Below are 72,089 nucleotides of genomic sequence, written 5' to 3'. Positions count from 1 at the left end.
AATGAAGCAAGGAATGAATGGAAGAATGACAAAGAAGTGTGGGCACTCATTCAAAATTTACAACAAGATCCCAGTTCATTTAATGGATTTAGCTGGAAAAAGTATTCGTTATGGTACAAAGATCACTTATACCTATGTAGGAATTCCCAACTTAAACAAAATATTCTTATGGAACTGCACACTTCTCCCTTAGGAGGGAATTCATGATTTTTAAAAACTTAACACAGGATTAAGAAGGAATTTTTTTGGGATGGCCTTAAATCGGATATTCAAAAGTTTGTGGCGGAATGTTTGGTTTTCCAACAAAATAAAGTTGAAACAATTAAGACCCCAGGTCTATTACAACCTTTATCCATTCCAAGCCAACATTAGGAGGAGGTTTCAATGGATTTTATGATCCGGATTTAAGCAGGAATGCAATAGATTACCATAAATACAGAGATGCGATAACCATAAAAACAGAGATGCAGCGGAAATAATACTTCATTTCATTAATGGAGAATACTGAAATATGCTTACAAATAGAAATAACCCAGCTAGGGCGATGGTAGCTTATCTCTGAGAAGAGATGTGTCGGCTACATGCTTCTGAACTATTTCGAACTATATTACAACGAGGCTCGAGCGCCTATTTATTGTTGAGAAACAATGGAAAACCCTTCACATTCCAAAACCTAACCCTAGAAGATGAAACACCAAATTGTGGGCCCCGTTTTTTGATAAGTTGGTACATCAACTTCCCGGGGTCGTAACTTTGGCATACAATCTCCGTTTTACGCGCATGATAGCCCGTTGGAAAGATCTCTATGAGGACTACAACAGAAAAGACGATTTTTTATTAAAAATATCATGGAGCAAGATTTCCCAAAAAACGTCGTTTAGGGCCTCAAAACGGCTCCGGAAGTTTAGGACCCGAAAAACTGCTAAAAATAGTAAATTGCGCTATAATTAAGGAAGCTGAAAATGTTGAGAGGAACAATGGTGGGGGTCCAGGTGGACTTGGCAGGTGGCCATCAATATCCACCTGGATCATTTTATCACAGCTTTACCCAAGTCTGAAGGAAAGAGTGTCATCACGGTGGTAGTTGATAGACTTACCAAGTATGCACACTTTTGTGCATTATCGTATCCATTCGAAGCTAGTACAGTTTCTACTACATTTATGGAAACAATTCAAAAGCTACATGGAACCCAAAGATTATTGTAAGTGACAGACATCCCATTTTCACTAGAATTTTTTGGACAAAATTATTTTCTTGTCTCGGTACTAGAATGATAGAGTCATTGGCTGCTAAAATATCTAAGTTGAAGACAGAGCAGAACTCTGGGAAGGCAAGGCTCCCAAATACATTTCCTCCAAGAAATCCCAATCCATTCAGAAGAGCAAATGAGCAAACGCAATTCATCCAGAGGGGTAAAGAAGCTAGTGAAGATAAAAAGGTTAAAGCTCCTTTTCAAAATATGGTCATGGAGGAGGAACAGTTTGAAGATGAGGATGAACTTCATTGTATGGAAGATAAAGGTAGTTCTCCATTTTTGACCTTCGCTGCGTATGAGGAATCTTTGCTGCAGGAATAAGACAGCCTAAGATGGGACAGAGAGGTTTTTCTACAAACTGACGGGCAGCGAAGATATAATCTGAGGTCAAATGCAAATAATATCAAGGAAAATCTTGCCCAAAGAGCTGATGTCCAAGCAGAGTCACAGAATATCAGACAGAAAAGGCCAGCAGCTAACCTAGTCATTCTCAAAGCACCAGCTCAAGAAGTAAGAGGTCCTCACAAGTCCCCTTCCCCTTTCAGTCTTGAATCAGAAGTCCAGAAGTTGAAAATATATGTACCTCTGTTAGAACTTGTAAAGAGTGAAGTGTTTAGAAAGCCTATCCTTGAAGCTCTTGAGCTGAAAGCCATACAAACCTCCACTGACTCTGTCAATTGGCAAGATGATAGGCCTGCAGTTGTGCTTAGCCCAATGACCGAACCTGTTGATGATAATTCTGCATCTTTTTATGTCTCCTTGACCACTCATGATAAAATCCTCCACAATTGCCTACTAGACACAGGAGCTAGCCCCAATCTAATGCCCAAAGCTATCATGGAAGAGTTAGGCCTTGAAATCATCAGACCGTAGCATGACTTATTCTCATTTGATTCCAGAAAGGTAAAATGTCTGGGGTTGATTAAATATTTAGCCATTACCCTAACTCAGCTGCCCATGAAGAGTATGGTCATGGATATTGTGGTAGTAGATGTCCCTCCCAAATTTTGCATGTTGTTGTCAAGAGGATGGATTGAGAGACTAGGTGGAACATTACAGAATGATCTATCTTATGCCACTGTCCCAGTTTTTGGAGGAGAAAGCAAGAGATTGTATAGAGAAGCACAGCTGGCATATACCATTAGTGATGAGAGGAATCCTTCTAACCATCCTATTTATGTTGTGGAAACTGATTTTGGAGCATGTATCCCCCAAATTGAAGAATCTCAGAAGGCCTCGTTGCAGCTCAAGTCCTTGCCTGATAATGTCCGCCATTGGAAAGTTTTTTAGGATGATGATGAAGTGAACAAATTCTTGCAAGTCATTGATGAATTTTCTGAAATGCAAACTGACCAAGAGAATGAATCCTTGCAAGAAAGCCCCCAATTCCAGCTTAGAAATAAAATTGGCAAGGATAGCATTGCCCAACTTCCCAACAATCATATTCCTAACGGTCTAATTCCTCTGGAAAGAATATTTGACCACAATGATGTGCCTTATAAAGTTGTCCAAAATGAAGATCAATCTGTAGTCTGTAAGCATGATATAGGGAGTCTCGGTCAGCCTAGATATGTAAATCGGTCCACTCATCTGTCTGCTGACCAATGTTCTGAATACAACAATTTAGTGAGGTAGGTTACTGTTGTCTTTACCTGGGAATTTAGTGACTTGAAAACATATGATAAGAAAATCATCCCGCATAAGATTACTTTAGAGAAAGACACCATACCTTTCAAGCAGAAGCTTAGACCAATAAACACTTTGCTCCTTCCTCTGATTGAAAAAGAACTTAATGAGGAAGAAGACATGGCAAAAAAGATTATTGATTTAGCAGAGGTTCATCAGATCATAGAACAGCTGATTGAAAGGTCTATAGCACATCAAAAGAAGATCAAGGATGCTTTGGACAAAGGGACAAAATCAGATAATTTTTAGGATGGAGACTTGGTTTTAAAGTGGGATGCACTAAAAGAAAAGAGAGGAAACCATGGGAAGTTTGATGCTTTCTGGATAGGGCCTTTTATCATTTCTCAAATCCAAGGGAACAATACCTTCATGCTGAAAAGCATGAGAGGAGAAGAAATTTTTGATGACCCAGTTAATGGGCGTTTTCTGAAAATTTATGCGGTTTAAGGTCTTTTGGCCTTAAAGTTGTAAATATTTTGTTGATTAGTTTAGTGTGAGCAAAGTAGACTCCATGCCCAATGGAACACTAGGAAATTTTGCTAATTTGTTTTTCACAGGAAAGGCATTGATCTGCAAGTTCTTGAGACCTCACAGGGAGGATCTCATCCCCAGAAGGAGCTAGTGTTAGCTCTACTATACAACAAGAATTTTGTATGGTCAGAGAAAGGCTTGGTCTGCTTGGTTGTGCTCAAAAGGGTCCAAGGCATACACAGGGGCCGCTTCATTTAGCAGACAACCCTATCCAATCGCAATCGATGATCGCAGCTTTCGAGAGGCCTTTTATAAGTCACGTCTATAACATTGCCGATGGCCGATTACCGATTGGCCCTATCAGATGTGATATTTCTATTAAACCATGTTACAATGCCTGTCGGGTCCACAACAATATCGCTATCAGAAAAAAACCAAAGGAGGACTTATGGAGGGGCACAAGACATCGCCGATCAGCGATCACCGATGATCGGATCAGCGGGTCGCATCGACAGAAACCAAAGGGGTAGGGCCTTTACATATACATGCATGTGACCTGACGGGGCGGACTGATGGCACTACAAATGATCTCTTATAAAATTTCAAGTCCGCGCACAAGCCGTTTTCAATGTATGTGGTATATTTTCGTTAGATAAATGAAAATAAAAAGGGAAGTGAGGGAACCGGTCGGCTTTGATATGCGACAACAACCTGAAGGGCGGACCCGATAAAGGAATTAATCATGTTTGTGGACTTTTTGAAGTCCGAAAGAAGCAGAATGGGCGGAATTTCTCAACGTTACAACATTTTCTATACACATCAGAAAACAATCATTATTAAACATTTTCAAGAGATCACAAAGGCCCGAATAACCATCCCATCACCTAAAAGAGGCCGAGAGACAGGGACAAAAGGTTGGAAGTGGAAAGGAGACAGCACATCATGATGCAGCCCGCAACATGAGTGATTAAGGAGCATAGACAACGCAACATAGACATTTCATATTCCTGAAAGGACGAAGGTGGCCAGTGTTCACCACTCCACGCAGTTACTCTTCAACCACCGCATTCAACAAACAGGATGGTCGAGAAGGGAAAGGACAAGACTCGGGCAGATCAGCACATCCAACAGTTAAGGGATTTCATCCTTTACGACACTCCACCTGCTCGAGGAGTACAACAGAGCACCAGAGAATGTCAAATTAATTCATTAAAACAGGCAGATTGTAGCAGAGACACCATCAGAGAGTTAAAGCGATTGGTGGTCCATATGACCCCTCCACGCATAGAACAACAGCATATCTTTGTAATTAAACTCTATATATACCTAGAACACAGATGTAATCAGGGTTGATGGTTGTAGTTTTGATGTAAGGTTCAACTTCTGGAGACTGTAACTACTTTGATACTTGCAGCGTCTGGTCTTCATTTTCAGCTAATACAAGCTTCTTTTGTTGTTAATTGCTCACTTTCCATTTCTACTATGTTCTAGGTTTTGCCTGTTATGCATTTGTTCATGTGCTCTTGATATTTAGCATTAGAGGGGCTGTCATCCCACCTCTGTGTTGAAGTCTCGTATGTATCATTGAATGTGTTATGCAGGTTTCTGTTTACTTAGTGCCAGAGAGCTGTCATCCTGTTTGTGCATTAGGAAATAGATTTGCAGACCTCTTTACTGGTTGGAACCGGCCATCACAGGGTCCTGTGCATCTGCTGGTGTGGTCAGTGTTCTCCATGTTCGCCTAATCCTCAAACTGTGAGTAATTGGTGGTCTAAAGCCTTGTAGTCTGGGGGTGTTCACCCATGTCTGGAGTTAAGCATAGTAGAAGTGGCTATCTGGCTTGAATATGCATCATTCCTTCCATTCATCCATTTCCAACATTTAGTTGAGTTTGTAATGTTCCCGAGCATCTCTGAGATACAACCTAGGAGAGTTTCTTGGGGTGATAACAGTTGTCATGAAGTACTGAAGGTGATGTGGTGAGGCTTGTTTGTAGGGTTTGAACAACAGGTGTTTATTCCCTAGTACAATGATCAAGGTGTAGGATTGTCATTGTTAAGAGGGAAATCCTTGGTGCCCTAAGTTCAATAGATGTAAGGTCGACATATTATTGATCTGTGGGAAGATGTAATGATGCCCTGGTTTAGTCATCTAAGGGGAAGCTAGAGGATTGATAAGAGGGTTGAGTATTAAGACCTCATGTACAATGATCCTTGGAGCAACTAAGGGATAGTTAGGAGGCAGTTTTGTTGAAGCCTTAGGTCAGGGATTTGGTGTGGAAAATCACTTATAAGAGGGCAGAAATTGAAGTCCCAGAGAGCAACCCATCTTGGTGGAAAAAGAGGGTTGCTAGAGGGAAGATCATTAAGCCTATGTTCAATCATTCTAGAGGTTGTTAGAAGATTGATAGTGGTAGTATTTATATTTGGAGATGTAAACATTTTGAAGTTGTAGAAGTTGCAGTGATCAGTAGAAGAGGAGGCAAAGTAGTTGCCATATGTGTTCAAGGTACATGGGTTGAAAAGGTTATAGAAGTGCTACATCAGCAAATAGGTCAAGTGTGCATTGTTCAGGGAAATATTGGTGACTATAGTTATTAACACCAAGCCCTAGTCATTCATGTATCAGGGTTGTATGTAAGGGTCATGATCCCTAGTATGGGGGTGCTAAGTTTGTTGTATTAATATTTGTAATATAGTAAGTTATGCATTAAAAATTTGTCTTGTGTACTAGTTGATTCACTGTTATATATTTTTTGTTGTGCAAAGTGCTCACCTTGTGCCATTTGTGTGTGTTTGTGATCGTTATCTTAGACTCAAACCTAATTCTCAGTGTCATAGAAAAATCAATGATATGGTCCCTAGATGGTTTTGTAAAAGATTAGAATTATGGCTTACAAATTGGATTTGCCTCCATCTTCATGTATACAAATAGTCTTCATTGCTTCTCTTCCCTCTAAATACCTAGTTCTTCCCCTAATTGATTCCTCCAAGAAGCATTCCTCCTGGTGAGACCTCCTTAATAAGCTTCCTCAATGTCTAGATAGTCGAACCTTCCACCCCCTCAATATTGTCGACAAACTTTTCCTTGTTTTAAATGTTTGTGGAATAACCTATTTATAGTTTTGATTAAACCTAATGTTTCAGACTTCTATGTGAGTCCATCTTTAGGGGAATGCCCACATTCTTGAGAAGATTGGTGTGGAGTATGGCAAGGAAAAACAGTGATATGTATAATGATATATGTGGGGGAATTTAGGAGTCGGCTGGTAGAATATTTAATTAAGATTATTAATATAATTTATTAGGAATATTTAAGAGATAAATTAATTCAATTGGGAGATAATATATAATAATTTTTATGTTAACTTTCAATGTGCATAATATTTCATTTTAATTTATTATTTATTAATAATTAATTATGATGAGGGTCCTAAATTATAATAGAAACATGGTATTCACTTTATAATAACTTGAATAGTAAACGCTTAATATTAAGTTAAATTAATTATCTAAGTGGATATATTTAGGGTTATTTAAGAGATGGATTTAATTTAATTAAATTAGGGGATAATTATTGTATTATAAGTTAATTTGGTTTGAGAATAATATTTCTTTTAATTTATTATTTATTAAATTTATGATTTCTTGTTAATATATAATTATATATGATAAGGGATGTAGTCCACAATAAATTCTTATATCAAAATTATTATGTTTTATCTTAATTATTTTTTGTATTTAAATTATTTTATAATAACTTATATCTTTAATAAAAAGTGTTAAATCCTTATAAGTTTGAAATAAATAATCTAAAAGAATATAATAATTTTTGAAGTTACTCATAAAACATCTTAAATTAGTTGTTATGATTGGTGTGATTTATTAAGGGTTTCTAGGTATTACTAATGCTAAGGCCTTTATCACGGTTCATATTTTTTTTTCAATTTCTATGGCTTCTCTAATTTTTCGCTTTAGGTAATGCTCTTCCTTGATGACAAGTTTAGCTTCTTCTATATAGATGTAGTGTGAGGAGGAGAGGGCATGTTATGTAAGAGTGGATTTAGATGTTCTGTTCCTAGATATGTTAGCGGTGTGCTCCTTAAGCCTAATGTTTAATGATCTACCAATTTTGCCAATGTATTTTTTTCTATAGGATCAAGGGACTATGTACACTCCTTTTTGAAGTCTAGGGTTTATAGAGTCCTTAACGGAGTCTACGATTTTTTTCTAATAGTGTTAGGGGGAGTGAAAGCAATGCTGATGTTGTGTTTGTTTAGGATTCTTGAAATTTTATCAGTTGTTCCTTTTATGTAAGGTAAAGAGATTTTAGGAATGTAAAAGGTTTTCTTTACCTTATTATTCTTTAGGGTTTGATGGATGGTTTTGTTAATGATGTTTTTATTATATCCATTATGTTCAAAGACTTGTCGGAGGTGTTTTAGTTCATGTTTTAGGTTCTCAGGGTCAGAAATTCTAGAGGCTCTTGTGGTTAGGGTTTTAATGATTCCATATTTTTGCTTGGGATGGTGATGAGAGTTAGCATGAAGGTATCTTTCGGTGTGGGTTTTCTTCCTATAAACTTTGGAGCTAAGCTTCCCATCTTTTTTGGATAAGAGGATGTCAAGAAAGGGTAATTGGTTATCTTTTTCTACTTCAATAGTGAATTTAATGTGATTTGAGAGACTATTAATGTGAGTTAAAAATTCCTCAAGCTTGTCCTTACCATGACTCCATTTTGCGAAAACATCATCAAAAAATATTTTTCATTCTTCTGGGGAATAAGAAAAGGATTTGAGGGCTTTTTGTTCAAAAAGTTCCTTCTTAAATGTGTTCTCCAATCCCTGCCTATATACCTATTCTCTGTGTTGGCTACCCCTAAGTGGGTACTCAAAAGTATCGAATCCATCCAAATAACTTTCCTCTAGAGCGACAATGGACCCAAGAAAAAATGGTCCTTAGTCAAATGGGACACACTCTGCCTCCCAAAGACGGAATGGGGGCTAGGACTTCGTGATCCTGACCTAGTCAACAAAGTCATGGGAGCCAATATTTGGTGGAAATGGGTCACACACACCACAAAACCATGGGCCCATATTTGGCACACAAAATAATAATCATTGTTATCGGTCTAAGGGTATATGTATCACCTCATCTGAGCATATCTCCATTTTTCTTATATAATATAACTAGAAACTTCGGAGTGGTCAACATACCTTTAATAACAAGCAATGCGAACAGAGGCGTCTTCCGACATAATATATCAATGTTATATATACATATGTGAACCCTTTACATCATGGAGGACATTGTCAATGGTCAATAAATCTATGTTAAGCTATAGTAGTATTATGGTGTCCATGGGTAGGTTAAATAATGTAATTGCAATCCATCGAAACTTATGAATTCTTGTAACCATAAGACATGGTAATCGTGTCTTGGGTATATATAGTGAATTCATTATACTAGCATACATTCTCTAGAAGGTCAATAGGACCCTTATTTAAATATATAGAAAAAGAGGAATGGATTTATGTTATTGGTATCATAAGAGACATAACCGTAAGGTTATAAAAGAAAAATATGATAAAGACAATGAGAAAATGTTCAAATGACCTTGACAATGACTCTAGTGGAAATTGATGGTAGGGAGAAAAGAGATTGATGTTTCATTTGAAATGTAAGTAAATGTAAAAGCATTATCAATCCCTTTTTTTTAAATCACATGTTGTAACTGTTAAAGATTTAATTTTCACTAGAAATTTTGGGACTGAATTATTTTCTTGTTTCAGTACTCAATTAACTGAAATATCCTCTTATTGTCCTCAATAAAATGGAAAATTTGAGATTGTGAAAGAATATCTTGAAGGATATCTTCATTTATTTGCAAATGATAAATAGATATTATAGGTAAAGTGATTTCCCTTTGAAGAATGATGATACAACACATCCTTCCATACTTCATCAAAAATATCTCCATTTATGGCACTATATGTTATCATCCTCCATCCATCACATCATACTTGATATGAAAAGTAAAGGTTTAATTAGTGGAGGACCACAAAGAACTCCAAGAAAAGGTTCTCCAAATATTTAAGGAAAATTTGGCTATAGCATAAAATAGGATGAAACAAGAAGCATATCAACATTGCAATGAAAGGGAATTTGAAGTGGGGGATTGGATTTTTTTGAGACTATAATGTTACAAACAAATGTCCCTCAAGCAACAAAAGAGAGACAATAAATTAGCACTCAAGTGCTATGTGTTGGCGTGTGTAGCTTGGGAGGTACTCCCACACCCTAGGGTACTGGGTTTGGGAGAAGTTGACCCACAAGGGATTTGTGGGCAAGTGTACCCAAGTAGTGGGGTTTGCACCAAATGTTGTGGGTGCAAAACCAAGTAGAGAATTAATTGTTTAATCATCAAAATCAAGTCGGGCACCCTTCAAGGGGTAAGGGGCACCTAAGGGTTTGATGATGTGGCGAGATCAAGTGAAAGAAATTAATTTCCTAATGTTAGTTGGCGTTTTTTTGTAGAAAGTCCAAGTCGACTTGGGCTTAAGTGATACCCCTTGAGGGCTAATCTTTAACCTCATAGAAAACTATAAGAAGGAAGACATGGAGTTCATTTTAATACACCACAAGAGAATTTCATCATAAGGATACCTCTCAAGGAGTCGCATACCTTAAGGAGTTCGAGCTAGGACGAAGAAGGAAGGACAAATGATGAATCTATTCTTATTTTCTAATAGATCGTATTTGTGGAGGCTTTTTCATGAGTTTCTTGGCATGTAACTATTTGTGGTACCTATGTGTGTAGGCCGCAACAAATTTTGGTCAGTAGAGAGGTTTGAGACCCTGTTTTATGTTTGTTAGAAGGCCATAAGGTCTATGATAAGGAAATCACAAAGGGACATGGTCCTACGCAGGAATTTAGGGATAGAAAAGAGGTAACCATTGACTTAAAATTAACTCAGGTAAACCTTGTTTTGGGGCCGTAGATATCTAAAGATAAACCCAATAACTTTGTTCAAAAGTGTGGTCTAGACCGTGTCTCTAAGTAGGTATGATGAGTTGTTTCAAGTTGATGAATTTGATATGGTTGTATGGGTTGTCCTAAGGGTTAAGAACATAGCTATAGATGCCCTATTTTAGGGTTGTTTCAGTGCGTGGATATTTATCCAAGTCAAGCCTAAAGTTTGTCCCAGTGTCTTAAGGAAGTTTTCTCTAGTTTTTCTATAAGAGGAAAGGGTTGAGACCCTAAAGGACTAAGAGTATCTTTGTTTCGAGGGTCGTTGTGCCTCTGTTTGTGTGCACAAGTATGTGGGAAATTGGATCTAAGTAAGGAGGATGAAATACTCTCAAGGTGTGCACAAAAGAGTGTGCTTGTGTGGATAATGGTACGGTGATACGCTTATGGTTGCCATGAAGTACTGAAGGTGATGTAGTGAGGTTTTTTCATATGGTTTGAAAAAAAAATGTTTGTGCCCTAGTACAGTGATCAAGGTACAAGATTGTCATTGTTAAGAGGGAAGTCCTTGGAACCCTAAGTTTAGCATATGCAAGGAGGCATATTGTTGATGTGTGGGCAGATTTAATGATGCCCTAGTTCAATGATATAAGGCGAAGCTAGAGCATTGATAAGAGGGATAAGTATGAAGACATCATGTACAATGATCCTTGGAGCAGCTAAGGGATAGTTAGGAGGTAGATCTGATGAAGCCCTCCGTTAGGGATTTGGCGTGGCAAATCACTAATAAGAGGGAAAACTTTGAAGTCCCAAAGATAATTCCATATTGGTGGAGCAAGAGGGCTATTAGAGGGAAAATTAGTGAGCCTATGTTCACTCATTGTAGAGGCAACTTGAATATTGATTATGGAAATATTTATGGTTGGAGATGCAAGCATTTTGAAGTGGCATAAGTTGCAGTGATTAGCAGAAGAGGAGGAAAGTACCTGCCAGATGTGTTCAAGGTACATGGACTGAAAGGGTTGTGGAAGTGCTACATCAACAAGTAGGTCGAGTGTACCTTGTTCAGGGAAATATTGGTGGTCATAGTTGTTGACACCAAACCCTAGTTATTCTTGTATATGAGGGCCATGATATATGGTATGGGAGCCCTAAATTTGTTGTATTAATATTTTTAATAATGCAAGTTGTGGGTTAAAATATGGCTTGTGTACTATTGGATTCACTGCTATATGTTTTCCACTATGCAAAGATCTTGTGTTGTGGCATTTGAGTGTGTTTATGATCATGATATTAGACTCAAACTTGATTATTAAGTGTCATAGAAAAATCAACATGGTATCAGAGCTACTTTGAAGGGACAATGGATCAAAGTGTGTACAACAAAGGCACTCAAAGGGAGTTGAGACATTGTCTAGAGCATGGAGTTGAAGGTTCAACTAAGTACATGGAAGTGTGGTCTCTATTGGTTAGGTGGCGAGATGGTGTTACACCTGACAATCCCTCTTGCGGATAAGAGCGATCTCCCTAGATCCTAAATGGAAACTAGAAACAATCATGACAAATGAATTGATTGTTTCCCTAAGTTGAACTTAATCAAATTACAAGCAATCTAACTTATAGATAGACCTCATACTAGTTTCCTGAAATGCTTAATGAAGATCTCTAGTTGTGACTTGATGCAGCTCTTCAATGCTTAGTAGAACCTGCAAACATAAAACATAAAAAGGTTCAAAAGCACATGTGATATAGTAATTCAAACAACTTATCCTAATGATCAAGGAAATTAGGGATTGAACTTGCCTTAATGAACATAATAACCAATTGAAAACTATTCATCATTCATAAAAGACAAAATTCAATGGGAGAAAGTTCTCATTTGTATTAATCAGAAGATAAGAGGATCCTTACAGCCTTCGCCTTGATGTTGTGAGGTCCCTCCCAAATGCCTTCAATCTCCTCCTTAGATAACAAGGTCTCCAATCTCAAACTAGCAACATAAGTTTTTATTCTCTAAATTCTGACCTCCTTCATCCCTCAACCCTCTAGTCCTTTTATAGATCAAAGAGGGGGAAGTTTCAGATCCCTAAGAAAAGGATGAACCTCCTTTAGTGAAGGAGTACGTTAGCATGAGAAAAGGGATGGAGATGCATCTTATGAGGGCTATAGTTCGAATAGTCATCACGTGGAACCTGAAACCTCTGGCATGACTCGTGAAGAAGAGGAAGAAACGCAACATGATATATCAAAATTACAAGACCAAGTACAACAAATTTTACTCTCACAACAAGTAATTGAAGCCAAGATGAATGGCGTGGAAGCTAATATGAATGGTGTGCAAGTTAAGATGGATGGCGTGGAAGCTAATATGGATGGCATGGATGCTAAGATGGAAGAATTGAAGATAAATCTGAATAAGTTACTACAAGAAATGGTTGCTAATGGTGAAAGGGTAGTAAAGGAAACTCATGATGAGAACAAAAGAAATGTTAATCATGATTTCATAGACTCTAATGTTGGATTGAAGACCCACCATGTTCCAAAAATCAATATGAGGAAGTTTCATGGCAAGGATCCCGGAACATGGTTACTACAGATGGAGCAATTTTCGATCTCCATAATCTGCAAAACACACAAAAGGTACATATTGCAACTTTATATTTAGAATCAAATCAGTTTGTATGGTATCGATGACTTTGCTCTCATAAACAAATTGTCACTTGGGCAATTTTTACGGAAGAAATTATAGCACATTATGAGGATACAAAAAGCAACACTTTTTTAGCCAATTAATAAATCTCAAACAAAAGGGTTCAATGATGGAGCACATTTAGGACTTCCAAAAATTGAACATAAGGGTAAAATATATTCTAGAGGAGCATAGGATTAATGTGTTCATAGGGACTTGAAAGGATAATATCCAACATGAGGTTCGCCTTTGGGAACCTGATTCCTTGGAGAAGGCATTTAGGTTAGCAAGAAAAATGGAAAGCAAAATTATGGTAAATAGGAAGCCTACCACTCACAACTATAAAGATGGAAGTGTTGTTGCCCCTAGCCTTCCACAACCTGGAAGGTTGACACCATAACAATTGGAAGAAAAATAGTAAAAGGGCTTTGTTACAGTTGTGATAACAAATACACTAAAGGTCATAAGTGTGTTAAGAAGAAATTATTCTACATAGATTGTGAAAAGGAGGGAGAAAAGGAACAAGAAATGTCAAAAGAAGAGGATATACTCCAAGAACAAACCCTAGATAAAGAAGAAATGAATCCGACCATGTCATGTAATGCATTGGCTGGAATTACCACTCCTCCAACTATCAAGATAGAATGACATATCAAGAAGAAAAAGGTAATAGTGTTGATTGATTCGGGAAGTACCCATAATTTTATTCATTGTAAGACAGCCAAGGAATTGAATTGCATCCTATATCCAACACCAGAGTGTCAAGTGATGGTTGCAAGTGGAGGAACCATAAATTGCTCTGGAAAGTGCCATAATATCAAGCTATCCATGGGAGAATATGTATTGAATAGCCCAATGCTTTCCATTCCAATGGGTGGTGCTAATGTTGTACTAGGAGTCCAATGGCTACAATCCTTGCGTACAACAGCTTTTAATTTTCAAGAAATTTTCATGAAATTTTGTGCGGAAGGAAAGGAAGTTGAATTAAGGGGTATTGCAGGGAAACCAGGAAAGATAATCAGCTCTAATGGTATGACAAAGCTTCTAAAGAAGGAACAATGAGGTGTAATTGCACAATTATGTTCGCTAGAGGTTCCCACATTGAAATCATCTATTTCTCGAGATCTCCAAAAAGCCTTGGACAATCATTCCAAGGTATTTGAGACTCACAAAGGCTTCCCACCTATTCGTGATCATGATCATGCTATTCATTTGATTCCAGGAAGTGTTCCTCCAAACATCAGGCCGTATAGATATCCCTATGCACAAAAGAGTGAAATTGAATGTATGGTTGTGAAAATGCTAGAGGCTGGCGTAATTCAACCTAGTCAAAGTTCTTTCTCTGCTCCAACAATATTGGTGCACAAGAAGGATGGATCATGGTGCATGTGTCCAGATTATAGGGAGCTCAACAAGCTCACTACTAAATATAAATTTCCCATTCCTATCATTGATGAATTATTGGATGAATTGCATGGATCAACTTACTTCACCAAGATGGATCTTCGTTCAAGATATCATCAAATGAGAACGAAGACTGAAGACATTCTGAAAACAACATTTAGAACTCATGAGGGTCATTATGAATTTTTGGTCGTGCCTTTTGGCCTTACCAATGCACCTTCTACATTTCAAGGTTTGATGAATTCCATTTTCAAACCCTTCCTTAGAAAATTTGTGTTAGTAATTTTTGATGATGTACTAATCTACAACAAGTCTTGGAAGGATCATGTTCAACATGTTGAAAGGGTGCTCAAACTATTGGAGGAGAAACAATTATATGCAAAAAGCTCCAAATGTTTCTTTGGGGTACAAGAGGTGGAATATCTTAGTCATATTATATCTCATGAAGGTGTTAAGGTAGACCCTAGCAAAATTAAATCCATTAAGGAATGGAAAATCCCCACATCCATAAAGCATCTGCGAGGATTTCTCGGGTTGATAAGGTATTATCGCAAGTCTGTTAAGAATTATGGGAGAATAGCAGCACCTCTAACAACATTATTGAAGAAAGATGCATTTTCATGGACTCCAGAAGCAACAAAGGCCTTCGAACATCTTAAAGAGGAAATGTGCCAAGCACCGGTCTTAGCTACGCCGGACTTTACAAAAACCTTTATTATGGAATGTGATGCTTCACGAAATGGAATTGGTGTTGTTTTAATGCAAGATGAAAGACCCATTACTTTTGAAAGTCATCCAATGAAAGGAAAGTATTTACACAAAGCTATTTATGAGAAGGAAATGTTGGCAATACTACATGCACTTAAGAAATGGTGACCCTACCTAATGGGAAGACACTTCAAGGTAAAAACGGATCATGGTAGTCTTAAATACTTTTTAGAAAAAATATTATCCTCTGAAGAGAAACAAAAATGGGTCACAAAGATGTTGGGCTATGACTTTGAAATCATCTACAAAAAATGGAAGCAAAATGTTGTGGCAGATGCACTATCAAGAAAGGATGAGGATGTGGGAGCATTTTTGTGCGTCATTTCTATTATCCAGCCAGATTGGATAATTGAAGCAAGGAATGAATGGAAGAATGACGAAGAAGTGTGGGCACTCATTCAAAATTTACAACAAGATCCCAGTTCATTTAATACATTTAGCTGGAAAAATGATTCGTTATGGTACAAAGATCACTTATACCTATGTAGGAATTCCCAACTTAAACAAAAGATTCTTATGGAACTGCACACTTCTCCCTTAGGAGGGAATTCGTGATTTTTAAAAACTTAACACAGGGTTAAGAAGGAATTTTTTTGGGATGGCCTTAAATCGGATATTCAAAAGTTTGTGGCGGAATGTTTGGCTTGCCAACAAAATAAAGTTGAAACAATTAAGACCCTAGGTCTATTACAACCTTTATCCATTCCAAGCCAACGTTAGGAGGAGGTTTCAATGGATTTTATGATCTGGATTTAAGCAGGAACGCAATAGATTACCATAAATACAGAGACGCGATAACCATAAAAGCAGAGATGCAGTGGAAATAATACTTCATTTCATTAATGGAGAATACTGAAATATGCTTACAAATAGAAATAACCCAGCTAGGGCGATGGTAGCTTATCTTTGAGAAGAGATGTGTCGGCTACATGCCTTTGAACTATTTCGAACATAAATTACAATGAGGCTCGAGGGCCTATTTATTGTTGAGAAACAATGGAAAACCCTTCACATTCCAAAACCTAACCCTAGAAGATGAAACTCCAAATTGTGGGCCCCGTTTTTGGGTAAGTTGGTACATCAACTTCCCGGGGTATACGATCTCCATTTTACGTGCATGATAGCCCATTGGAAAGATCTCTATGAGGACTACAACAGAAAAGACGATTTTTGATTAAAAAAATAGCGGAGAAAGATTTCCCAAAAAACGTCGTTTAGGGCCTAAAAACGGCTCCGGAAGTTTAGGACCCGAAAAAATGATAAAAATAGTAAACTGCGCTATAATTAAGGAAGCTGAAAATGTTGAGAGGAACAATGGTGGGGGTCCAGGTGGACTTGGCAGGTGGCCACCAATATCCACCTGGATCATTCCTCCCCCCTTAGGAAGCAATGGTCCCCATTGCGTTGAGTTCCTCCCTGGGTCTCTGGTGAGCTGTTCTGCAATCTCTGATCTATCCAGAAATGGTGGGGAGGATGGTCGGAGACAGTCCACATTGAACACTCGGTGCAAGTGAAGGAATGGCGGCATGCTGTGCTTCAAAGCATTGTTTCCCGTAGCCTTGTTACTGGTGTAAGGACCATGTCGAAGTGGTCTGAGTTTTTGATGGGTTCTGGTAAGGCGCTCCCTCTGCAAATGTAACCAAACTTTGTCGCCCACCTGAAACTTGTGTGGTACCCCTCCGGGTAAGGAGAAGTTGTTCCTGTGTTCTGTCACGACTGTATCCCTCTGTTGCTGCTGCTGTGTGGAGGAACCCTTCGCGGGGGTTATGGATGTAGCAACGATATTCCCCTTACTTTGGGAGCGAACCAGACAGAAAATAAATTTCCTAGTCTGTGAGATGAGCTTGCTGCCTTTCTTAGCATTGATCAAAGAGGTGGCGGTAGGTGGGGCTACCTCTGGTATCCTGTATAATGAATTATCCAAAGAAATGATGACGACACAAGGCCTTGACTCATACACAGCATGTCGCCTCCACAAGTATGGCTGGCCTAATAGTACATCACAAACATCCAAAGGTGTAACATCACACAATACCTCGTCTGTGAAGGGCTTGATGCTGTAGGAAAGGTGGCATTGCTGACAAACTTTGAGATCTTGTCCTTCGTGAAGCCAATCGATACTGTACGGTTGTGGGTGTGGTGTAGTTGGTAGGCCCAACCCCTTCACGACCTCTACTGAAATGAGGTTCTTTTGGCTGCCACTGTCGACAATGAATTGCGGCGGCGAACCCTTCACCCACATCTGTGAGTGGAAAAGACGTTCCCCCTCCTCTGGATCTTCGGGCTCATTTTTCTGGATCTTGGTAGTAGCAACAGTGACGTTGGGATCCGCATCAATGATCTGCTTCCCTTTGTCATTCCCCTTGTCAGGTTCTGACTCAGAGTCGGAACATGCATCTGATTCAGAAGCCTTCAACTCGGCCACCAGCAACTGGTTGGTCCGACACTCACTTGTGTTATGAGTGGGACTCTTGTGGAACTCACACCACTTTCCTGTGTCCTTCTTCGGCTTCATGGTGTTGTTCTTTTCTTGCAGCTTAGAGGGGTTGTCTTGGGTCAATCCCGCCTTGGCTTTGTCCTTTGGGCTTCGGATTTGCAGATCCAAAGTCTCGCTTCTTCTGTTTGAACTTTTGCTCTATTTTGACAGCGTATTGGTATGCTGTGCCGAGTGAGGAGATGTTCAAGAACTCCATCTCTTCCTGGATGTATCTGTGTAGGCATCCGCGGTATTTGAGTACCATATGCAGCTCAGAATCTTTGATACCCAACTGTGTGCGAAGGGTATGAAAAATATTTGTGAACTCTGGTACATCTTGGTCTCGTCCCTACCGCAGTGTGGTCCATTTGATGTATTTGTCCTCATAGCTTCTGACAGGGTAGTACTGCTCCTTGATGGCAACCCGGAAGTCATTCCAAGTGGGTGCAGCTGGAAACAGTGAGCCTGTACTTTCATCCTTCTGCTCGCAGTATGTTTCCCACCAGTCCTTGACGTGGGGGGCTGCTTTGAGAAGAGCGAAAACAATCCTTTCCCGACATGAAAATTCATGAACAGAAAAATAACCATCTAGCAGATTTAACCATTTATCTACGGCATCTGCGTCTATTTGACACTCGAAGATGGGGTTTTCGAAATTAACTTGTACCTTAAATGGTGTGGCGTTTCCAGAGTAGCTGTTGGAAGCCGATGCGTCGCCTCTGGGTAACCGCTGAAGGATCTGCGCAAAGCTATCCATCATTGCGTTCCTTTGCCGCTCGAGGGCTTCTTCGAGCAAGATTCTGATAGGATCTCTTGCCCCCTCATCTTTCTTCTCATCCGCCATGGGAGGTCGTCGAGATTTGCGAGGCTGGTCTTGCAAAGGTTCGACCAATTCAAGCCCTAACTCCTTATATCCCGACCTCGTTGGGGACATGCAAAGAAAAAACAGAGAAAAAGCAGACCGCTCTGATACCACTGATCCGGATTTAAGCAGGAACGCAATAGATTACCATAAATACAGAGATGCGATAACCATAAAAACAGAGATGCAACGGAAATAATACTTCATTTCATTAATGGAGAATACTGAAATATGCTTACAGATAGAAATAACCCAGCTAGGGCGATGGTAGCTTATCTCTAAGAAGAGATGTGTCGGCTACATGCCTCTGAACTATTTCGAACTATATTACAATGAGGCTCGAGGGCCTATTTATTGTTGAGAAACAATGGAAAACCCTTCACATTCCAAAACCTAACCCTAGAAGATGAAACGCCAAATTGTGGGCCCCGTTTTTGGGTAAGTTGGTACATCAACTTCCTGGGGTCGTAACTTTGGCATACAATCTCCGTTTTACGCGCATGATAGCCCGTTGGAAAGATATCTATGAGGACTACAACAAAAAAGGTGATTTTTTATCAAAAAATTCGTGGAGCAAGATTTCCCAAAAAACGTCGTTTAGGGTCTCAAAACGGCTCCGGAAGTTTAGGACCCGAAAAACTGCTAAAAATAGTAAATTGCGCTATAATTAAGGAAGCTGAAAATGTTGAGAGGAACAATGGTGGGGGTCCAGCTGGACTTGGAAGGTGGCCACCAATATCCACCTAGATCATTTTATCACAGGTTTACCCAAGTCTGAAGGAAAGAGTGTCATCATGGTGGTAGTTGATAGACTTACCAAGTATGCACACTTTTGTGCATTATCGTATCCATTCGAAGACAGTACAGTTTCTACTGCATTTATGGAAACAATTCAAAAGCTACATGGAACCCAAAGATTATTGTAAGTGACAGACATCCCATTTTCACTAGAATTTTTTGGACAAAATTATTTTCTTGTCTCGGTACTCAGTTAGCTCATAGCTCATCTTTCATCCTCAATTTGATGGGAAAACTGAGATAGTAAACAAATGTTTGGAAGGATATCTTTGTTGCTTTCTATCTGATAAACAGACACAATGGGTCAAATGGTTGCCTCTCGTCGAATGGTGGTATAACAATTCCTTCCATGCTGCAACAAAAATGACCCCATTTATGGCACTTTATGGATATCATCCACCATCCATCACATCATATTTAAGAGAAAATTCTAAGGTTCAAGCAGTGGAACATCACATCGAGCATCAACAACAAGTTCTCCAACTCTTAAAGGATAACCTCATGTTGGCGCAGAATAGAATGAAACAACAGGCAAATCAACATCACAACGAAATGTGTTTTGATGTAGGTGACTGGGTGTTCCTACGGCTACAACCATATAAACAAATGTCCCTCAAGCAAGCTAAGAAGGATAATAAATTATCACCAAAGTATTATGGTCGTACAAGGTGTTGCAAAAGATTGGTACTATGGCATACAAATTGGAGCTTCCTGCAGCTTCCCGAGTGCACCAAGTTTTCCATGTTTCATGTTTAAAGAAGGTTATAGGTGACGAGCTCCCAGTTCAAACAATATTGCCAAACTTGACAAGGAAGGAAAAATCATATTGGAATCAGAAGCAGTCATAGAAAGAAGAACTCGACAGCTACCAAATCGATCAATTTCAGAGTATCTCATCAAGTGCAAGAACTTATCCGTTTAAGATTCCACATGGGAGGATGATAATTTATATAGAAGCATCCAAAACTACTCAAGCATTGAGCACAACGCTTTTCAGAAGGAGAGGGGCATGTTAGGTCCCTATAATACTAGTGATTCTCCCATTACTATTGTCATTGTAGACCTTATTGTTATTATTATGCCCCTATTGTCCCCCTATTGTTATTAGTGTACCTCATAGAAACCCACTATTGTTATTGTTGCACCCTTGTGTTATTACTGTCATATCGACTTGATTATATTGTGACCCCTTAGACTCCTATATATAGAAGGGAGGTTTAGTCATTTGTATCATCCAAGAATTATTCATTTGTGTAATGTGAGGGAGGCTGCCCCCTCGAAGAGGCTGAATTCTAAGGCGTTGATCTATCTTTTCTATATTTTTGTGAGCTCGTTTCATAACACGTTACTTCTCTAGGAAGGCCTAGATGTACTTCATAAAGAATAAGGGTGAGGTCATCAATCATTTTAGAGCTTTCAAATCTCAAGTGGAGAACATGAAAGACAAGAATATCAAGGTTTTGAGGACAAACAATGAGGGTGAATATACTTCTAATGAGTTCATTAATTTCTACAAGGAGGTAGGGATCAAGAGGGATCAAAGTTCAAAGATGGTTTTATTGGCCGAGGCATGCAATACAACTGTGTATTTGTAGAATAGGAGTCCACACTAGATTCTGGAGGATAAGACACTAGAGGAAACATCCACAATAAAGAAATTTGAGATAAGACATTTCAGGATATTTAGCTGTCCAACCTACATCCACATACCTATGAAAAAGAGGAAAAAGTTGTAGCCCTTGGGTGAGAGGGACATCCTAAGTGGATACATTGAGGATTTGAAGGCTTGTAGAGTCTTCTCGACAAATTAACGATTCAAGGAGAACTTGGAATTTTGGAAATCTTTGGACCTACTAGTTGTTATAGAGGGGACTTAGGAGGATGATTCAAAGGAGGAGTTAAGAGAAAATACTTCCAGTAGTAGATATATCCAACCTTCAGTGCAAGAGGAGAAATAAACTCCTTCGACATCACTCAGGAGGTCCAAGTGGGCAGATCAGACCTTGCAAGATGCTCAGGAGCATGTTGAACCTCCCATGACCACTTTCAAGGAGACAAGACCTCTGCGGAATTTTTTTTACGTACATAGACTTGATTATCAACATTATAGACTCAAAGACTTCTAGCTTTGACAAAGCAACTAACCAATAGGTGTGGAGAGATGTCATGGTGGAGGTGCACAACTCCATCATGAAGAATGATGTTTCGGAGATTGTGTCTAGACTAAATGGGAAGTAAGTTGTGTCTTCCAAGTGGATTTGTAAGATAAAGCATGTAGTAGATGGTAGTTTGGAGAAGTACAAGGCTAAATTTGTAGCTTGTGGGTTCTCTCATAAAGAGGGAGTAGACTACGAGGAGACTTTTGCTCGTGTAGCTAGATACTCCTCTATTCAAGAAGTTCTTTCAATAAATTTTAAGACGGGATGGACCATCCACCAAATGGATGTGAGTACGACCTTCCTCATTGTCATCATTAAGGAAGAAGTATATACTAAGCAACCATAGGGTTTTGAATTCCATGACAGAGAGACATATGTATGTGGGTTTAAGAAATCCCTGTATCGACTCAAACAAGAACCCAAGGCCTAGTATGCCAGGAGCGACTCCTATATGAAAAACATAGGCTTCACTAAGAGCGAGGTGGATCCAAACCTATACTTCTTGTTGATTGGATCTAATCCCCTCATTTTGGTGTTGTATGTGGACGATCTCATTCAAACAGGTGTAGAGAGATCAATTATAGGTTGTAATTCGGATCTAGCATTAGAGTTTGAAATGAGGGATATCAGGTCGATGCATCACTTTCTGGGAATTTGCAGCAACCAAACAAGATCTTCCTTAGACAGGGGTAGTACAAACTAGATATCCTAAAGAGATTAAGGATGGAGGACAACTAATAGATGCCCACTCCAATGGTGACCAACCTAAAGAAGATTGATTCTTCAGTTTTAGAGTTGGAAAACCATATATAGTATAGGCAGTTGATTTGATCATTGATATATCTAATCAACACTCAACTAGACATTAACTTTGCTATTAACACTCCTAGCCAATTCTTGGTGGAACCAAGGGAGGTTCACTAGTTTATTGAAGCACATGCTCAAATATTTATGGGGCAAAGTAGGATATGTATTGCAACACATTTGTAGAGATGGTGTGAGGTTCAAGGGTACTTAGATTCAAACTTGATAGGTAATGATATAGATTGGAAGAGCACCTTTGGGTGTTGCTTTAGCTTGGGGCCAATAATTTCTAGTTGGGAGGAAGTAGACTTTAGTAGCATTGATTTCAACTGAGGAGAAGTACATGGCATCCAATCTTGCTAGTTATGAAGCCATTTGGAGTCACAAGCTACTCAAAGGATTGTTTGGTCAAAAGCTTGAGCCAACAATGATTCACTATGATAACCAGATTTGTATCAAAACCTCGAAGAATCTAGTGTTTCACGACATGTAAAAGCACACTGAGATTAAATACCACTTCATGAGAGGCAAGGTGCTAAAAGGAGCAATCAAGCTCCAATATTTTTTTACAAAGGAATAGTTGACAAACATTTTCACCAAGCCCTTAGTGAAGGGAAAGTTTGTCGAGTTTTGAGATAAGCTTGGAGTGGTGGAGAATACCTTCCTCGCTAAGAGGGAGTGTTAGTGTTTGTAGCTCAAACAAGTATTTTCATGAGGGTGTCTACTTATGAAATCGTCATTAAAAGTATCCTAGGTTTTTTAACCAACAAATAAATTGGAACCCTTTATTTCATACAACCACATATTTATAGAGTTGACAAATCCTACTTATGCTCTTGAGTGCCCATTCCTCTATCATAAATCTTCAACAATGCATTCATATTAGGTCACTCTCCTACCATAATGCACTTGATTAAGGCCTCCCCTTGGCTTGGGTAAATGACATTAAGGTTTGAGCATGGAGGTTGAGCTACGATGACTTCACGCCTTCTCATCCCCTTTGCCTACCTCCTCCTCATACACAACCAAAGTAGGGATACTATTCATATGTCCTTTCCATGTGCATCCCGCTTATTCTTTCTCTTACTTATCTAACACCCCATTTAAGAGGTTATATACTTTTATAATTTGTTTTTTCCAAGGAAAGAAATCGACCTCCATATGAGCTTGAAGGCAAGAGTGAGGTTGCTCGTTCCATACCAACCCATAGTTATACTCACTTATAGGTGCTTTTCCTAGGCTCGAAGTCATTAACTATAATTACCAAAGCATCAAACGTCATCATGTCATTAGTAGAGATTTGAAAGTAGGTGAGGAGGATAGTAATCATTCCACCCAACCACCCAAAATAATCCCTATTAACCTATAAATTTTTATAATTATTACTACTATTATAATTTGTTATTTTTATCTTTTAATTATTAAAAATTACAATTTTTTTATAATTAATATATAGAAAACATCCACTAAACTATAAATGTATCTTTATTACTCTCATTGCAATAACAAATTCCATACTAACTATTGTTGGTATTTTGTTATAAAGACTAATTCTCACCAAACTCTGTTGTGAAACAAGGGTCGAAAAGGCCAGAAGAAGTAAAGAAGTGTGGGAGGAAAGAGTATGCATTTTTTGTTCTTCCTAAAAAGTGGAAAAATAAAAACATTGCATTTTAGAATGTGAGGCATTCAAATACAACAAGGAAGCTTATGCGAGATATTCTCACAGCTAGCTCTTAGGATAATCTATTTAGCGAGGAGTTTGTCTAGAAGTTGTGAGCTTTTATTGTGAGGCTTCAAAGAGATGAAGAAACAATCTGCCCCACAAACTATTTTTTGTCCCATAAATTATCTTTAGCCTCACAAACATTAAAATAATTTTCTTTCTTTCTTTCTATACCTATATAATATTTATCCATACATTTAAATAATACAATAATATTTCGATATCTTATACATATATAAATGGTGGGTGATGCAAAACACGATACTATAAATTATTTTTCCAAATTCCATATTTTAATTTTCGTTCATTACCCGATTACATACGAGCATAATAATAATTGTGGGCATGCTCGCTTCCAAATTCCATATTTTAATTTTCGTTCATTAACCGATTACATACGAGCATAATAATAATTGTGGGCATGCTCGCATCGCTCGAGAACGGGAAACGGCCTTGGGCAGTTTTTGAAGAGGCAACCATGCCCTCAAGGTATGATTCGTGAAACCACAGAAACTTCGGATTTTTCCATCTCAGGAAGCACCTGGCAAATTCAACACCCTCCAATTCTATCATTAATCACCCTTGGGGCTTTTCGTACTCGCAAATATTCGATTCTCGCCAAACAGTATGATGTGGAGAGTAGAAGAAGCCACGGCGAAGCTGGTGTCAAGGATCATGGGCTGGTTACGATCCAGCACCCTGGCTGGGATTGACAAGTCAGGCAACCGCTACTTCACCAGAACGGAGGATATGGATGGAGCTTGTAAGTCCTATTTACTTTCTCTTTGTATTAATTCTTAGGTGTAAGCATCTCATTCGTGTGAAATTCATGTATTGGGTTCAGAAGCAAAACAGTACTTATATGGGATTTATGGGAGACTAAAAATTGAACACACCCTTTGCAGAATTACTATATGTTGGATTACTTCAATTAGGAAAACGACTGCCGCAAACTGAATATCATTTTTGAATTTGAACTGAAAAGGGATTTTATCGACGTGCGTTGGACAAGGACCTTAAACAGGGTTTCGTTATAATTCCTTGGGAGCAACTTAGCCTCCCAAAATGGTACCCTCTTATCTGCCTATACATGGGCAAAGACCACATTTTCTGATTTAGCTGTCAAAGCTTAGGGCTTAAACTTAACTCCATGCTTACTAGATACCCACGTGTTCACCTTGGCTTGGGATGCCTGCAACATCTCTGTATGAACGATCATGATGGCCACGTACAATTTTGCTCATGGTGGTCCTGCCAGTGACATGGGGCACTCTCTAATTTATCGTCCCTGAAAGGATCCTGGGCTTTTAAGAACGACAGATTATGAAAATTTATAAGATCTGAAGTTGGAAGGCCAGCAAGCCAGGGATATTCAGACTTTGGATTAATTGGACATATCAGATTTCTGCCCTTAAAATTGGAGTTCCTCTACCATATGCAGAATAATCTTAGAAGATAAATGGACATTGCAGTATATCATTATCCTACTACCCGTAAAACGCCCGACAAACGCCCCATGTCGAGGTAAAATTTTATTAACATTATTTTTGAGATGATGTTGTAAGCTTTACTTGAGGCCAAGGCTGACCTCACTTTGTAATCGTTATTATTGTGTTACCAGGTTTAGCTCAAAGCCAACCTAGTCAACGCTCAATTATTTTTGTACCCAGAAAGTTATTGCTGACCTAGTCATCGTAGTGGGTTCATAAACTCTCTTTAGGAAAGTGCCTTTGAGTTGTGTATAAACTCAGCTGTCATTTGTAATATCATTTTAATCACTTACACAAGTTCCTATTCTTTAGGCTATGGGCACATATATCATGTGTTGGGATCTCTTTTGAGGGGAATTTGTCTTTCAAGTACTTGGCTTGTTGATAGTTTGACCAGGTTTGACCTGGTTTTTGTTGCTGGTCTGTTTGACTTTATTTTGATTGGAAAGATCAGATTGTATCTCTTGTTGAATTGAATAATTTCTCTAAAATGTTGTTGGGTTTTCTCTTAGAAGAGGGTTTTCTCAGGGTAAATCTTGTTGTGTCTTTATGCATCATTACTGCATTTTATGGTTGAATTTCTGAAATGTAATTGCTTAATGATAAACTGGAAGTGCTAAAGATAATATCAATATCATTAGAAGTAATTATCAGTTTCAGAAATTTGTGCTTGTATCTATTGCACTTGAAAAATCAACAATTCTCTTGTGCAATGTCTAACAGTGGTCTTAAGACTAGTCAATATTTCACTTGATCAAAACAATGGGGGTAAAAACTGAAAAGAGTTGTGAAGTTATTTCTACTTTATGGTCATCTCTGGTCAATTAGGTAGAAATGTAAAAGCTACGAAACAATTATGGCCAGGTCAAGCATATGTGAAATCAGCTGCCTCTTGTAATGGTCTGTCTCGGCTTTGGGATCTGTCCTAACTTTAAGACACCAATGTCAAGAGCTTGTGGCATGTTTTAGAACCAAGTTTCTGGGAGAAAGTTTTCAGTGTTATGCTTATACTCTAATAACAACATTTGCACATTGATACATATGTTATTCATTATTTTTCGAGATCATTCCAATGCTCATTTTGCTTTATTGCTTGTGTTGTAATTTGTAATTCTAACTGCAGTAAAAGAACGTCGGTAAAGTTTAAAAGTGATTCAGACCTCACTACACTACCAGGTAAGTTAATGTGTGATTGATTCTTTGAAGTTTTGTAATCATGTTCGTAACAGTTTTTGATTAAGATGTTGTAATGAACAATAGTTCATATATGCAAAAATATCCAACATAGGAATCAAAGATAGCTGGAATCCATAAAGGATAATAATTATATAATTGATAACGAATAAGTGAGATGATACATAAGCCTTGTGATGCTATACTTATATGCATTGACTAGTTAAAGGGTAGAGGGTTGTGTCATATAGATTATATGTTATTGTAATTAATGTTTATTGCCTCTCCGTGCAAGGGTTTTTTTCCCTTGAAGCATTTTATAGAGAAAGCTATGCCATAGTTCTAGCCTGCAATGCCTTTTCATGATTCTCCATTCTCAAGGATGTGATGGTTGAAGATATGAGACAATTTGAGCTAGGAAAAGCTTAGCAGAATTGTCTTAGAAAGGGTCAGACCACCCTAAGCATTGTATGGCAATGACTTCTGTGATTTCCAAGGATAAGATTTCACACTTAAGCCTCCTTTTGATATACTAGGATTTTCACTTAGTTTTTCATATTGATTTAGTCTTGGGTTAATTTGCTAAATAATACAATGGTTATTATAATTAGGATGATAATAAGTCATCCTTGTATTTTGTGTTTTATTTTTGGAATATTCATCTTTTGATACTTTTTGCGATTTAGGTTGATAACATTTCAATATAAGTTTTTTTTTTTGATTTTTGATGTTGTCTGGGTTTCTAGTGGTTCCTTTCTCCAATGTTTGGATTTTTATATCCAACAACTTCTATTTAAACTGGGTTGGTCATTGTTTCTTTATGGATCTTTGATTCCTTCTTGTTTTGTTGTGATTTCTTCTGGTTCTTCAACTTTGTGATATGTGCAACTAAACTTTGATTATGGTTCTTTAAACGAGAATTTTTTTCATCTTTCTCTGATTATTCCTTGTCAAATTTCTCCATAAAATTCTTAATTTTTTGTTGTCATACTTTCTTATTTTGTTGATGTTTTGCTAGTTCATCCTCTAATTTTTTTAATTTGTGATGCAATTTTATACATTTGCGTGTTATCTTGACGTTCCCTTGCGTATGTACTCTCCAACAACTCAAATTTATACATTTGCATGTTACTTCAGTATTCCCTTGCAGTAAATACTATCCAGCAATTTTGGCAATGGAGATTTTTATTTTCAAAGGCCAACAAATATCCATTGCACGAAAAGACATTTAGTCCACAATGTTGAAATATATGTGGAATTCAGAGTTGAAGGTTTACTTATTCCTCGACTTACTTTGATAATTAGTGGGAACACAAGTGTGAGGGACCCATGAAAATGATGAGGTACTTTTACTTCTTGTCACTATCGCACCTTTTCCTCTAGGGAATTAAATAGATAAGGTTTCAAATACCACTTCAATTTCAAACTAGACTTTTTCTAAGAGTTATAAGTTCCTTTCCTTTGAAGTTGAGTTTCACGCATATATATATCTATAGTCACCTTAAAATTTGTAACCCTTGTATTATAAATCGAATGGGATTAAACCCTTTCTGATATCTGATATGTTCAAATTCGCAACAGAAGGATTTTTGTTTAATAGAAATTATAAGCTGTAAATGGTTAGTGGCCGGTGTGGTCAAAGATCCGAAATCAGAGAAACTTTGGTAAATGTCTGGCCAAGAGTTTGAATTAGTGGAAGTGCCTGAGAAATGACTTTTATACCAATGTAATGAATATAAAATGCATGAATAAATCTTAATAGTAATATATAAATAAATGGATACCACCCTTAGCCTATCACAAGTCTCATTGTATTTCTATGTTGGATATGTTTGTGTGTATGAACTGCTGTTCACTGAAGACGTGTTCACTGTTTCCAAGCCCAAATTCTTTTTGCAGTTTATTTTACAAAAGCTTATTGCTTAAAATGTGTTATTCTGATTCTGAACTAAAGGTAACTATGCCATGCTGGAAAAATTTGGAAGCTTTTAATTGAGAGACAATATGGGTTACTATTAAGCTTGATGCTCAGTTTATTGTTCTCATTTTCTCTTAGGCTTGCCCTTCAAAATGAGTTTATAACGTATGCAAGCAGTCAGTGGTATTTTAGGAAACTGGTTCCATCCTTTGACATCCACACGAGTAATTTACTGTAGATCACATCTCAACATTTACTCATCTTTCATTTTGCATTGAACTTCTATGCACTATGCCTGCGAGAACATTAGAAAGAAACTGCCAACTGCATGGTACAACAGACATGATCTGGAGACTAGTTGCATTCATTTCCAACGGGATTCATTTTACTCAATGAGTAAATGACTGCTTGGTATTGCAGCTTGTTTTGACAGTGTTAAAGTACACTGTCTACATGTAAATTTCCAAATATTTGGTCAAGTGGTTTTATAAAGGATTTTGAAGTAAACCCTTATTGTATACTAAAAAGGATTTAAAAAAAATAGTTGATGGTATCGGGGCCTTTGATTCAGTTATATACATGTTTATGAGGCTGTCATACTGTTGTATTTCTTCTTCACTTCATTTACTCTGGATTTAGCTAGGAATTGCATTTACACTCTCACATTGTACTTGCACTAGATGTACCAATCAGTCCCATTGACCTACTTTTGTGGTCATTCGTTGGACATTAATAAACTTATCTTATCTTATCAGCTCTGTGATGTTTGAAAAACAGAAATGTGTTGGACAATGATTACAGTTTACAATTTGATCAGTCCTAGTTCTAACTTATTTTTGTTTGCTTTCCTGTAAAAAAAAATCGAGTGGATAAGCTGGTTAACAGGACGGAGGAAAGAAGCTCCAACTCCACAGGTAATGGCTGAATGCATGACATGCTTATAATCATGTCAAAGATACAGGAGTGTGTATGTTCTGCATTTCATATATTTAATTCATATCAAGAATTTCAAATGAAAGTTAATATTGGTGAGGATAAAAAAGGGTATAATTTATAAATATCTAATGACTTATTTTTAAAATTGAATTCTATATTTTGAGTTTTAGAATTCGCCACATGATTGGCCTCTTAGTGTGTAACACCCCACTTTAAACCCAATTATTGTAATTGTAAATATCACTTGCATTGTTGGCATGGCCAGCATGGATATTTTGAAAAGCTTGACTGATGTAATATGTTTTATTTTAATATATATTGCCAACAGCCGATGGAAAGGGGAAAACCTATACAGATTCAATGTCATGAGAGGAAACTGCGAGGAAATTGGGAAATTTATTATTAGCAGAAATATCTTGTCCTGAATTAAATGCCTAGGCTTTAATTTTCCCAAAAAAACCAGAGAAGAAAGTGATTGGTAGCAGAAATACCAATTTCCACCAGTCATGAGAAGAGATGGAAGAGGTACAAGACTGCCCAGAGGTATGGTCAAAGTACTCTTCTAGAGATTTCTGGCTTGACCACACAGTCCAGCATATAGACCACAAAATCTCATTAAGAGAGTCAGTTGCTAAGAGAAGAAACCAATGTGTGTGAGTATAGAGAGAAACTGTAAATGTCTTATTAGGGAAATCAGGCAAAAAGTCTTAAACCTGGGCTGAAACAGAGGACCATTAGTTTTCTGGATTCTGTTGAGTAAGCACGAGAAGCACTGAGAAAAGGGTGGTGTCAAGGGACGGTTGGGCAGTGAAGGACCCCCTTAGTGCTGTGCAAGCTCATTTATGGCAAATCTCTGATGAGTAACCAGCCTTGGCTCAATGAGTTCATAAATAATATCCTGATTTCTGTATATGAATGAGAGTTTCCTTCATATCTCTACCTTGTAATTAACTTTTTGAGGACTCAGCGAGACTACCTTTGTTGATTTTTTTCTAGGGCAAATCAGCTAGAACAATTTTCTTCAACAGATAACTACTTCCAATGATCAGTTAGTATTAATTACATATATAACATCCAATATCATTAAACAGTTATACAGAAGAAAATTTCAACCAATAAACATGAAAGAGCAGTATAAAATAACCATGAGACAAAGATATGAGAGACATAGAAAATAGGCCTGAGGCCAGGGCAAAATCCACTAGGGGAAAACCGAGAAATCTATTGTTATGAGAGAGAGAGTTATGAGGGAAAACCCACAAGGGGAAAACTCATCCTTCCCGACCATCTCATTGGCCTCTCAGTCAACGACCCAAGGAAGGAAACTCAAAATCAATCTCCTCCACCAATCCATAAGTCTTTCAACAACTGCCTAAGGGAGAAATCACAAAATCAGTGTCCTTGACCAAACTGGTCTCCCGGAAAAAACCTAAGGGATCACTTCAAGCCTCAGAATCAAACTCCCCGACCAGACTCACTGGCCTCCCGATCAACTGACCTAAGGGAGTGACAATCTTCCGAACCATAACCATGTTCTCTCATCCAATGCCCAAAGAAGATTCTCATGATGCTATCAATCAATGCTCCCTCTCTAAGAGGCGTTCTCAAGCATTCCAGTTTTCTCACAGAAGCAAACATCAACATCGTGCTCAACAACAGAAAAGTAGCCATGGTGGATTTCAACACTCTGGACAAGAATAGGTTGAACAACGAACCATATATTAAACTTCAGTGTTAGCTTATCGCAAAAGAAATCATTAGACTATGCAATAGATAGGACAACGTGTCAATCAAAGAATCAACCAGGTTACCAACAGAGTCTTGCGGCTTCTTCAAATCTTTCATCATGGAGATGTCCATGGACTTGCAATCGATTATGTCAAATTGCAACAAGGCTTTGACTAGGCTCATGCCTTTACAAAAACAACTCCCTCTTACACAGGACACAAAAGCCCTTAGCCCTTGTTAGAAACATATCATCAATACATAGCAGAAAAAAAATCACGGGCTCATCTTCAGCATATTTGTATCAGCATCATTCTTTAAGACATCTAGCCAACTTCATCTTGGAATTCACAACTGACTTCTTTTCGTCATAGATCAAAAAATCCTTCAATCAGTCTGATGTTGTATTCTTCCTCTGAGTTCAAATCCCATCCAATCACGACTCTTTTTGTCACTTTGTTCTTCCATATTTTCAACGATTGCCACAACCTTGACATACTTCATCTTCTATTTGCAATCCTTACTAGGAGGTCATGGAAGAAAGAATACAACCAAACAAGATCTACAAGGACAAGAAGGAAAACAACATGAGTAATGATTAAAAATAAAATAAATACAAGATACTTATCTTTTCAGAACATGTCAACTCCCTCTTAATCTTTTGCATTCTTGCATCCAACCTGCAATCATCCTCATCATCAAGATGTCAAATCTTCTAGGAGCTAGGGTTTCTTCTTTTAAGCAAAAGGAATTAATTCATAAGCCCTAGGATTTCATCTCCAACCCTAGATAGGGTAATCAATTGATTAGCAATGGTTTTGACTCTAAGCCCCAAAATTTCTTCAAGCTTAGTCCAGGGTTTACAAACCCACTCATCCTTGCATTCAACTTCATCATTCTTGAATTTCAATATCAGTATTACTAGTGATTAGTTCTAGGTTTTTGTTCATAAACCCTAGGACATTCCTTGTTCAAACCCTTACTAGGGTTTTACAGATTCAAATCATTTCAATCTTCCAAACCCTAGGATTTTGTAATCTCAACAAATTTCAAATCTGTCAACAATAATTCGATCAGACTGTAAGTTTTGAAGAGGAGCTTCATCCTCTTATCATATCTTGTCACTTTTGCATTTGATTCCAATGTCCACAGTTACATGCATGCAATGATTTTCAGATCAAGAAATTCTTTTATCACAACATTATTGTAACAACGACATCGGTACATGCAATAAATTCCATCATTCGGGTCTAGGCTTATTCTCAAATATTCATGCCAACACTTAGTTATATAGGACTTTATCTAGAGAGACATGGGTCTTCAATGCTTGAAGAGAAACAAGCAACGTCCATACATTTAGTAGACCTTTTGCTCAATACTTGAAATTCCAAAGCAGTGTTTTGAAGCTATTTTGCAGACTTGCAACTTGAGATATTGAGGCACCCATCATTTAAAGGTCTGAACAAAACCCAAAGGGAGATCATTAGTGAAACTTCAATAGTCATTACAATATTTCTGATCATATTCTTGAAGACTTAAAGAGGAGCATAGCTTTCAAAAATATATAATGGTCTTGGATCCTCGGACTTATAAGTGTCAGCTTCTTGCTTTAGATCAATCAGGTCGGCCCTTTTGCAATATGTCATTCTTCTTTTATGTATAGAGAAGTGTTTCCTTCAAGCAATCTTGGTGTCAAGGTTATACCATAGTTTTGAATCCTCCACAGATTTAAATCCTTCTTTTCTGCCCTTCGCTAGCCTTAGAGAGAACTTAGTTTGCCTCAGAGATGCCTTTAGCTTTGCCTTTGGAATAGCCTTCGCATGCCTCAGGAACACCTTTGTTTTCTCTCAGAAATTAGATCTTTCTAACCTCAGACAAGTGCGAGCTACTTCAAGAGATGCAAGCTTCTATTATGTTAGCCAATCCACTGCCTCAGAGATATGCCATATGCTGCCTCAAAACTGCCTTAAACCTTCAAGAGATGTGAGCTTCTTTCTTGGCTATGATCGTACCCAACTTTAGTTGAACTCCTAGGCTTCATTGCAATCCAGATTTCTGGTTTTCAATCTCGTACAATTTTGATCATCATTCATATGGAGAACAAAGTCATTTAGCATTAGACAATATTGCATACATGAAATACATTCACAATTGTCAATGACACTGAGATAAAAAAATGAGGTACAAAGGTCTTACTTTCATTAATGGAAAAATTATGATGCAAAACAGACCTTAATGGATCCTTTAAGGGTTTCTCAAACATGAGATTTTCCTTACCTTTATTGAGCTGGAAATCAATAGTTCTTTTGGGAAAACTTCCTACAAACTTATATATTTGGTCTTGGTTAAACAAATATATAGACAACCCTCAAGAGTGAGTAAGATAACAAGAGTTAAAACATACCTTTCTCATCTTCGTTGGTAATAGCACAACGCTTTAATAGATGATCCCTCAAGCCCGGATTCCTTGTAATATGTTTCACTGGTATCTGAATTTTCATAGTGATAAGGTGCCTTAGGACCATAAGGATTCCACAGAGAAGAAGTGCCTTAGGTTCGTAGCTTTCCACAGAGAAAGAATTCCTCAGGATTGCAATTTTTTACAAAGAATAGGATGCCTCAGACTTTTACAAATTACAATGATAACTTAGATCATAACTCGTCCCTTGAGAGAACTCGGATCATAACTCGCCCCTTGAGAGAACTTGGATCAATAAAAAAAGGTAGATTGGATCCCAAACTGCTCTTTGCTCTGAGGTAACTCAGACGTCACCACAAAGACTAGTTACAGACTTCGGACCTCAATCATAGCAATGAACCACAAACTTACAAAATTCGGATAATCCTGTTGAATTTAGAACTTAGATTATGAATTCCAACACAAAACTTAGACTAGATTCAGATCATAATTGTTATCACAGTAAGTCAGATCACAAAACTCGAATCATGTTGTCATTATTCCATCATCAATACAAGTCTACTAGTATTTGTAAAATGATAATACCTCAGAGATAGCTCTGATGCGTTGGATTCAAACTTAGTTTTCCATAGAGTTTGTACCACAGACCTTGGCTTGAATCACTTCAAGATTGGATTAGAGATGGCTTGACTTCGCTGGGATTTTCAGCCTCATTTCCAAATTTTTGCAGCCCCACAATAGGTTACTTTAGCTAGTCACACACACTTTTCCAGCCTTTGAAATTTACTTCATGATTCTTAGAGGCAATGTAGCCTTACATCCCAACCTCAACAAGGGTTTCAACCCTCTTCTTAGCACTGTGAATTTTTACTTTGTCCTAGTCACAAACTCATCTCATAACTTATGCCTAGAACTAACTTTTATCAACTCGGCCAGCGAGATCTTCCTTTTTGAAATCTTGTGCTTGTCATTCAAACCGCGCTTCAACTTGGCTCTGATACCATGTTGATTTTTTTTTCTAGGGAAAACAAGCTAGAATAATTTTCTTCAACCGATAACTACTTCTAATGATCAGTTAGTGTTAATTACATATATAACATCCAATATCATTAAGCAGTTATACAGAAGAAAATTTCAACTCATAAACATGAAAGAGCTGTAGAAAATAACCATGAGACAAAGAGATAAGAGACAGAAAAATTAGGCTTGAGGCTAGGGAAAAACCCACAAGGGGAAAACCAAGAAATTGTTCCTTATAAGAGAGAGAGAGTTCAAATTTTATCAATACATCCAGAAACAAGACATCAAGATAACATCTAACCAGAAACAAGAGCTGCCAAGCCTCTCCTCCATCCTTCTGAGATTTCGACCCTCCTTTCCTCTTTTTCTTTCGTTGGAACAAAGATGATCAAGACAGAAGTTGATATCCAAATGAGAAGGAGGGGTATCTTATCTATAGAATTTGCAAGGGGGTCGAGTAGGTGCCTTCAAGGGGCCCAACCAACTTTATTAATAGGAGGCTGACTTGAGCAATTAAGGAGGCATAATATAAATTCAATTTTTTCTATTTCTTCATATGATGAAAATACCGACCATGGCTACCATATTGCCAACAACTTCTTGTGGAATCCAATCTGGCTCGGGGGTAGCTAGCTGTAAGAAAGTCAAGGTGCAACTGAGCCTATGGATGGGTGGAGTGTGGCTGTCCATCAAATTAGAGGACTATGAGATTAGAGGATGCAATCATTGCCTTTATAAGGACTCAAGGAGCTCCGTCTCTACTTACTTTTAGCATCAAGACTAGAGATGCTTAGCCCTCTTCATCAGCGAGATCTTTTGCCATAGATCTTAGCTCTTGCATGCTATGCCCTACCATGGGATGACCAAACCGATAAAATCTCTTGTTGATCCATTAGATTGGAGATGCAAATGCTAGGCTGAGTTCCAAAGTACACCAGATAGTAGAATGACGAGACCACAAGTTTCTCTTCAGCCTCCCCCTTAGGGAGGCCAACCAAGGGAGGCCAACATCAAGCCAAGGGAGACACACATCAAGCCACACGTTCTCAGAATGGTAGAGAGATTAGCTCCAAATGATATCAGAGTAGAGTACCACTCGCTTGTTAGAGTGCCTCCCAGTCCCAACAGAGCAGCCAAATATCCTTTCAAACTTTCCTTATTCCGACCTTAGATGGTAATAGTGTCCCTTGCTTGTACATTCCCCCTCAGGTCATACAACAAGGCCCCTTGATATTTCTAGAGGACTCCGATAAAAAACCAATGTCCTATTTGCCCCCTTCGCCCTTGGCCTTCATACTTCGGAGATTTGGACATCATCAATCGCATCGGCTGATCTCTCTCTCACTTTCTCACTCTTGACATGTTATTGAGTTTTCCAAAACTCACTTAGCATTTAGTATTTTGTAACACTATACCCTTGTCACAACTTTATACATTTATATGTTTATGTTTTGAAGTTATACCTATGTAGGTTACTTTCTTTATATTATTTTCAACATTTCTAGGAGTTGCACTTGCAATCTCGTACTTTATTCATATTAGTAAGATAATAATCTTATCTCCCTTCTTCAATTTCAGCGAAAGCTTAAAAACAATTCAGATAAGTTTATTTCTCTTTCTTGAATGGAATCTATATATGTGTTTGTGTTTCCAGTTTTATGAATGATGTTGTTAATGGGTTGCCGAGTGTGAATTTATTGATGAATTATGCCCTTTGTAATGATGCTTGGCTATTGGTTGTAATCTTCATAAGGATGGGTTTGTAATGTAGAATTAGCTCTTTAAATAATGTTTACTTGTTATATTATGGATGTGTAATACCCTTTGTCATAATAATTCATGATAGAAAGGTTGGAGGATGTTAATGAGCCTCAGAGCAGAAGGCCGGTTTTATACCAGCCTATGGGGATGAATTTTAATATGTAAATAAGGATGGACTATCCAAGACAACTAAGAAAACTGCCGAGAAATAAAAGCTTGTGTAAATTTCCATTTTTCATGCAAGAAAAATAGCTTTAATTGTTAGAGTGAAGACTTAGAAGAAGGAGTCTTTACAAAACATCTAATGCAAAGGGTTAGAAAGCTTACTAAAGGGCTTGAAAGCCTTGAGTTATTACTATTAGGGAGAAAGAGAGTTCACCTAGTTGTTAAATTTTGACGAGTTTAGCCATAGGGTCCCCTTTTGATTTCTTGAAAAGAAGCTCAAATCTAACAAAGGATTTGAGGAGTTTTGTAGGTATTACATGCTACTATGGACTCGAGTAACATTTAGAATGAATTTGAGCAAATTCAAGCTTTGCTGGAGTCAGATTCAATTATGGAGAAGGTTGAAGTTTTACTTCTGAAATTCTTGTAAAAATGATCAAATTTTGGGAAATTTGGGGATTTAAGTTTTAGCCCAAGCCCCTGGTCATATGGGCTATTGAGGGTTGTGATTGAAGCCTAACAAAAATAGAGGCTAAAGGGTTTTAGCCTGATTAAGAGCAGATGTCCCAATTATTCCAATTATTCGAATAATCAAACATCTAGATTCATTCTGGAAGTGTTAGTGTGAGAATTGGGATGTTCTAGTTAGTCGAATAGTTCGATACCTGAAAATCTTGGATTTTGTTGAGCAACTGTTAAGTTTCATTATGTTCTATGCTTAGAGCAATTTATTTCAATTTTCATAGTTAGCTCAATATCTTTTCCAGATTAGCAATCACATCAGCATTAAAGTAAACTGTGGATAGAACATAAACATAAATTGCAGAAGACAAGCCAAGACAAGAGGACATAAGATGTGGCACTAGCCAGGGGCAAACCCCAATGTGGGGAAACCCTTGATTAATTATTCTTATATGTTCTTCAATAGTTCAACAGAGAGAGAGAGAGATAGTACATTTACAACTGAAGTCAACACTTTGACTTATCTAGATGAGAGCATAGATCATCTCTAAGAAGATGATACATGAGATCAGTTGAAGACATGCTGCTTCAACTGATTCTCCAAGGTGACTCCTTCACCTATCATCGTGTTGCATCTCGTCATCATGCTACGCCTCACCGTGCTGCACCATGCTGCACCCATCATCACAATGCTGCATCTCATCATGCTTCATCAATCATGATGGTACCCATCACTGTACTGCATCATGTGCCATTGTTGCACCATGTTGCCATACTGACCTATGTGTTTTATGCACCTAGCTAGCTTGTTGTCCCTTGATTGCTTGTCGTCCCAAGCATGCTTGTTGTCCCTAGCATGCTTGTTGTCCCTGGCATGCTAGCTATACTTGCTACACTAAGTATCATGCTACTATCCCAATGTGTTATACTAGCAACACTATGAACTTGCTATGTGTTATACTAACAACACTATGAACTTGCTATATCATACTGCTGTAACTCACCATTGTGCTGCCCCTCATTATGCTATGATACACTTCATCGTTGTACCCATCATGCTGCAACATTCATCAACATGCTGCTCCTTGCAACATCATGCTGCTTCACTGTATCATCATTGTTTTCTTGATCCAAGTGACTGTACTATTATCAACACAGTCCTAACATATGTTGCCTTGCTGGACAGACTTCAAGGTATACCCTTCAACACTCTTCACCATGTCGTACAAGCCGCTTTCAGACCTTCCTTCCTCCATGGTTGTGACTAGGGCATGCTTAAATAATCTTCCTTTGTATCACCTGGAGGACTGTAGTTAGGGCAGCATAGAGCTTCTCCATAGTGCTGCGTATAGGGGAGGTAGGGCTCTCCATAGAACTGCGTATAAGGTAGCGTAGGATTCTCCAATAGAGATGTGTATAGGGTAGCGTAGTGCTCTCCATAGAGTTGTGTATAGGGCAGCGTAGGGCTCTCCAATAGAGTTGTGTATAGGGCAGCATAGGGCTCTCCAATAAAGCTCTCTATAGGGCTCTCCATAGAGCTGTGCATAGGGCTCTCCATAGAGCTGTGTATAGGGTAGCCTAGGGCTCTCCAATAGAGCTGTGTATAGGGCAACATAGGGCTCTCCATAGAGCTATGTATAGGGTAGCGTAGGGCTTCTCTTTTAGACCAACAATTAGATCTCTCCTTGTTGTGTTATGTAGGCTTACTTCATTGCGTGAAAATATCCTCCATTATAGCGTTAGGATCTAGGGCATCCTCTAGGGCAACGTATCCTCTTTAGATATCTCCTCCCACCAAAACCCAAAGACAAGTGGAGAGGAAGATATCACCAAGAGGATGTGTGTCCAAATGACTTTCAAGGCATCTCTATTTATAATAAACGTTGAGCACAAGTGGGGTTTATTTGGTTGCTCGCCGACCTTGACGAATTGTCCCATAACACAAATAAATTCATATCTCCATGAATACTTATTGGAATCAGATGATCTTTAGATCAATCCTACACCTCTCGATGAGAGGGATCCAAGAAAAATATCAGCTGCCATTGATAAGATGACCCACATGGAGTTTGGCCCTAGTTGCCAATTTTAACACTCCCTCTCAACTAGGGAGAACTCCATCTGCTGATCCATATGTCCCACTGTACTATCTCTGCCATCAGTGCTTTGAACTGCTTTGCTTTGATGAACCATGAAGAAGAAGAATTGATCGAGAATGTCTCATACCATTCTCTACTGACCCAAAGTCAGTTTCATCTGAAGAGAGTGTGCCATATCACTCTTACAGACCCAAAATCAGTTTTATTGATCCCATATCAATATCACAAGAGAGTGTCTCAAACCACTCATACTGATCCCAGATCAATGGAGGTCATCCTAGCATAGGGAGTATGGTAGATACAATGATGCGTCCATTGATAGTACTCCTATGGTCCCTAACCCCATTTCCTTGCTCATTGATCAGATGAGAGGTACTTCCCATGAGTCCCAGACTGCATGGGTAGGATGCCTCGACAGGACAACTAATCATCTTTTCCCACAGGAGAATGAATCATCCTGTCCAACAGTCGCCACAGGAGAACTAATCATCCTGGCCCACAGGAGAACTAATCATCATGTCTCAAAGTCGTCATGGGGTATCATAGGGGAAGGTTGAACCTTTCACCTTGTACATAGCGCACCACCAGGGGAGGGTGAGTCGCCCTATGGTCGTATGTCGCTCCAGTAAGTACCCCAAGCTCCCCAGAGCTCCCAGAGCTCAATGCACGCAACATGCATGACCCTAATAAGAAGGTATCTCAATGACTCCAAGTCGTTCTGGAAAGTCACAGCTTGACCTTTCCTCAGGGCTTTGACAAAATGTCTGCAACCTGTACATCAGTCTCAATGTGATGGAGCCTCCTCGCTCATCGACTTACGATATCCCAGATAAGGTAGCATCTGATGTCTATTTGCTGGAGAAATCATCGAATATGGGATTCCTCAACAATCGAATCCCCCCCGGTTGTCACAGAGGATCATGATGGTATTCATCATATGTACAAATAGCTCACTGAAGAACTTCCACAACCAGGTAGCTTCGTACGAGATCATACTCGTAGCTATGTATTCAGTCTCGGCGGTGCTTATAGCAACCGACTTCTGCTTCCTGCTCATCCATGATATCGAAGCAGAACCCAAAGAGAACCAACACTGAGAAGTGCTCTAGTGATCCTCCACACTGCCTGCCCAGTCAACATTCGAATAATTATGCAGCTTCATATTTCCGGCAGTGTATCTCAATCCATGAGAGATTGTGCCCCAAAGATATCTCAGAATATTCTTGGCAACAATCCAGTTAGGCTCAACCAAATATGATCTCACCATGCTAACTGTAAAACATATGTCCGGACGGAAGTTCACCTATAACATCAATGCAAATGAGTTTATGAAACTCAGAGGCATTTCCCAAATATAGTCTGGCATCATCGACATATAACTTTTGAAAGTTAAGATCCTTGAGGTAGTCATGGGCTTGTAGTTTACCATTCCACATCCGGAATCCAACTCCCTCTTACCTCTACAAGTGAGAGGGTCTACACCTGTCTGAAATAGGTCGTCCTCAGAAGGTGCCGGTATGAGAGGTCTATCATCCACAACCTTCAAACAATGGTTTGGATCGACTTCACTCTTAGTGAATCTTAGCTTCATCTGACAGCTATCAATCCTCTCATATCAAACCCAGGGTGATCTGCTTCAAGCCATAGAGGGATTTCTTCCACCGACACACATGAGATTCTCGATCATGAATCTCAAACCCCTCGGGTTGTTCCAAACCTGTGGACCTGCTACATGAGGGGAATGGTCCCCTTGTAAGATTTTCCCTTCGGTACATCTCAGACATGTACCTTCATGCTCCTTTTGAATTCAGGCATCCCTGTCATCATCTGACTTATAGACCTCCGGTGCTATGTGTCAATTGACATGGTCCCCAATGGACTTCCTGCCAACCCTGAACTCAAAGATAAAAGCATCTTTGAAAATTCTATTTCCAAACACGTACCTTTCCATCGATGAATGCTACCCCGAAACCCTTTGACTTCCATTACCGAAATGGACACCATGTTCATCTTGTCATCAGGTACATAAAAGAGATTCTTGTAAATGAATCGAGTTACCCACATTCAATTGAGGGGTAACATTCTCTACACCCTTTTTGGGATAGGTGGCATAGACTCCAAGTATAATCCCACGGTTGTTTCCATCTTTACCAAATTCGAGAGAGTACCCTTCTATCCGATGAGGTGCCTTGAAGCACTACAATCAATAAGCCAGATTTCGAAAGAATCTGAAGGTGAGAGCCAACACAAGATAACGCTTATTTATCTTTTAGGAGACAACATTTGATTCTTCATACCTGGGGTTCCTTGCTTTCTCTGAAGAGTCTGTCGTTTCCTTGATGACCTGCATTACCTGTCATTCCTATGATCATTGAAGATGTCCCTGGAATGATTGTTATCATCATCAAGTGATGTGTCCCTGCCGTTCAAACACTCCTTCGCATAATGGCTGAACTTATTGCCACCAAGGCATCTGCCTCTCCTTCAACCCTTAGATCTGGACTTCCTAATGAAGTGATCTTTAGGTAGGCCATCAAAAGCTTCCGCTGCTCTATTATGATAATATTCTCTGCTTCGATTTCGCCCTTGGTGAATTTGAAGAGGGATAAGGAATCCACTGATCCTTTTGTCCTTTTCCAATTGTCTTTGGTATGTTCTATGCTTAGAGAAATTTATTTCAATTTTCATAGTTAGCTCAATATCTTTTCCAGATTAGCAATCACATCAGCATTAAAGTAAACTATAGATAGAACATAAACATAAATTGTAGAAGACAAGCCAAGACAAGAGGACACAAGATGTGGCGCTAGTCAGGGACAAACCCCAATGTGGGGAAACCCTTGATCAATTCTTCTTATATGTTCTTCAATAGTTCAGCAGAGACAAAGAGAGAGAAATAGTACATTTACAACTGAAGTCAAAACTTTTACTTATCTAGATGAGAGCATAGATCATCTTTAAGAAGATGATACATGAGATCAGTTGAAGACATTCTCCTTCAACTTATTCTCCAAGGTGACTCCTTCACCTATCATCGTGCTGCATCTCCTCATCATGCTGCGTCTCACTATGCTACACCATGCTGCACCCATCATCACAATACTGCATCTCATCATGCTTCATCAATCATGACGGTACCCATCATTGTACTGCATCATGTGCCATTACTGCACCATGTTGCCATACTGACCTATGTGTTTTCTGCACCTAGCTAGCTTGTTGTCCCTTGCTTGCTTGTTGTCTCGAGCATGCTTGTGGTCCCTAGCATGCTTGCTGTCCTTGGCATGCTAGCCATACTTGCTGCTCTAAGTATCATGCTGTTGTCCCAATGTGTTATACTAGCAGCACTATGAACTTGCTATGTCATACTGTTGTACCTCACCATTGTGTTTCCCCTCATTATGATATGATACACTTCATTGCCATACCCATCATGCCGCAGCATTCATCAACATGCTGCTGCAATATATCTGTTGCTTGCAACATCTTGCTGCTTCAATGTATCATCACCGTTTTCTCCATCCAAGTGATTGTACTATTATCAACACAGTCCTAACATATGCTGCCTTGCTGGACAGACTTCAGCGTATACCCTTCAACACTCTTCTCCATGTCATACAAGCTGCTTTCAGACCTTCCTTCCTCCATGGCTGTGACTGGGGCATGCTTGAATAGTCTTCCTTTATATCACCCAGAGGATTGCAGTGAGGGAAGCATAGAGCTTCTCCATAGGGCTATTTATAGGGCAGGTAGGGCTCTCCATAGCGCTGCGTATAGGGCAGCGTAGGGCTCTCCAATAGAGCTATGTATAGTGCAGCGTAGGGCTCTCCATAGCGCTGTGTATAGGGAAACACAGGGCTCTCCAATAGAGCTGTGTATAGGGCAGCGTAGGGCTCTCCAATAGAGCTGTGTATAGGGCAGCATAGGGCTCTCCATAGAGCTATGTATAGGGAAACATAGGGCTTTTCTTTTAGACCAACAATTAGATCTCTCCTTGCTGCGTTATGTAGGCTTCCTTCATTGCATTAAAATCTCCTCCATGATAGCGTTAGGATCTAGGGCATCTTCTAGGGTAGCATATCCTCTTTAGATCTCTCCTACCACCAAAACCCAAAAACAAGTGGAGAGGAAGAGATCACCAAGAGGATGTGTGTCCAAATGACTTTCAAGGCACCTCTATTTATACTAAAACGTTGAGCATAAGTCGGGTTTATTTGGTTGCTGGTTGACCTTGACGAATTATCCCATAAAACAAATAAATTCATATCTCCATGAATACTTATCGGAATCGGATGATCTTTAGATCAATCCTACACCTCTCTATGAGAGGGATCCAAGAAAAATATCAGCGACCATTAATAAGATGACCCACATGGAGTTTCACCCTAGTTGCCAATTTGAACAACAACATTAGTGGAACTTTTAGGATGCTTTGAATATTCAGATATCCAGACATTTATAACTTTATTATATTTTCGAGCAATGGAGAACTTCATATGGCAGATAACTTGCATGGGTGGAACCAAGAAATGGAGGAACCCTACCTATGACAACCTTGATGGCAGAGTTACACAGGGTATTCAAAATTTTAAAATTCATTATAACTTATAAGTCTACAATGAGGCAAAAAACCAAATACACAGAGTTGGATGCCAGTAGTGCGAACCACGTGTAGCCACATAAGATGAACTTGAGGCCTTACAAGTAACTTAGGGTATGACAAGGTTGATGTTGTGGCAAGTGATGTGGCAGTGGATGGGGTGGTTAACATGTGACTAGTGATGTGGCATGATGCCATGTCATTATTGAGGTTGCACAAAGTACATGTATGGATGATGTGGCATGTGATGTAGTATGATAATGTGGCATTGTAGTGCGAAAGCGTTGATGTGGCCTTTGTTGTGGCACATGACGTTGAGATTGGAAGTCCAAGAATATGGAATTTTGTTAAAATGCCTCTTTTAGGTTTCTTAAGATGTCAGATGTTTCAAAATCTAGAAATTTGGATGAGTAGAAGATTAACCTTTGTTGACCGTGCTAAGGTGACATGGTGATGACGTGGCTAAGAGGCATGATAGTGTTGAGGTGGAGGCTAGGTGGCATCCATTGTGGAGACAACGTGACTGAGAGGTGTGATAATTTTGAAGTGGAGGCCAAGTGGAATCCATTGTGGAGATGATATGGTCACAGATGTTCCAGATCCAGAATATGAAAATCTTGCATTTTGTTTAAATGGGACTTTTCGATAGGCTTGATGGTGCTGATATGGAGGCTATAGGTGGCATCCATTGTGGAGATGACACGGATAACAAATATCCCTGTTTCGGAATTCGAAAACCATGTTTTTTGTTTAAATGGGAATTTTTTTTATTTTTTTGGATCCCCAGAGAGTTGACCCATTGTCCATAACGGAAATTCAAATCTAGAAGTTTGTTTAATTGACATTTTTGGAAACATCCAGATCCAAATTTGGATGTTTGCCTTGTTGACTAAGCATTAGTGCCCAGATTCAAAATTTGAAAGATTAGAAAAAGCTACTAGAATGGATAAATAAAAATCTTGTATCCAGAAATGACCTGGCAAGCCAAGTTGTTTGGCTTGCAAATGTGATGCATTATGGTGAGGACATGTGGATGATACTGACACTGATATGGCATAGATGGGAGATTTTCAAAGGGCCATAACTTTGTGTCTTGAGTTTGGAATTTGATGAAATTAATATCGTTGGAAAGCTCTCAACAAGTAAATGATGGTGTTTGTTACCCACCAAAAAGTGGATAACCCCTAGGAGATTGTTTTTCTCCTTTGTGGATATCCAACTAGCCAACAACCCTATATGAACAACACAACATTATGCTATTCTTCTCCACTTATTTCTCGGGTTAGATTTCTCTCCCATGCGACATGGCTTCTTGAAGGAAGGTTGGTCATCCATCTATAGGTACTTTAACCATTTTTGAAATCATGTGCTTTCACTTAATATTATGGGCATACAAATATGGATCACGAGAAAAAAATTGATAATTGACCGATCTTGGTTGTATTCTTGTTCCCTTACTTCACTTGGGAGGTTAGTCTTTGACTCTAGTCCAACGGGACCTCCTTTAAGCCCTAGGATTTAATCAATTAAAATTGGTTTTTTGTGGGTCCCAAGCCCAAAAAAACACTTAAATAAACGCTCTATGGCCATCGAAACATGTACGTAGGGAGGGAGTCAACATATTTCCTGCAACTTAGCCTTGTGCAATCAACCTTTTCTTCATGAAAAAGAGGCCTTCAAGTCATTATAAAAAGGGCCCTTGTAGCTTGGACCACCAATAACAATGGTTGCAAATATGTAATGGTAGAATGGGTTGTTCTTGGCAAGGTGGATGGAACTTCACTCCATTGGAAACATTTTTCCACCAGCTCTTTTTGGCCTCCTCCATCTTGTTTATAATTATTGACCAAATCGAAGGTTGTCTTCTAGGCACAAAGAAACCCGAGGACATTGAGGGGTTGGGCATTGTGGAAGGTGAGCCCGAGGATTGACTTTCTGTGAAATTTCCTTGAATTGCAACAATTAGAAATTTATTCTTCTAACTAATTAATTATGCAGTTATATGCTATGACAAACAATGAATAAATCACGCTGCAATTCTTCACAAATAAAAAATGCCACAGAAAATAAAATGTTGGAACTGAGAAATATAGAGCACACACACAATAAATTTGATAGTTATTTTTGGACTATTGTCCCCGAAAAAACCCAATGTAGGAAAACTTATGCAACAACTGAGGGTTTTATTATTATTATTATTCAGGAAATTTATGAGTACAATCTGGATGCCAAATTGGATATCCTCAGTGAATAATCTGGCCAAAATTCTTAGAGAGGATTTTCTCTCTCCACGAGAAATCCCGACACAACTTGCTTTAGAAAAATTGGTTGTCCAAACCCTTGTGCAATGCCTGTGCAGACCCTCAAATGTGTGACACAAAAGTGCCTCTGGTCAAGTCGTCCTGCCTGCTACTGCTGCTGGAAGAGACTCTCCCACCCTTTGGAAAATTATCTCAGCCTCTGGAACCTGAATCGACCTCCTCAGCTAAATGGAACTATTCATTGAAGCTGTTTGCGTAGTCCATGCACAACCTCTTAGTGCAATAACTTTGCCTCTTGTTGCTGTCTCTCCGGAACTGGAAACTTCCTCTAGAATCACTTATGCTGCTCCCTTTCAGCCTTTGCGTCCCTTTGGCTCAAACTTCTCTCCTTGTTGAATCATTGCAATTGAGTAGCTCGATCTGCCAAGGAAACTTGCTCTCTTGATGTGTCTTTCCCATCCCCACCGAGTTGCTCATATAATCTCTCATTGGTGAATCAATGACCATGATTAGATCCGCATCAATGGCTAAGACAATCTCCAACTTGATTCGTGTGAGTTTCTAGAGAAGTCTCACCTTTCTTAATTAATTTCTATTAATTAATCACTTTTCCTAAGTCAGGAAATATTTAATTATTGATCAATTAACTTAATTGAGCCATCTCTAGGTGTTTTATTCTGAAACTTTTTCTAGGTTTTAGAGATCCTGTGCTCCTTAACCTCTCTGACCAAAGTCAAGAATAGAACATTTGTCCGATTCTACAAAAAATAAAACTCCCTCTTAGCAAGGAAGGTGTTCTCTCACTCTGTCTCCATAACATCCTCCATACACGTTGCTAATGTTTGACAACTGCGACAACCTACCACTGCCCACCAAGCCACTGCGCAACTCTGATTCATCTGCCACTCTAGGATGAACCCCCCTGCATTTGCGTTGTTGCTGACATTGCACAATACCACCTGTATTGCTGCCAACTGTGCTCTACGCTGCAATTGAACTCTTGCTGCTGATGCTGCAACTATTGCAATTGAGAAGAAAAATACTAAATCAACTATCTCTGGACTGGCTCTGCATCTATCTCTCGAGTCTCTGACTGTGTTACTAGCCTCTGCATTGTCCACTAAGTAACTGTTTGCGTTGCAACTGCTCTATGCTCCTCAACATCTGACTGCAACTGCCTCTCAAGAACTAAACATTGATCCATTTGCTACTAAAAATTGTGGGCCCCTGTAGCAAAGGGTAATGATTTGTGGGGAAACATCTATCTGATGCTATACTCCTTGGATCATGCCCAAATCTCCGCAATTCTAAACTTTATCTACTCATATTGTTGTTGCTACTACTCTGCTGCTATTTGTGCAATGTCGCTGCAACTATTGCAATAATGACTCTGATCTACCCAAATCTTGGAACGCTAGCTTTCATAGGGCTGCTCCCTATGAAGCTAGACGTGTGAAGATGACTGTCAAATGCCTATTGTGGAAGTTAGGTCAATATAGTCGACACTTTCACCCATGTGGTTTTATGGATGGTTAGGTCAAAGGTTAGTGTAGCTGACGCCATTGCATATTCCAGTAGAGGACGGATAGGATGGGAGTGGAAGAGATTAGGGAGGATAGGATGATTCTAGAATAGCATAGCTAGGGAATGTTGCTGGAGCAAGGCATGAATGTTCTAAACAAATTTAAAAAATGTCCTCACATTATAAGCAAGAATTCAATCACGGAATATAATCCTTATATGATTATACTAAACACTAAAGTAATCACTAATATACTATAGAAACCTTAACTTCGGTACAAAGTTTTCTGAAGGAGGATTGTATGTAATGACCCATCTCAAATTACGTGCAAAATGGAAATATTAGCACGCGTCACATGTACTGCACTAGTATGCATACTAATTGAATACCTAACTCACAAGAAAATATAGAACTTATATTTATGAGTAAATTAATAAAGAAATATTCATAAAATTATAATAAAGAAATATAATTAAAATTATAAATTATGTTACTTATGATTAAATTAATAAAATAATATAAATAAGTTATATCTATAAACAAATGTTATAAATTCATAAATATAATGAAGAAATACAAATAAATTATGTTTTTTTTTAAACAAGCATTATAATTTTTCAAACTTCGAATATGAAATAAACCTAGCCTCACAAATAAACTCCATATATAGCTCTGTTGTGAACCTTTAGTGTAGGTGGTTAATTCATGCATATGCTCGACTACACCTTATCCCATACCTTATCATTGGTTGAACCAGGGAAGGCGGTCACCATTTCGAGACAAGAGGGATTTTATATAAGATGGTGGGAGAATATAGAATGGAGGCGGAAAGAAAAGAAAATTTGGGGAAATCCAAGGAAATTGGAGGAAGGATACACCATTGAGGAGCGAGTCTGAAAGTGGATACACCATTGAGGAGCAACTGTTCTTGGAATTTTTGGCACGGGGGGCTAGAAGACTTCAATTTCGTAGGCTTTTGGATTTAGGAACCGGATAGGTTGATCCCAAATAGGCTGGGAGGAAACAGTCGATTTGGTAGCAGGAGTAGATTGGGAGCGACGACAACCAAAATTGACTTCAAACGAGATTTCCAAGTAAGTATTTGCGAATAAATTGTTAAATTTAGGTTTAATTTGATTTCTGGTTAATTGAAAAATTAGGGCATTAAATTTATCCCCCCTGAAGAAGTTATGGTGAGTCTTCCCTGGAAATCTTGGTTGTGGGGGTCTTGTTGGTCTGACATCTCCTTTAATCCCTAGATGCTCCTTTGCATATCAGGCACATTAAACTACCTTTTCTATTGATGATGGCCTCTGCATTCTAACCATGGCCCTGATTCGAGGATTTAATCCATACATGAAATGCTCAGCTTGGCATTCATCAATATCTAGATAAGGAACATATTTTACAAGTTCCATAAACCGTATTTCATATTCTTCCATTGTTTTGTTACCTCGGATTAATGTGTGGAAGGCTCTAACCTGTTGTTCTTGAAAGTAGGGTGGCAAGTACTTTGCGCGAAATTTTCTTCGAACAACTCCCACAGAACATTGTCCGATGTGAGACACAATTATCTTTCTATATATCCCCACCAAATCAAAGCAATTTCTCTTAGCTAAAATATAATGATCTTTGTTTTGGAGGTAGAAGAATATTCTCTTAGCACAAAACACCTTTTCATTCCTTCCAGCCATGTTTCAACACGATCTCCAGCTCGTCCTCCTGAAACTTTTGGAAGCTTAAGCTTTTGTAGTTCCCTAGAAATATCCTCATGAGGTTTTCTATAATGTAACTCTTTAGACCCCTCTGGGTTTCCTTCCTGAAGGTGAGGTCGCTTTTCCTTGGTACTGACAGTTAGTGACCCTTTTAGTGTTTCCAATGAGTGCATTATAATGGTTATCTCAGACACCGAAGCAGTTGGTGCTAGTGGTGGTGACGCTGCCAGACAATGTTGTCGTTGATATGTCTTATCCATTACAACTTTTTCTTGGTCACAAAATATATTATGAGTGTTTGAGGTATAATTTAGATTAGCTAATACAACTTCGTAAATTCAAACTCACATGAGGGTATAGGTTTTCTGCTATTATCACGTGCAGGCAGGTGTTACTGATAATGAGGTGAAGGACCTCCTTGTCCTAAATTAAAGGGAAATATGTTCTAATATGCATCAATGCAGAACAATACTTATTCTACTATGTCAGTCTTTATAGTTCATCAAAGGGTTTTAATTGTTTTAGCTCAATGTTTCTAGCATATAACAAACATTGTTCAACGATCTATAAATGTCTCCTCATTACAATCTATCCATATTAAGAGTCTAATAACATACACTTATTCAATTTAGCGAGCACAACGGTCGAAACTCACACCAAATCAAAATGATTCACTTAAAAAGGTGAATGACCATTCCATGAGTAATCCGAACATAGAGCACAATACCCATCATAAAGATATTAAAATTATATATTATTCCTTGTTGAAAGAGTGGCACACTCACAGGCAATGCAAGGCTGAAATTCCTACAGTTCTACATAGACTATGAGTTTTTAAGCTAAATCTGCTTCGATTTTTAGCTATAAGAGGAATTTTACAAACCCCAAACCAAACCTTTGTTTGTTGTCTAAAATGGAAACAAAAAATAAACTTGGTTCACTTCTTCTCCTATTGCTTGGTCCCTCCGCCTCAAATGCGCTCCCTTTGGGTAGTCAAATTTTTAATTTAATGTTTTTAACTCTTAGCCTATTCATTACATATATGTTGTATTGTATAATTTTTTCATAATTCTTTAGCAACTCAATAATTTGGTCAACGTAACAATAGTTCATGGACTACGCATACGCCCCAATGGACTATGATGCCATAAAAAAAACAAAGTGGAGCCAAATCTAGATTCGCACCAACTATTTAAAACACTGCTTAGTTTGTAAAGATCTCATTACCCTGATGATGGACTCACCTAGCTAGTCCGAAACGTCGGTTTCATAAATTGCTCACAGGTTTTTCCGTTAGCAATAAAAAAAAAGTATAATATTTTTTCCATGTTAAAAACTCTCCACATAATCTATTCCAAAAGTCTTGAACAACTATACCAAATATTAAACAATATTTATAACCTAAAAAGCCAATGGTATCCCTTGAAGAGAAAGTTGTGTTGGCTCCAAGTCAATGTTCACGAGCCAGAGATCCTACCACCACAATATATAATTTTATTTAAAGGAAATTTGACTCCATGTCAATACGGGCCAACAAGGCTACAAGTTTCACATATTGGTGCCCCAGACATATCATGGATGCTAATACCTATATGGAAGGCTTTGCTAATATGTAGATACCTATATATATACTTGGATGATAAAGGTGCAAAAATGTAATGAATTGGATACGCTATCTCGAATTTGCTTAGGATGATACCGGGTAGTTTTTATAACTATAAATAAAAATTACTAATAATAATTTTTTTTAAAGTATAGTATATAAAAACTACTAATTTCATAAATTTTTAATAATCTAAAATTAAACTAAATTCATTTGGAAATGGAAAACTAAATTAAAGTGACAATGGAAAACATATAACAATCAATGGTTTGCAAACTCGGTACAATTGAAATGGCAGACTTATGTGTTAGTATCATGTGGACCACAAAACAACAATATAGCCGCAAAAATAATTAAATCAAGAATCAAGAAAATGGTAATGGCATCAACCAACAAACGTTCATGATCTTTCCCAGAATTCTTATTGCAAGGCCAAACAAAAGATTATAATGGATACGACATAAAACTTCCCACATTGGAGGAGAGCACCCATTCTCCGCAGAAATAGATTGGGATGGTATCTTATGGAATTCGGAATAGCTCAGTGGAAATAAACTTGGAGCTGACTGAAAGTAAATTTGAAGTTCGGAGTAGTTCATTAGAGTTGTGGAGAGCTTAAAAGCTCCAAAGCGTGACTTGCACAATCCTCCCATGACTCCAGGTTTTGCAGGATAATCAGTGGGCAACACCTCCACCCCTCATAGTAGGACCAGGGTCAACACCTTATCATGGAACGTCATTGAGCCTTAATTGTTCTTGGAGTTTTGTCATCAAATGGCCGGCTTGGTAACGATACCATCTACAATGAAAACACTTGTCCACACATTATAATACATGCATCAATATATTCAAAACCCTTTGTATTCAAATAACAGTTCCCTTGCATTTCTTTTGCACTGTCATCTATGATATTGATATTTGGCTATGTCTAGCCAATATATCCGTAAGTTAGCTTTCACATTAAGTAGTAAAATGTAGTCATTCTTTTATTTCCATCTCATCATTCATGTTGATACATAAAGTAAAACTGTAGACATCACATTCATAACATAATTCATATTGATATTCATGTACCAACAACATTAAGCATAATAGTTTGAAATCATTCTTACGTGTAATCTTTCATAGTCATATAATAGTTTAAATGATAGTCTCAAGTATCTAGTGAAAATAAAGTAAATATATACAAAATAAGGTTTTAAGTGCTTCAAAATCAAAACAAGTTGGGGTATTTCTAGTATTAGGGTTTATGGTTTATGGTTTAGAGTTTATCACACTTTCATAAATGTTTTCAATAAACTCTTAAACACAAGTTACAAAAGAGTCTTTAAAATGTTATAAAATACTTAGGGTTTAGGGTTTATGGTGTAAGGTTTATAACACTTTAGTAAACTATTTTAATAAACACGTAAATAAAAGTTACATAACACTTTTTAAAATGCTATGAAATGCTTCAGATTTAGGGTATACGATATAGGGTATAGGTTTTAGGGTTTGGTGTTTAGGGTTTAGGTTTTAGGGGTTAGGGTTTAGAACACTTTAGTATATCCTTTTAATAAACACTTAAATAAAAGTTACAAAACACTTTTTAAAATGTTATAAAATTCTTAGGGTATAGGGTTTAGGTTTTAGGGTTTGGGGTTTGGGGTTTAGGGATTAGGCTTTATAACAATTATTTTAATAGACAATTAAATAAAAGTTACAAAACGATTTTTGGAATATTATAAAATGCTTAGGGTTTTGGATTTATAAGACTTTGGTAAATTCATATAATAAACACTTAAGTAAAAGTTACAAAACACTTTTTATAATGTTATAAAATGCTTAGGGTTTAGGGTTAAGGGTTTCAGGTTTAGAATACTTTAGTAAATGCTCTTAATAAAGACTTAACGTAAAGTTACAAAATGTTTCTAATACGTTATAAAATTCTTAGGGTTTAGTGTTTAGGGTTTAGAGTTTAGGGTTTAGGGTTTATAACACTCTAGTAAATTCTTTTAATAAAAACTTGAATAAAAGTTACAAAACGATTTTAAAAATGTTATAAAATGCTTAGGGTTTAGGGTTTAGGGATAAGGGTTTAAGGTTTAGCATTTAGAGTTTACGTTTAGGGTTTATGGTTTTTGGTTTACAGTTTAGGGTTTAGGGTTTGGTTTTTAGAGTTTAGGGATTAGGGCTTAGGGTTTATAACACGTTAGTAAATGCTTTTAATAAAAAGTTAAATAAAAACTACAAAACACTTTTTTAAAATGTTATAAAATGCTTAGGGTTTAGGGTTTATGATTTGGGGTTTGTGCTTTAAGGTTTAAGGTTTAGGTTTTATGATTTAGGGTTAGGGTTTGGTGTTTAGCATTTAGGGTTTAGTGTTTAGGGTTTATACGACTTTAGTAAATGCTTTTTAAAATGTTCAAAATGCTTTTAAAAATGTTATAGAATTCTTAGGGTTTACGATTTGGGATTTAGAGATTAAGGTTTAGGGTATAGCTTTTAGGATTTGATGATTGGGGTTTAGCGTTTAGGTTTTGGGTTGTATAAAACTTTAGTAAATTATTTTAATAAACACTTAAATAAAAGTTACAAAACAATTTTTTAAATGTTATAAAATGTTTAGGGTTTAGGCTTTAGACTTAAGGATCTAGGGTTTGGCGTTGGGGTTTGGATTTTATTGCTTAGGTTTTAAGGTTTATAACACTTTAGTAAATGATTTTAATAAACACTTAAATAAAGGTTACAAAACGGTTTTTAAAATGTTATAAAATGCCTAGGTTTTAGGGTTTAGGCTTTCATGTTTAGGGTTTAGGGTTTATATAACTTTAGTAAATTCTTTTAATAAACGCTTAAAGAAAAGTTACATCTCTTTTTAAATAATGTAAAATGCTTAAGGTTTAGGGTTTAGGGTGTAGATTTTATTATAACACTTTAGTAAATGTTGTAAATTAATATTTAAGTAAATGTTACAAAACACTTTTTAAAATGTTGTAAATTTCTTATGGTTTAGGGTTGAGGGTTTAGGTTTTTGGGTTTAGGGTTTAGGTTTTTGTGTTTAGGGTTTATGGTTTATAACACTTTAGTAAATTCTTTTAATAAACACTAAAATAAAACTTAAAGAATCATTTTTAAACTAGTATAAAATGCTTAGGGTTTATGGTTTAGGGTTTAGGGTTTGGGGTTTAAGGTTTATTGTTTAGGGTTTAGGGCTTAGGGTTTATAAAAATTTAGTAAATGTTTCTAATAAACACTTAAATAAAAGTTAAAAAACACTTTTAAAATTGTTATGAAATACTTAGGGTTTAGGGTTTAGAGTTTTGGGTTTAGGGTTTTGGGCGTAGGGTTTAGGGTTTAAGGTTTATAATGCTTTAAATAAACACATAAATAAAAGTTACAAAACAATTTTTAAAATGTTATAAAGTGCTTAGAGTTTAGGGTTTAGTGTATAGGGTTTAGGGTTTAAGGTTTGGGGTTTCAAATATAGGGTTTATAACACTTTAGTAAATTCTTTTAATAAAGACTTAAATAACAGTTACAGAACACTTTTTAAAGTGTTATAAAATTCTTAGGGTTTGGGGTTTAGAGTTTAGGATTTATGGTTTGGGTTTTACGGATTAGGATCTATGGTTTAGGATTTATGGGTTAGGGTTTAGCGTTTATAACACTTTAGTAAGTGCTTTCGGGTTTGGGGTTTAAGGTTTAGGGTTTAGGTTATAAAATGCTTAGGGTTTGGGGTTTAAGGTTTAGGTTTTAGGGTTTGTAACACTTTAGTATATTATTTTAATAAACACTTAAATAAAAGTTACAAAACACTTTTTAAAATGTTATAAAATGCTTAGGTTTAGGCTTTACGGTTTGGGGTTTAGGGTTGAGGGTTTAGCATTTATGATTTAGGGTTTGGGTTTTATTGTTTAGGGTTTAGGTTTTATAACACTTTAGTAATTGCTTTTATTGAACAATTAAAAAAAAGTTACAAAATTCTTTTTTAAATGTTATAAAATGATTAGGTTTTAAGGTTTAGGGTTTGGGGTTTAGGGTTTAGGGTTCAGGGTTTATAACAATTTATTAGATTCTATTAATAAACACTTAAATAACACATACAAATCACTTTTTAAAAGGGTATAAAATGCTTAGGGTTTAGGTTTTGGGGTTTGGTTTTTAGGGTTTAGTGTTTAGGGTTTAGGGTTTACATTTTATAACACTTTAATAAATTCTTTTAATAAACACTTAAATAAAAGTTACAAAATGCTTGGTAAAATGTTTTAAAATTCTTAGGGTTTAGGGTTTATAAAACTGCAGTAAATTCTTTTAACAAACACTTAAAAAAAGTTACAAAATGCTTTTTAAAATGTTATAAAATGCTTAGGGTTTAGGGTTTAGGGTATATAAAACATCAGTAAATTATTTTAATAAACACCTAAAAAAAGGTAACAAAACACTTGGTAAAATGATATAAATTACATAGGGTTTAGAGTTTAGGGTTTCAGGTTTGGGGTTTAAAATGTTATAAAGTGCTTAGGGTTTAGGGTTTAAAATTTTATAAAATGCATAGGATTTAGTGTTTATGGTTTATAAGGCTTTAGTAAATGCTTTTAATAAACACTTAAAAAAACTTACAAAATGTTTTCTACAATGTGATAAAATGCTTAGTTTTTGGGTTTTAGGGTTTAGGGTCTAGGGTTTAAAACACTTTTGTAAATGCCTTTAATAAACACTTGAAAAAAAGTTACAAAATGCTTTTTAAAATGTTATTAAATGCTTATTTTTGGGGGTTTAGGGGTTACGGTTTATTGTCAAGGGTTTAAAACACTTTTGTAAATGCTTTTAATAAACACTTGAAAAAAAGTTACAAAACACTTTTTAAAATGTTATAAAATTCTCATGGTTTAGGGTTTAAAATGTTAAAAAATGATTAGGGTTTAGAGTCTAGGGTTTAGGGTTTATAAGAATTTAGTAAATGCTTTTAATAAAAACTTAAAAAAATTTACAAAACACTTGTTAAAATGTTATAAAAACGCTTACGATTTAGGGGCTAGTGTTTAAAAAAACACTTCAGTAAATGCTTGAAAAAAGGTTACAAAACACTTGTTAAAATGTTATAAAATGCTTAGGGTTTAGGGGCTAGTGTTTAAAACACTTCAGTAAATGCTTGAAAAAAAGTTACAAAATTCATTTTAAAATGTTATAAAATGCTTAGAGTTTAGGGTTTAGGGTTTAGGTTTCAAAATGTTATAAAATTCTTAGGGTTTGGAGTTTAGGGTTTAGGGTTTATAAGACTTTAGTAAATTCTTTTAATAAAAACTTTAAAAAGTTACGAAACACTTGTTAAAATGCTATAAAATTCTTAGGGTTTATGTTTTAGGGGCGGTTTAGTAAATACTTTTAATAAAAACTTTAAAAAAAGTTACAAGATTCTTGTTAAAATGCTATATATAACTCTTAGGGTTTAGGGTTTATGTTTAGGGTTTATAACACTTTAGTAAATGCTTTTATGATTAGGGTTTAGGGTTTATGGTTTAGGATTTAGGGTTTGGGGTGTAGGGTTTATGTTTGAGGGTTTATAAGGGTTTAGTAAATGTTATTAATAAACACTTAAATAAAAGCTACAAAACACTTTTTAAAATTTTATAGAATGCTTCGGTTTTAGGGTTTATGATTTAGGGTTTATAAGACTTCAGTGAATTATTTTAATAAACACTTGAATAAAAGTTACAAAACGATTTTTAAAATGTTGTAAAATGGTTAGGGTTTACGATTTATGGTTTATAACACTTTAGAAAATGCTTTTAATAAACACTTAAATAAAAATTAGAAAACACTTTTAAAAATGTGATAAAACTGTTAGGGTTTATGCTATAGGGTTTAGGGCATAGGATTTAGGGTTTATAACACTTTAGTAAATTATTTTAATAAACACTTAAATAAAAGTTACAAACAAATTTTAACATGTTATAAAATGTTTAGGGTTTATAGTTTTATGGTTTAGGGTTTATCACACTTCAGTAAATGTTTTTAATAAACACATAGATAAAAGCCACAAAACAATTTTTAAAATGTTATAAAATACATAAGGTTTAGGGTTTAGGGTTTAGGTTTTAGGATTTAGGGTTTAGGGTTTAGGGTTTAGGGTTTAGGGTTTATAACACTTTACTAAATTCTTTTAATAAACACTTAAATAAAAGTTGAACACTTAAATAAAAGTTACAAAACACTGTTTAAAATGATATAAAATGCTTAGGGTTTAGTCTATAGGGCTTAGGGTTCAGGGTTTAGGGTTTGGTGTTTAGGTTTTAGGATTTGGGGTTTAGGGTTTAGGGTTTATGGTTTATGGTTTATAACACTTTGATAGATTCTTTTAATAAACACTTAAATAAAAGTTACAAAACACTTTTTAAGATGTTATAACATTCTTAGGGTTTTGGGTTTTGGGTTTTCAGTTTTAGGGTTTTAGGTTTAGGGTTTAAGGTTTATGACACTTTAGTAAATACTTTTAATAAACACTTAAATAAATGTTACAATATACTTTTTAAAATGTTATAAAATGCTTAGGGTTTAGGGTTTAGGGTTTGCGATTTAGTGTTTATGGTTGATAGCTCATTAGTAAATTATTTTAATCAACACTCACATAAAACTTTCACAACGCTTTTTTAATTTTTATAAATTGCTCAGGGTTTAGGGTTTATAAAAATTTAGTAAATATTTGATCAACACTTAAATAAACGTTAAAACATGCTTTTTAAAATGTTGTAAAATTCTTAGGGTTTAGGGTTTAGGATTTTGGAGTTAGGGTTTAGGATTTAGGGGTTGGGGTGTAGGGCTTCTCATTTAGGTTTTATAACACTTTGGTAAATTCTTTTAATAAACACTTAAATAAACGTTACAAAATGATTTTTAAAATGTTATAAAATGCTTCGGTTTTAGGGTTTAGGGTTTGGGGTTTGGGGTTTAGGGTTTAGGGTTTATAAGACATTATTGAATTCGTTGCTTGAGTAGCAAGGCTTGCATCAGGTATTTCTTCCCAGAAGTTGGGAGCATTAAGCTTCCTCAATATTGTGATTCCCCCAAGATCATATAGCCAAAGAATTTCAACTTCGATGACTACTAGCAGGATGTCCACTACCAAACTTTAGTGCATTGGCCCCTTCATAATTAATGATGAATCTAATGAGAAGCCTATATCAAGACCCCCTCTCTTGTTCTTAGAAGCCAACATCAACTCCAATAGGGCTTGACATTCATTATTTTGTGTCAGCACAGGGACTTTGTATTTGCACATTATTTTATTTTATATATTTTCTCAGATAACTATTTAGCACTCTTCTCTCTGTTTTGATTTAGTAGTTGATTTCACGCTCCCACATTGTACTTACACTCGATCTTTAATAAAATTATACTATCTCTTTTTTACAAATCAATGGTCATGTTCATCATTGGCAAGAAACATAAATAATATGATCTAAGCAAACTTATAATAATATCTTGGAACTGAGAAATATTTCAATATTTATTTCCATAGACGGAACATTTTTTTTTAAAACATATAAAGATGATGAAGTCCCAAAATGCAGCTTACCAGCCTTGCTAGACCATCAGGATGGATGTGATTTCTTGGAGAAATATTGACATTTCCTTACTTATGACACACTGAGCATGAGCAAGATTTGATTTGATTTAAAAAGACTAGGTCCTTACTATCATGATAAATCCACAAGCACAAGATCTAAAATACAGAGAAGTCAAGCCAAAATAGAGTTGTGATCTGGGAAAACTATTGGGATGAAATCCAAGGTGGAGATCGGAAGAGTGACTGGGTGATTGAGAAATAATAGTGTTATTAAGAATAAATTCCTTATAAACATAGTAAACAAACCTTTCATCACTAGTCAACAACCAACAAACAAATCACATAGCATATCAATATCTCTCCAGAAACAAAGATCTGAGAAGGTGTTTGGAAGGATCAGACAACACCATAATGTATTAATGATAATCACAAAACCATGAACCAGTTACTTTTCTCAAAATACATTTGTCCATGTACATGGAATATATTACATTTGTCCATAAATTTGTCTCCCATACAAAAAACTATAATCGTTGCATGTTGGGAAAAATAAAACATTGACAGGTTCTTCTTTAGTGAAAGAACCATGCTATGATAGACCCCAAAAAAATGATAACAACAACCCATTTGCACAACGGGGATCTATATTGATGGTGATCAATGATTTCTGTTGTAGTGGATGGTGATCCTACGTCATATTTGACATCTACATATGTGCTTAAAAATGCTCAGGACATTATATCAATGGACATCTTTTCAATATCTGCAGAGCGATTGATGGTAAAATGTTGAAATTGACAACTCCAATTTATTGTTTCTTTATGAATAGGTTTTAAATTGTCCTTCTGAACCCGATAGATGCCTTTCATCTGATTACATATCAACTCCGAGTTGGTGAAGACTTCAATATCATTGACATCATGTTGTTTTGCCTCTTTTAGCCCTTCAACAAGGGCAATGTAATATGCCTCATTGTTTGTCATCATTCCAGGCACTTCTCTCTTTCCATCAAATAAATGATTTGTTTCCATATTGTAAATGATAAATTTAACAACTACTCGACCTGGATTTGGAAACCAGGACACTTAAATTCATAAACGCCACTTTTGCACCATTTTTTACACTTCAAATACCTGAAAAAATAAGATAACAATAAATTCATGTTAAAAAAGTAGACAATTATCTATTTCCTAATACTCAACATGTTTTTCAATCATATATAATTCAAAAAAGCAGATAATTTTTTTCACAAATTCAATGTAAGACTGACTCACGCAATCTCTCATCATAGTTGCCAATTGGTGTTGTTGAAAGTAAACAAATAAAAGGGTAGGTTTCTTGCCCTTATGTTACAGTCCAACGTAGAATTTTCTTTAATGACAAAATCTCCCCAAAGTAAGGATAAAATAGGTGGCTTTTAAAGACAATAGAAGGCTATTTCCAACTCTATACATATTCTTTTCCATTACCTTTTCTTACTGTTTCTATAAAGTACAAAATCATCAACTCAAGCTTTCACTGTCTTCATTTAGGAACAACACAATTTCATCTTATTAAATTCATTCCACTAATGTGTTGCCATATATACATGAAACATGTGCAAATCTTTAAAAAAATGTCTTTTTTTTTTCGTTGATCCACAACAATATCATTTTGCATTCAAATCTAATCAAGACAGATCTCAAAATATATTGAATAGTGGTGTCCTTGACTTCTATCTTAGAGGCGAGAAAAGGCTAAAAATGTTAGAGATGATGGCACATTCCTTACTGGTTACATTCCTATAGATGGTTGCCAAGTGAATTGTTTAGGTTTTGATATTAATGTTCAATACTCTTTAATGCTTTTATTTCCAATAGATATTTCAAACTTGACAATCCAATTTTTTTACAATGTGTTTTGAAACCTATTCCCACAAACATGACCTCGCCAGTTAATTAATCTTTGTACCTCAAGGACTCCTCACCATGACCATTCTAGGCATACCCCAAAATCATGGGAGTCCACGACACCACATTCCTTTCCGGCATATTTTCAAGCACTCTGTTTGCTTCCTCCATACTTCCACACTTCGCATACATGCCAAGAAGGGCACTCCCCACAAATATACAAGAGTCAAATCCAGTTCTAACAATATGGGCATGTACCTCCTTACCTCCTCTATCTTCAATACCAACAAAAACACCAAGAGCACTAGTGAAAGTGATCCAGTCCAGCCTCATTCCTGCCCTCAACATTCGGACAAAATAACTAAGTTCCTTCTCCCCATCCCCAGTGTTTGCATATCCTGCAATGATTGAATTCCAAGAAACCAAGTCTTGCTCAGGCATTTCGTCAGACATTTGGCAAGAAAACTCAATTGCACCCTATTATTATAGAAGTAAATTCAAAATTAATGGAAGCATCAATACAAGAAATAGAGGAAATCACGTATATAGATCTAGAGGATCATATGGAGAATTTAGTACCACAATTTGAAGAGATCCCTGAGAATAATGAAACCTCGGTTCCTAAGTTTGTTGAACAAGGAGAGTCATCAAAATTGAATCAAGTAAAAGGAAAGGCTCATAAGACCTAAATTACAAATTAAGACATAGAAGAAGACAATTAAAAAAACAAGAAGGAAATTGACAAGAGCAAAAGACATGACTCTAAAACAAACAAAACATAACACTGTCATTAGAAATGTTATTGACAAGAAAGGTATTAAAAGTAAAAGTTTTATGGGATTAAAATATTTAAAAAATAAAATAAAAATAAATACATAAGGGTAACAAGAAGCATGAAAAAACAAGGTAATGAGAATAACCTTGTTTCACCTAAAATAATGGAAAACTTAGAAGCAAGAAAGCCTTAATTGTCACCAACAAATATAGGATGAGATAAAATTCTACAATAGGTCTATGAATAAATCAATTACGTGGAACAAGAGGCACACAATGAAAAGGTACAAGATTATTCTCATATTCATGAACATTATTTTGAGTAGTGTGACTTTCCTTTAGACATTGCTATGGAAAAGGATATCATCAAACCATCAAAATAAGAGGTAACATAACTGGAAGTTTTAGAGAGACATATCAAAAGAGAGAATGAAATGCTCAAAGAGAAAAACCACAAGATTCTCAAAAGTATGTATCACTAGTAGCATAGAAATTCCAAATTCAAGAAATATAGGAGGGAACTACACTTAAAGATCAAAATTATGAACGAAAATATACTAGTGAGGAAGCCTAGATGGTTTGTTGCCAAGAAAAATAAGGGCACCCAAAACAACCTGGGCATTGTCATCTAACCATCTGAAACCATACTCTAAATCAGGAAGTTGACAAAAAAAATTTCAATTTTGTCAAATTGCATGAGGACATGCACTAAATTAAGTATGCGGAATGATGGGCCCATAATTAGTAACATTTCATCATTTTTTTACATTAGTATGATCTCTTTTACCTTGTAGAAACCCTCATAATCATCTTTCCTACATCATTTTGTCATATTTCACATGAAATGTTCCATATGAAATAAAGAAGGTTCTACAAATGTAATAATTCTGTTATTCTACGTTTTATATGTTTTTCTTTGTAAAATTAGGCTAATATGCAAGTACTGTAGAAATTAACAATTTATGTAGTTCATCTATTAATCTGTAGTAGAATCCAAGGTTAGTAATGCTTTTCAAGTAGTGAAGTTGAATGAATCACATGGACAGGTAGAAAAAGACTCCAATAAGGTGATCCATCCATCTTGTGCATCAAAGAAGCGATTGAGTCATCATGGTGGTGAAATCAAATCTTAGGTCAACCCATCACATGGCACAAAGCGCGAAGATAGATTACACTAAGATGATTATGTGGTAGAGCAACCAACATCAAGTGATGAGATATCTTTATGTATCAAAAATGTTAAGGAATAACACAATGATGGGTTGAGTGTTCATATGCATTAATAGTGAGATACAAGTGAAGCATAGGGATTAAATTTGAAAAATATCAAATGGATACTTTCTCATCATCCTCATTCTGATTGATAGCATTTTTATTATGATTTAGTTATTTTCAAAAATGATAGAAATTGACCTCACTTGGCACAGAGAAGGACAATAGACACAACATATGAATTTCAAAGTGGAAAAGGGTTGGCACATTATCCCTGTATTATTTCTATTTGTATATTATAATGCCTTCATAACACTTTATTTCATATGCTTGATTCAATTGTATATATGCCCTAATATCTACATGTGGTATAATTTAATGAATAGTTATTACCTAATGCATTATAAAGGATGTGATAATTTGTGCTTGATTATTTTTACATTTGGTTTATTTTCCACATTTGAATATTTGTTATATCATGAAATTATCGTATAAGACTTGATTTAAATATATTACTGACTCGACAACTCATTTATGATTATTGTTAGTTTATATTTATGTGTATGGTGATATTTCTTTTGGAATTTTTAGATCTACAAACATGAGAAATGATGGTAAAGTGGGGATAAAAATTTATAAAAAAATTATAATTTAGTTAACTTTTATCATTCCTTGTTATTTGGATAATGTGAGATGTATAATGGGGTAAGTGTTTTGATGCTTCTCATGGATTAATGTGTATACAATTCATTTAATTTATATGGTTGCACTAGTAAAAAAAAAACAAAAAACAGGTAAAAGTTTTTATTATGGGGGGTGTAGTCTTGTTGAGTTGATTCTTGTTGTATGGTACTGATGTGAAATACAAAATAAACCCATGGGTAAAGACAATGTAAACTATGATATTTTAGTAGACGTCACTTTATGTATAAATACAAAATTGTTCTCAAAATGACAATGAATCTACTATGTAGTGGAGATGCATAGCATGCAAATATATTTGTATATGTCAAGTACATAATATATGGTACAATGAAAAGAAATAATCTCTTAAAACATATAGTGCTTTAGAATAAATTATAGTTCTTTGGAAAATACAAGGATGCAAGTTTGGAGAATAGTTTCGTCTAAGGAATATATTCGTTTAAATATGAATTTTCTTTCTTCTAAGATAAACTTTTAGCTGTTCAATACTATATAAAAACTAAAAAAAGATTTATAAATTGTATCTTAACATACAAAAAAAAGAAGAGAAAGGCCAAGCAAGAAGAAAAAAACAATCAAAATTCTTTCTACACTTCAAACCATACAATGTAAAGTGTGCATGTCATTTTGGGAAGAAAACTCTATACTAAAAAATTTTAAACACACAAATCCAATAACCAAAATAAAATAAATTATCTCACTCCCCATAACAAAAAGATGTAAACGCACGAGTAATTCACTATAAAATTTATTTTCAAATATTTAAAACCTTTAGTATTAAAGTAGATTTAAAATATTTAAAATGTATTTAAATAATCAATATTAAAAAAAATAACACATTTCTAATAGAAATTTACATACTTGCATAACTATATAAATTAAAATAGTAGTAAATGTTAATAATTATCAATCCATAATAAACATCAAAACATTTACATCATAATGCATCTCACGTTTCTAAAATTTAAAATATGATGAAATTAACTATCTTATTATTATTATTAGAAGTTAAACGTATATTCATTTTAGACAACATGGAAGAATATTTTTATCCATGAAGGTTTATATCCACTTTATTACAGAGTTTCTTAATCTATAGATAGGGTATATTACAACATCAAATGCCTAAAAAACCATAACTCTTTTCATATGAAACTTGCTCATATGATATTTTGTTAATTAATCAATTTAACTAAAATGACAAAGAAAACATAACTACCTTCACATAAGTCTTTGACTTGTGTATACTGCTAATTTATTTTATCAAATACTTAATGGTCATACCATAAGTCTAATACTAATTAATAATGAGATTAAAATTTTGGAATCCCTATTCTATTTTAAAAGAAACATGTTTGTCGATCTAATTAAGTTTAACTTCATCTTAATTTAAGTTACCAATCACATTTGAAATGGATGAGCATATAATTTCATATAAAAAAATTACCATTTTCAAATTAAAAAATGCATGCCAAACTGAAAAGTAACTCTATTATTATTGAAACCTAAATGAAGACATGCTATATATATATATATATATATTACTAAATATTAAAACCTAAATGAAAACATACTATATATTATTGAATACATAAATATGGAAAAAATAGAAAAATGTAACGAGCTCTCTTGGGTCACTTCTAGCAACCCTGAAACATTAAGTGTTGATAATAAAAAGCACAGGACTAGAAAGAGCTTATACATAACGAATCTGTTGTTATGCAGTAAGACAGTTAAAATATAACTTCGGATCAAAAAACTTATAATTTTCAATTAAAAAAATAAATAAAACTAGTAATTCAATTCTATTAATATTGAGGCTAAAAAATAAATAAATAAAATTTAAAGAGCAATTTAATTCTATTGGTATTAAAACCAAATGAAGACCGTCCATTATATTATATTAGAAATAAAGGAATATAACCCTCTCTCACATAAAAATATTAATTGAATTTGACGAGTACCAAAAATCCCACCTTAAATTCATATTCAAATTCAAACCTGAAAATTCCAAATTTGCACGCACATGGATGCTAAGTACTTTGGACGAGAATTTCAAGAAAAGCATCTTAGGGATTTTTTATTATAGACGTTGTGGTAAAGTGTGATCCGCTCCTTCAACGGATCATAGTGTTTTGAGATGGAATCTGTATGCCATTTTGAAATAGGTGAGGTTGCTGTGCGGTGCGTTTAAACCAATAGATGGAATTTTTTGTATTTGCGTTTTGGAAGTGTTTTCTCTAATGGCTGTGACTCTGTGTTGGTTCCTCTGCTTCCGTCTATTTTTTATGTCTACCATGTAGGTTTTGATTTGATGAAGATCCTGTTTGTTTGGTAAGGAATTTTGATGTGGATGGTTGTCGTTCATTTAGGTTTTTCTGTTTTATATGTTTTGATGTGAATTTGACCAAGAAGATCAGCGAGAAGGGATGCATGGACGAAAGAAAGAAAATCAATGTCATGAAGGGATGTATTTACAGTGGAGAAAGGTAACCAGAGAGCTGTAATACTCATATTTGTTACAAATGTGATAGGCATGTTTCTTTTATTTATTCTTTGCTTTTGTTTGCATAGATTGAATAGAATTTTTAACCGGACTGGCCTAACGATAATGCTTTTAAATTCTCTCTGGATCTCATTAATCGCTTAAGTCTACTATGTACTTCATTCTTTTTTCCCTCTTCTTAGTCCGCCCGCAATCCCATTAATTCCTTTTATTTTTTAGTTTTATTTTGATCTTCTGGCTCTGTTCTCCGTTGGCATTAATTCTGGATCTGTTCTTTCTATATAGTTTTCGATCTTTAACCCCGCTATGTAGTTTTCGATCTTTAACCCTGCTCTGTTTTTGATGAACATCCTGTTTCTTTCATCAATTGCAATTGTAAGAATTTCGATGTGGATGGTTGTCTTTCATTTGGGTTTTTCTGTTTTGTATCTTTTCATCTGAAGATCAGCGAGAAGGGATGCATGGATGAAAGAAAGAAAGTCAATGTCGCGAAGGGATGTATTTACAGTGGAGAAAGGTAACCAGAGAGCTGTAATACTGATATTGTATGTTTCTTATATTTATTGTTTCTTTTATTTATTCTTTGGTTTTGTTTGCATAGATTGAAGTAGAATTTTTAGCCGGACTGGCCTAATGTTAATGTTTTTAAATATTTATTCTTGTTCTTTCTCTATGGATCTCATTAATCGCTTAAGTCTGCTATGTACTTCAATCTTTTTTCTCTCTTCTTAGTCCCCTCACAATCCCATTAATTCCTTTTAATATTTAGTTTTATTTTGATCTTCTGGCTCTGTTCTCGGTTGGCATTAATTTTGGCTCTCTTATTTCTATGTAGTTTTCGATCTTTAACCCTGCTCGGTTCTTTCTATGTAGTTTTCTTTAACCCAAATACTGGTAGGTTTAGCCCAACTACTGGTAGGTTTCTTTCATCATGAATGATACTAATTTTATGTTTCTTGAATTAAAATAATTGAATTAGAGAAACCTCCATTACAACTATATTTCCTCTGAGTTGCTCTCAAAGAAAAACCCAGTCCATTTATCTCAGTTTTATTATTCCATTTTCCTTCTGGTTTCCTTGGCTCTACAATTTCTTCTTAATTCATTTCAGCCGTTATAATCTCATTGAATCAAAATTATTCGCTCGATTAGTTTCATTGTTTTATGTTGCATCGTATGAAGTAGAGCAATACAAACCTCCATGGACTTCAGTTACAATTACAGTTCTTTTTCCTCTGAGCAAATATTCCTCTCCAAAGTATTCAGGGGATCCGTTCCATTGTTTTATGTTACATCGTGTGAAGCAGAGATTTGCAAAGAGGTGTTATATATAACTAAGTAGGAAGAATAATGAATAATTCCCCACATCTAAAATTTAAATATAAATCAAATCTTTTGGCATAAGACTTTTCTTTCATGTTTATTCAACGGTGTCCTCAGGATTTTAATTCTATAGATTATATTATTCTTTAATTTTTTTAATTGTTTTTCAAACAGAAGTAATTTAGAATATTTATAAATTAATAAAATAGTAAACATTGTTCTTGGAGCTGGACTAGGAGAAGAAAAGACAGAAATTGGAGAATTCTATAAATACATAGAAGAATAATTAGATTTTATTTAATAATTATTTTTTTCCAGCCTTCTAATAACTAGAATGTCAAGCCACAACAAGAATAAGGTATAGGGTATTTTCAAGTAATATTTTAAGTATTTTATGTTAAATATCTCAAAGCCACCTGCCTTTACTCAGTCATAGATGTAGTTTGTATCCATCCTCTAAGCTTTGCTCTCCATGGAAACCTAATCCTTTCATTTCAGTTTTTGTTATGTTAATATATTTAACACTGTAATGATTTAGTTTTATGAGAGTGGTTTTTACTGATTTTTTTTAGCTGGGCTCAATTTATTATTGTAATTTCATTGATCTAATTGTATCCCACTCATTTCAGATTATTACATTTATTCATTTATTTTGTTTATCTCTATGAAAATTTGTGGTTCTATTTAAATTGGTTTCTTACTTTTACATGTATATGTATATGAGTTTTCTGTCTCAATTAAAAATATAGTTCACTTAACCTATGCCTCTCATAATCAGTTTTGGATGGGCCCTCCAATTATATTTTTACATTTTACAAATATATTTTTAATTTAGAAATATGTTTTTTATTTATGTCTTATAAGGTATGGTACATTTAAATTTTTAGATTATTGGATTTCTCTAAATAAATTTCAATTATATTTTTATATTTTACAAATATGTTTTTAATTTAGAAATATGTTTTTTATTTATATCTTATAACTTACCTTACATACTTTTTTTACTCTAGTATTGTGGTTAAATTCAATATATTTTAAATTGTATATTCATATATTTAATTTATTTTAACTAAATTTTTTTATATTTAATTTTTTATTAATGATATTTAATTTAATTTGTTTTTGAATGATTTCTTTGTTAATGTTGTTTAGTTTAATTTAATTTTTGAAATGACTTTCAAATTTAAATATTTAATATGTTATTTAAGTTCTGCACTATATTTATTAATGGTACAATGATGTATGATATATATTTTTAATTAAAATAACATAATGTACAAAGAATTTTTTTTGAATTTATATAATATAAAGTGATAATGCTCTTAAATTTAAATATTTATGATAAAATTAAATTGTAGCATAAATATTTTTTAAGATTGCTTTTGAATATATTTTATTAAGATTTTCAACTATAACATGTATATATATAAACTCTTAGGAATCTACATTTATGTTAGACTAGGCAAGACTAAGCTAGAGTGGGCTAGGATAGACTAAATTAGACTAGGCTACACAAGGATAGAATAAGTTTAAGCTAGGGTAGGTCGGGCTAGACAAAAATAGGATAGGCTACTCTATAGTGGGCTAGGGTAAGCTAGAGTAGGCTATGCTAGGCTAATATAGAGTAGACTAAGGTAAGTTAGAGTATCCTAGCATGGGCTACTAAATAATAGGCTAGGCTAGGCTAGGTTTGGCTAGGTTAGGTTAGGTTAGTTTAGGTTATGCTAGGCTAGGGTAGGCTAGGTTAGGTTAGCTTAGGCTAGGTTAGGCTAGGGTAGCTTAGCTTAGGCTAAGCTAACTTAGATTAGGTTAGGTTAGGTTAGGTTAGGCTAGGCTAGAGTAGGCTAGAGTAGGGTAGGTTAGTTTAGGTAGCTAGGTTAGTCTAGGCTAGAGTAGGTTAGGCTAGAGTAAGCTAGGGTAGGCTAGAGTAGTCTAGGCTAGGCTAGAGTAAGCTAGGGTAGGCTAGAGTAGTCTAGGCTATGCTAGGCTAGAGTAGGCTAGGTTAGGCTAGGAAATAGTAGGTTAGGCTATATTAGATATCATTTTTGGGATTCAACTGCGTTAAGTAAGATCATTCACATATGACCATTTCCATGAGAGGTAGTCGTAACTGACTAATTTCTCATGATTTTTGAATAGTTCACTTATCACTCATTGCATCGGGTGATGCTCACAGGGGTGAAGAAGTGGGATTGAAACTAGTGAAATGTGGAGAACGAATCACATAGCATCAATCATCACTTCCGGGGCTTGCACCCGGTAACCAGGACTTCCCAGGAGGTCACCCATCCCAGAACTCCTCTAGCTCAAGCGCACTTAACTGTGGAGTTTTTCCCCCACAATCAAGCCCACTTAGCTTGCTACCCCATTTGCAAAACCTTAGCAAGTATTGTGCCTCATGAACCATTCAAGTAGAGATCCCTTGACTCTTTTTGAATTTAAGTATGGGGGTTTTACGCAGTGCATTATATTAGATATCATTTTTGGGATTCAACTGCGTTAAGTAAGATCATTCACGTATGACCATTTCCATGAGAGGTAGTCGTAACTGACTAATTTCTCATGATTTTTGAATAGTTCACTTAGCACTCATTGCATCGGGTGATGCTCACAGGGGTGAAGAAGTGGGATTGAAACTAGTGAAATGTGGAGAACGAATCACATAGCATCAATCATCACTTCTGGGGCTTGCACCCGGTAACCAGGACTTCCCAGGAGGTCACCCATCCCAGAACTCCTCTGGTTCAAGCGCGCTTAACTGTGGAGTTTTTCCCCACAATCAAGCCCACTTAGCTTGCTACCCCATTTGCAAAACCTTAGCAAGTATTGTGCCTCATGAACCATTCAAGTAGAGTAGGCTAGGCTAGGCTCAACTAGGTTAGAGTATGTTAGAGTATTCTAGGGTATGGTAGGTTAGAGTGCGCTAGAATACGCTAGGCTACGCTAGGCTAGAGTAGGCTAGGCTAGGCTAGAGTAGGCTATGTTAGGCTAGGCTAGGCTAGGCTAGGCTAGAGTAGGCTAGGCTAGGCTAGAGTAGGCTAGGCTAAGCTAGCATAGGTAGAGTGGGCTAGGCTAGGCTAAGTTGGAGTAGGTTAGGGCACGTTAGGCTAAGTTAGGCTAGGCTAGGCTAGAGAAGGCTTGAGTAGGCTAGGCTAGAGTCTGTTAGGCTACGCTAGAGTAGGCTAGGCTAGTTTAAGCTAGGCTAGAGTAGGTGAGGCTAGGTTAGGCTAGGCTAGAGAAGGCTTGAGTAGGCTAGGCTAGAGTCTGTTAGGCTACGCTAGAGTAGGCTAGGCTAGTTTAAGCTAGGCTAGAGTAGGTGAGGCTAGGTTAGGCTAGGCTAGAGTCGTTTACGGTGGGTTAGGCTAGGTTAGGTTAGGCTAGAGTAGGTTAGGCTAGGTTAGGCTAGGCTAGGTTAGAGTAGGTTAGGTTAGGCTAGAGTAGGTGAGGCTAGAGGAGGCTAGAGTAAGCTAGGTTACACTAGAATAGTCTAGGGTAGGCTAGTTTAGGCTAGGCTAGAGTAGGTTAGGCTAGGCTAGAGTTGTTGAGGCTAGAGTAGAGTAGGGTAGGTTATGCTAGTTTAGGCTAGGCTAGAGTAGGCTAGAGTAAGTTAGGCTAGAGTAGGGTAGGTTAGGCTATAGTAGGCTAGGTTAGACTAGGTTAGACTAGAGTAGGCCAGAGTAGGCAAGGCTAGAGGAGTCTAGGCTAGGCTATATCAGGCTAGAGCATGCTAGACTAGGTTAGGCTAAGCTAGTGTAAGCTAGGGTAGGTTAGATTACGCTAGCTAGGGTAGGCTATGCTAGGCTACGTTAGGTAAGGCTAGGCTACGTTAGGCTACATTGGGCAAGGTTAGACTACGTTGGGCTAGGTTAGGCAAGGCTAGGTTAGGAAAGGTTAGGTAAGGTTAGGCTAGGTTAGGGTAGGGTAGGCTAGGATAGGTAAGGCTATGTTAGGCTAGGTTAGACAAAGCTAGGCTAGGGAAGGTTAGGCTAGGTTAGGTTAGGTTAGGTTAGGCTAGGTTAGGCTAGGCTAGGTTAGGCTAGGCTAGGTTAGGCTAGGCTAGGCTAGGTTAGGCTAGGCTAGGTTAGGCTAGGTTAGGATAGGCTAGGTTAGGCTAGGTTAGGTTAGGCTAAGGTAGGCTAGAGTAGGCTAGGCTAAGCTAGCGTAGGTAGAGTGGGCTAGGCTAGGCTATGTTATAGTAGGTTAGGGCAGGTTAGGCTAAGTTAGGCTAGGCTAGGCTAGAGAAGGCTAGAGAAGTCTAGGCTAGAGTCAGTTAGGCTATGCTAGAGTAGGCTAGGCTAGTTTAGGCTAGGCTAGAGTAGGTGAGGCTAGGTTAGGCTAGGCTAGAGTAGTTTAGGCTAGGCTAGAGTAGTTTAGGGTGGGTTAGGCTAGGTTAGGTTAGGCTAGAGTAGGTTAGGCTAGGTTAGATTAGGTTAGGTTAGGCTAGAGTAGGTTAGGCTAGAGGAGGCTAGAGTAGGCTAGGCTAAAGCTAGAATAGGCTAGGGTAGGCTAGTTTAGGCCAAGCTAGGTTAGGCTAGGGTAGCTTAGGTTAGGCTAATCTAACTTAGATTAGGTTATGTTAGATTAGGCTAGGTTAGGCTAGGTTAGATTAGGTTAGGATAGCTTAGGCTAGGTTAGGCTAGGGTAGCTTAGGTTAGGCTAAGGTAACTTAGATTAGGTTAGGTTAGGCTAGGCTAGAGTAGGCTAGAGTAGGGTAAGTTAGTTTAGGTAGCTAGGTTAGTCTAGGCTAGAGTATGTTAGGCTAGATAAGGCTAGGTTAGGCTAGAGTAAGCTAGGGTAGGCTAGAGTAGTCTAGGCTAGGCTAGGCTAGAGTAGGCTAGGTTAGGCTAGGAAATAATAGGTTAGGCTATGCTAGGATACGCTAGAGTAGGCTACGCTATGCTCGACTAGGTTAGAGTATGTTAGAGTATTCTAGGGTATGGTAGGTTAGAGTGGGCTAGGATACGTTAGGCTAGGCTAGGCTAGGTTAGGCTAGAGTAGGCTAGGCTAGGATAGGCTAGGTTAGGCTAGGATAGAGTAGGCTAGAGTAGGCTAGGCTAGGCTAGGCTAGGCTAGATTAAGCTAGGCTAGAATAAGTCAGGCTAGGCTAGCCCAGAGAAGGCTAGAGTAGGCTAGGCTAAGCTAGCGTAGATAGAGTGGGCTAGGCTAGGCTAAGTTAGAGTAGGTTAGGGTAGGT

The 72,089-nt window shown here is 36.6% G+C and overlaps 1 long non-coding RNA gene across 1 annotated transcript; it reads left to right on the top strand.

Moving 5' to 3' along the window:
* The first annotated feature begins 24,447 nt into the window (after window positions 1-24,447).
* On the top strand, window positions 24,448-62,595 carry LOC149249364 (uncharacterized). Its single transcript, XR_016265845.1, has 3 exons — window positions 24,448-24,831; window positions 26,682-29,563; window positions 62,196-62,595. It is a non-coding gene; the product is annotated as an uncharacterized LOC149249364 (long non-coding RNA).
* The last annotated feature ends 9,494 nt before the right edge of the window (window positions 62,596-72,089 follow it).

Source organism: Pinus tabuliformis, chromosome 7, assembly GCF_031772625.1.
Source record: "Pinus tabuliformis cultivar Carrire ecotype Pingquan chromosome 7, CPIR1, whole genome shotgun sequence".
Lineage (NCBI taxonomy): Eukaryota > Viridiplantae > Streptophyta > Pinopsida > Pinales > Pinaceae > Pinus > Pinus tabuliformis.
The sequence above is the reverse complement of the archived record's forward strand: the minus strand, read 5'-3'. Positions and strand labels throughout refer to the sequence as shown.